The sequence below is a fragment of the Lycium ferocissimum genome, chromosome 3, assembly GCF_029784015.1.
Source record: "Lycium ferocissimum isolate CSIRO_LF1 chromosome 3, AGI_CSIRO_Lferr_CH_V1, whole genome shotgun sequence".
Classification (NCBI taxonomy): domain Eukaryota; kingdom Viridiplantae; phylum Streptophyta; class Magnoliopsida; order Solanales; family Solanaceae; genus Lycium; species Lycium ferocissimum.
The window spans coordinates 6,224,728-6,287,830 of record NC_081344.1 but is presented as its reverse complement, the minus strand read 5'-3'; the positions used below and the strand labels follow the sequence as shown (position 1 = coordinate 6,287,830).

The 63,103-nt window shown below is 32.8% G+C and overlaps 4 protein-coding genes across 6 annotated transcripts; all 4 read left to right on the top strand.

Annotated features, from left to right (window-relative positions):
* The first annotated feature begins 10,894 nt into the window (after window positions 1–10,894).
* On the top strand, window positions 10,895–18,384 carry LOC132049469 (glucomannan 4-beta-mannosyltransferase 9). The gene is made up of 9 exons (XM_059440283.1): window positions 10,895–11,647; window positions 11,764–11,862; window positions 12,351–12,603; window positions 15,761–15,871; window positions 16,310–16,446; window positions 16,564–16,677; window positions 16,846–17,045; window positions 17,608–17,802; window positions 17,896–18,384. The coding sequence occupies exons 1-9, from the start codon at window positions 11,318–11,320 to the stop codon at window positions 18,056–18,058; spliced, it is 1,602 nt and encodes a 533-aa protein (XP_059296266.1). The 5' UTR covers window positions 10,895–11,317; the 3' UTR covers window positions 18,059–18,384.
* A 2,703-nt stretch (window positions 18,385–21,087) lies between these two features.
* Window positions 21,088–22,554, top strand: LOC132049468 (peroxiredoxin-2B-like). The gene is made up of 2 exons (XM_059440282.1): window positions 21,088–21,447; window positions 21,999–22,554. Exons 1-2 carry the CDS (start codon window positions 21,090–21,092, stop codon window positions 22,319–22,321), a joined length of 681 nt encoding a protein of 226 aa, XP_059296265.1. The 5' UTR covers window positions 21,088–21,089; the 3' UTR covers window positions 22,322–22,554.
* Window positions 22,555–30,649: 8,095 nt separating this feature from the next.
* Window positions 30,650–36,024, top strand: LOC132049467 (enolase-like). The gene is made up of 17 exons (XM_059440281.1): window positions 30,650–30,794; window positions 31,299–31,362; window positions 32,224–32,288; window positions 32,371–32,418; window positions 32,515–32,601; window positions 32,695–32,775; window positions 33,032–33,133; window positions 33,209–33,289; window positions 34,062–34,136; window positions 34,221–34,283; window positions 34,376–34,453; window positions 34,668–34,862; window positions 35,025–35,075; window positions 35,169–35,257; window positions 35,355–35,406; window positions 35,501–35,557; window positions 35,647–36,024. The coding sequence occupies exons 1-17, from the start codon at window positions 30,729–30,731 to the stop codon at window positions 35,725–35,727; spliced, it is 1,335 nt and encodes a 444-aa protein (XP_059296264.1). The 5' UTR covers window positions 30,650–30,728; the 3' UTR covers window positions 35,728–36,024.
* Window positions 36,025–37,798: 1,774 nt separating this feature from the next.
* Window positions 37,799–43,666, top strand: LOC132049465 (splicing factor U2af small subunit B-like). Of its 3 annotated transcripts, none has more exons than XM_059440280.1 (6): window positions 37,799–38,182; window positions 40,810–40,896; window positions 40,982–41,063; window positions 41,704–41,830; window positions 41,961–42,553; window positions 42,656–43,125. In XM_059440280.1, the coding sequence occupies exons 1-5, from the start codon at window positions 37,946–37,948 to the stop codon at window positions 42,508–42,510; spliced, it is 1,083 nt and encodes a 360-aa protein (XP_059296263.1). In that variant the 5' UTR covers window positions 37,799–37,945; the 3' UTR covers window positions 42,511–42,553; window positions 42,656–43,125. The 3 variants fall into 3 exon arrangements, with proteins under 3 accessions (XP_059296263.1, XP_059296262.1, XP_059296261.1); XM_059440279.1 differs by lacking the exon at window positions 42,656–43,125 and adding an exon at window positions 43,132–43,666 and having other exon boundaries at window positions 37,800–38,182; XM_059440278.1 differs by lacking the exon at window positions 42,656–43,125 and adding an exon at window positions 43,203–43,666 and having other exon boundaries at window positions 37,801–38,182.
* The last annotated feature ends 19,437 nt before the right edge of the window (window positions 43,667–63,103 follow it).

Below are 63,103 nucleotides of genomic sequence, written 5' to 3'. Positions count from 1 at the left end.
ATTCTAAGTTTTCGTATGATTTAGTTAAATGATAGTATGTAATTTGATTTTAAATTTTGAGTGCACCCACTCATCAGTAAAAAAAAAAAAAAAATTGTGCACCCACTCAACTAAAAAAAAAAATATTCACTCCTTTAAAACTTGAATATCCTTGGCAAAATTTCTGGCTCCGCCACTGCTCTGGCAGTGAAGCACCAGAAGAACCACTCTAGAGTATCTACTTATACTACTACTTTGTTATTCAAGAGAATGGTATAAACCGGTAGATTATGAGAGGTAGTGCCTGACATGAAAAAAAAAATGGTTAGAGTTGGCAAGTGAGGACACACATGTGCCTAAATGGTTTACTAATCTTTAGCTGTGTATTCAACATTTCTATCTGTTCCCTTTGTTTGTAATGGTAGATAGGGTGTTACTTTGCTAAATCAAATATGGATGATTTATTCAATTACACCATCTTCTTACTATATCATATTCACAGTCTCCTGGCTTCACAGAATTTCAAAGTAAGATGCATCTCATACCTCCATTTTGGTGGCATTAGCAAACTTACAGGCTTTTTGACATATTCATTAACTACATAAATTCAGAAAATTGAAGAGTACAAAACTGATTTCAAACTATATCTCAGTATTAGCCCTTGCGGATTTCTACATCAAAAAAATTCGATCAAAGGTCTTAAAATCTAAACACTGCTTACCCCGTTAATAAATCAGTCTGAGATTTCACTTGGCTCGGAAGTCATAAAAGGAAGTGATGCAATCACCAGTACAGTCGAACAACCTACAACTATGAACTACATACCACTTCAAAGCCAAGAAAACTAAAATAACAAAAGATTTACGCAAAAAAGTTAGAATAAGAATGCTTTAGAAGAATCAACGATTTATGCTAAACAAATTAACTAAAGATAAAACACATTATTAAATATGTGACACCTCCTTATGAACCATCAATGGACCAAAGTTTAGGACCACCTCCTCCTCGTCTTCTTCACTTATCTAAAAAGGACAAAGGACTAAGTCTGATTTCATGTTGTTTTAGTATTTTGGGTCCTCAATCATTAAGAGTGTCCTTTGCTTAGTAATATTTATTTCCTTAACATTAGAGTATTGCATACAGGTCATTACCATTGACCCAATGTTCAAAGAGGTTTTTGTTCGAAAACATCCCTAAATTATTCCTGAAACTTAAATGTCACCCTTTATTATCCTTGCAACAACAAACAGCTCTAAAATGCCCAAAATACATCCCCCAGCCACTCTAATATTAAAAGCCAATAGTTGTCTAACCATACGTGCACTGCACATAAATCCTCTCAAACTCATTACTACTCGAACCATCTAGGGCAACCTATGAACCAAGTTCTCTCAAGTTTGAAGCAACTGAGAAAATTAGAGCATTTATGTTCTTCTTTCATTCTGTGAAATCTTTTGTCGTTTCTCAACTAATAGGAATTGTATGCTATATGAATGGCAAAATAATAAAATTATCACATATAACTGTATAGCCAAGCAATAGACTTGATTAGGCCTTTTGTAGCAACCAACAACAAAACTACCAACGAAAGTAAATAAGGAATAGGTATTTCACAAGTAAATCAAACAGTTCAGTCAGACATTTTACCAAAGGTAATAGGCATTTCACAACTCACCTTTCAAAGAACAATATCTTGAATCAAACATCTGATTCATACAGCTAGAAGTGGCTACTACAAAAGCAATGTAGGATAAAGATCGTCCCCAAAAATTACCACATTAAAACTAAAAGAACGGAGAGAAGAAAGAAGGGAAGGTTATTGATTCGATTTCTACCTGGTCAATAAAGCATAGCAATAGCGTAGAAATCCAAGAACAGCGACCGGAGAATTTTGGGGAAAATGGAAAATCACATTGTCGTTGGACAACCATTAGCTTTTAACGTTCAAGTACTCTGCAGTGAAGAAAGATCGAGAATCTGGTAGAATGATCAAACGTGGCATTGAGTTACAGAGACACCTAAATTCATATAGGATAAAAGTCTAAAATGCCCTCAACTGACAGACAGGCATATCGATCCTAAGGTGCTCACCCACTCTTCTATATAGTAGAATATATAGAAGCATCAATGTCTTAATGAGATTTAATCATTTCTAGATGACTAGATGATTATTTTTCTTGTCATTGGAGTTTAGTTCTTTTTATGGTTCTAGAATCTAGACCTTTTATGGTAGAGTTTTCTTAATCTGAACATATGTTAGTCATGCTCTTTTCTAAGTATGACAACGGACGCGTAGCGTCAAAATATTTTCAACTTCAACTTCTCCATTTTCAAGTTAAAGTTGCAATAATGAGCAAAATTGCGAAACAAATATTTGATAAGATAATGAACATTGGACCTAACTTAGCCCCAAAAGCTAGATCATAAGTGAAGGATTACCTAAGACCATATAAAGAGACAAACAACTCATCACCCACCAATTAACAACCCTCACACGCATAGGATTGAACATCTGGAGTGTGGGCAATATAAGATGGGATTGCACATCGAGTAACTCATGAATTGAGATGGGTCGACTCTGATACCATGCTAAAAAAATGGACATTAAACCTAACTCAATCCTAAAACTTAACTACTTAAGTTAAAATCGTTCACTACTATATTGAAAAACCAAATAATTCATCACCACCGATACGACAACTCAACAATACTATATATCTTCTTTCTTCAATAATACTATTGATTTATAAATAATATTTGAAAATCGTGCATGTCCAACGTAGCATGTAGCAAATAAAAAACTAAAGAATTTATTTTTTTATAAAACGAAAAAGATAAAAGACGATGCGCTGGAACATTTGGGGAAATTTTAAATAACCCCAAAAATTTTGAATTATTTTTTCCCTTTTGCCCTTTTGGTGTCTCATATATTTCTTCTTTGATCTAATCCCATTTCCCTCTTCCTTAGAAAAAAACAAATAAATGTATAAATAAACGAAGGCTAAAAAATTTGAAGTTTATGATTATGACCTCTGAACAAATCCGGGGGCATTGTTTGATATGATTTAATTCCTCAACTACTCTGCAGGGTTTGGTACTAATTTGTTTTCTTAATACCAGGAGAGAACTCAAGAGTACGACTTATAAAATTATACTTAAATCAAATCATTTGTGTCAGTGACTTAAAATTAAATAATGTAACCTTAATTCGAAAAATCTAAGAAAAAATCATTGTCATTTGCAAATAGATTTGACTTTCGATTGCATTCGTATATTAATTATTTAATTGTAACAAAGATTTCTCGTCGGCAATGAGACAATTTATATTATATTATTAAAAACAACTAAAGTTCTTAACTAATTGTAAAAAGGTATAAGCAGTTTACGTGTCCAACCAATATCATGATCATAGGATTCAGTTTGTCAACTGCAATCAGACATAGATTTTTTCAAATAAAATTATAAATTATAAATTAAGAGATTAGAATATACATAAAACTGTTTCTCAAATATAATTCATATAATTAGATATACAGTAGTACGTGTTTTAAGACCCTCGTAAATCATTTAACACATTCAGACTGAGAAAATCAATAAACGATCTCAGGAATCACTTCTTTAAGGTCAAGTAAATCTACTTTTGACTGACATTTTAAGTTCAAAATAATTAAACTTAGGTGGTTGGTAGAGTTTATGTACTTCTAGATTAATAATTTTACATTCACAAGATAATGTCTACTTTGAAATTTGGTTAAATGGATCCCTCAAACTATTTCGTTAAAGATGAAAGTATTTTAATGAGGAAAAGGAGCAGACATGTCTATATCAATAAGATGATGTCAACAAATGCAAATGTAAGGATTTAAATTTCGTATGTTCGTCCTTTAAAATTTGAAGTATTGGATTTATTTTAATTATAAATTATGGTTTTAGAATTTATTTTGTTATCAAATTTTTGTAAGTTTTTGCATATAATATTTAATATACCGTGTAAAAGATATTCATCTACAATTTTATATTCATACAACTTATATTTCTCAACTCAAATCTAGATTAAAGATTAGCGTGATAATGATAAAGAATTAAAAGATATTTATCTTCTATGTAAATTCAAATTAAAAATAAGTACGATAATGATATATAATTAAAGAATATATGTATCTTCAATTTAATTTTAGAAAAAAATTCAGCTTAAATTTGATTTGCAGATAATTTGTTTTAGCTTTTGGCAGTCCGTCATACTAAACATTTGCTATATTATTCATCTGCCTGCATAAAGGAATAAAGAAAATATCCTACTTATTCTTGATTTTTATAGGTTAACTTACATTTTTATTACTTAATGGCTCAAAAGCTGTTATGTTATGCTAACACATGGCTTAGTATTGATACAATTTTCTGGACAATTCTCTTAGAAGAAGGGAAAGGAGAACACTTATAGGGTTTTTTATTTTGGACGGGCTCTTAGTTGTAATATTATTTTTCAAATATATCTATTGATTGCTAATTAATTATTCACTTTCCAACTCTATTTATCGATTAGCTTGTAATGCTTTCATAATTTACTCAATTTGAATGAAATCATGAATATTTTTGGTCATATATAATTATTCCTTATATGTAATATTTAATCTGCCGATCTAATTATTAACTAATGTCAATTAATAAGAAATTTCAAAATTAGTACGAATAAAGTCCAACAAAGATTCTCTAATAGTGCCAAGTTTCTTGTTCTCATGCACTACTTGTCTTAATATCAAGCTTGACTGTCCTCTTTTTTTCATATTTCTATCAAAACTCAAATTAATTTTTTTAATCTCAATTCAAAAAAAACTTATAGAAGGGAATCCTTAGAGCAAAGATGAAGTTGCCTCTGTGGGACCTATATGTCCTGGGCTCGGGCCGTGAAAGCAACCACAAATATTTACATTAAGGTAGACTGAATACATCATATCTCTTGGGGTGCGGCCCTTCACAGACGCTACTAACACAGGATGCTTTGTGCTCTGACTGTCCTTTTAATTAAGAAAATATTATCTTTCAAATTTAAAATATTCTACAAACACTGTAGTAATAAAATACATTCAGACTCTACATTTTCAAGCATCTTTATAAGTGTCCTTGCCTTTAAATCTGAATCAAATTGTACCTTTAGAGGAGAAAGCAATTTAAAATGTACATCCCATATATTTCACTAATTGTGAATATTTTTTAAATCTTCCGAAACGCCCTTCATTATTCAATAGTTTTTGTTTTACTTTATCTGTTAAGACTTCAATTATGTGATCATATTCACAGTATAACTATTTTTTAATCATAATTCAAAGAACTCTCATCTCAAATTTACATAAGTCGTACCTTTCTCTTTTCTATATATATTGAACTTCACGATCGAAAATCATCTCATGATATCAAACTTAAGTAACCAAAAATCAATTCTGTTAGGATAGATATATCTAAAGATAGAAAATTTAGCATATACTTAAGTTGTAAATTTAATCACTAATATATGCAAAGTCGAATACAAATTATAATTCATGATATATACATCTGTACATGCTTCTTTAAATTATTTTAAATAGGTTCTAGTTTAAATGTAGTGGTAAAATATTGTCAGTAACAAATTTTAAGACTTTTTTTTATCTTTTTTAAAGAAAAGAAATGTACAGGAGTTCATTGGCTTTAGAACGTGGTTAACATAATAAAGATTACCTTTTAACTTAAAATCAACAGAAAATAGATAATCAAAAGATTAAATTAGCCTCTTAAGCTCGTAAATAGAGAACATGTAGAAAGAGATTTTCCACCAAACCCATTGTAATTCCCAACCAACCCTTCACCGAATTTTTGATTTGGGTAATTTTCCTTTTATATATTTGAATTAGTGTGCTTTTATGTGATTATATGAATGAGAAACAACTGAGCTGACTTAATTGGATTAATAAGCCTCTTCTCGCTGCTCACGAATCATGATAGTCAAGTATGAAAAACGCATTCCAATTGAAGCTTGTTAAGTATGAACAATATTCCAGTGAAAGGGACAAAGATTGACAAGATATTGGAATAACTACGATGCTTAATATGGTATGATCACCCAGTAAAGGGAGATTACAAAAAAACGCGAGCTGGACAATTGAATGATCAGGTCGTAGAAAATAGATGCAATAGTGCATCGATTATGATAGCATTAAAGGAAGAAGATCATTGAAGGAGGGATTCAAGATATTCTAGGTGTAAGTATACGAATTACCGAGAGCCAGACTTAGCATAAGGACCCTTATTAAAAGAAAAAAAAAAAGAGAATCGAGTAAAGCGTAGGGTGAAAGGAAATTTCGGTGTTATACCAACTGGAAAATAAAATACCGCAATGATCGACCAGTCGCTATAGGAGGGAACGCAAGGGATAGCGATGCTACGAGTTCAAAAGAATGGGTACTAAAGGGGGAAAAAAAAAGTATTAGCGGTGGAATTGTGTCCTAATGGCATTACGGTTTATACGAGAGAAGAAGAAGAAAAGCGACAGGTGATAAAGGTTATAGAATTGTCTATGGTAAGATATGATAACCAAGAAGCGTAATAAGGAAGAGAGTAAGAGTACGACAAGATAAGTCAAGAGAGATAATAAGAAGGACATAGTAAACATACGAGATATATAAAACAAAGTGATGATATCGCGAGACAAAGAAGGTTTTGAAAAAGAATGGAAGAGTTGATAGTGATTATGACATGAGTTTCGTCTTATTTTAACATTCGAGGACGAATGTTCAAAAGGGGAGAAGGATGTTACATCCCGTATTCTCGTGCGTTGAGTTGCATCATAGGTTAGTCACATAAGCTCAAAGGACAGGACTATGTTTGAAGTTATAAGTGTTTATATTATGTTCAACAATTGATAAGTAAGTGCCGCGAAGGTTGGAGGCTAAACGAATCGAAAAAAAAATTAAAAAAAAAAATAAGTTTCGCTGAGTTTGGGATGTTGAATAACTTATACAGACTGTATGGAGTTTTGGACATATCCAAGTATGAAAATAAAGAGATCGGTGTATAAAAGTTTTAGGTCTCGAAATAATTTCCGCGGATGAACAGTAACTGCTACAGTAAATCGGTGAACAGTACTGCTACAGTGACTTCGGACCAACTATATAAAGGGGTTTAACCCCTCATTTTCAGCCAAGAAATCAGCCCAAAAAATATTTCCCAACAATTCTAGAAAGTTCTCCAACCTTCCCTCCATTAAATTTCAACGCGAGTTAAGTAAAAATCTCGATTCGGTTACGCCGGCGTATAGTTACGATTATAATATTGTGTTGCGGTGAATTTGTGGCTTGGGAGTAAGGCAAGTATTGGAGATATCGTGGTATTAAGCGGAAGTAAGGTATGAATCTTTCTCTTTTGGTATCATTTAAGGTTTATTTACGGAGATAAATTTATGGAATAATTATGTAGCGAATTCGTTTGTGGAGGAGTTGGAGGAAATATCATGTAGAGTATTTGATGGAATATTTTGGTAGTAATGAGGTTGTTGTTATCTCTGTTGTTGTTATTGGTTGTTGATTGTTGGTATTGAGAATTCGGGCTAGGTATATAAATAGGGGAGATGCTGCCCGATTTTCGGCAGAGTATAGAGTAGTTTGACTTGAAAGTTTAGTATAAGTATACTATGATGAGTCTAATGATAGTGTGAATCCTTTTAAATGTAGACTCACGAATTCGGACGAATAAGTGTGGATAACTGGAGGTTGAACAGGCATGTTAAGGCTAGTCCCTTTCTTCCAAAGGCATGATTCCTTTCTTATGAATCCAATAGGTGTTTTTCAAATGTCCCATGATCCCTTTATGTGAATCCATAAATGTTTTCCAAGAATATTCTTATTCTCAAAAACTAGAAATTCATGATTCATAGAGTTCATGATTCAAAGGCATGACTTCTTTCTTGATAATCCATAAATATTTTCCAAAATGTCCCTATCCGAGTCAAAGATTTATAATTCTATAAGCTTTTATGACAACAACAACGGACATGTTTTTACAATATGAATGACGATGTTAAAGATGAGAATGTTTCTATGATGATTATGATGATGATGATTTTAATTCTAGAAATTCCAAAGCTTATGATGTTAATAATATTATGAGATTATTGATATTATTTCATGATTTTCTCGATTTTATTCATTGTTGTTGATCTCACCTTATAATAATCGTTCCTTCAAGGTGAGATATAGCGATGATGATAATTCCATAATGAAAATCGGAGGCTACCGACCTTACGTCACTCCGATATAGTTGTGGCTTTGATTGGGCTCTCATGCATGCTTTATATATATGTATGTATTTTCTCACACCGAGTCGCACTATAGTCGGCCAGGTACGGCACCTATTGTGTAACCACTGATCAGTTGGTATTACACACCGAGTCCCGAAAGGGCCGGGTACGTTACACACCGAGTCCCGAAAGGGCCGGGTACGTTATGATGATGATATTATATATATGTATGTAAGAAAAAGTTTTTTTTTTAAGCTGAGCATGCATGACATCCGCCTTATGAGGCATCCAGATGTACAAGTTATCTCTCTTATTCCATGTTACCTTCCATATCTATATTATGTTGTTATTCATGCCTTACATACTCAGTACATTATTCGTACTGACGTTCCTTTTGTGGACGCTGCGTTTCATGCCACGCAGGTGTATACAGATGAGTAGAGGATATTAGTAGAAGATGTTCCAAATGGGATTGGCGAGCTCCATTTCCTTCCGAGTTTTGCCGAGTCGAGTATCTATGTTATGGTATCTTGATTTATGTTAGAGACTTTGCGAGACAGAGTCACATATATAACATGTCGATCTTGTAAATGTCGTAAGCGATGTATCATTATGCATTATGTTACAAATTTCATATGATTACAGATTTTACTTGATTTGAGAAAGACGAAAAGCATATTTTTTGAAAAGTTTTCATTATGCACTCATTTCATGATTTAAGAGTCCAGTAAGATTATGAGTATAACGAGAACTAGCGGGTTCGCTGGCCCTAAGTAAGGGTCGGGTGCCCATCATGCCCTATCAAAAGTTGGGGTGTGACACTACCACTATATGAAAGAAATTTAGTTGACGAACATTTCACTCTAGATGTCATTCTCTCAACTAATGGCATGCATTGTGAGATAATCAGTTTCTTGGAGGATAAGGAAACTCCCAGGTACCTGAATGGAAGCTCTTCTATTGTGAACGACATATACTCTATGACTTCTGACTTAAATTCTGGAGGCACTCCTGCTAGATGGATAGAGCTTTCATCCATATTAGCATGCAATCAAGACACCTCTGAGAAGTGAGTAAAAGCATTGATCATCAGTTGGATGGACAATTTGTCAGCCCTGCAGCACATTAGAAGATCATCAGCAAAACATATATGAACTTACTGTAGTCTTTCACACCTAGGATGGTAGTTGAAGTCAGGGATTATTCTTACATATTTATATTTCTATGTTTAAATTTTGAATTATATCTTGGTCATAATATTCTTTTCTAAATATATCTCTTAATTGATAACTGATTATTCACTTTCCAACTTAAAGGAATATTTTTTACTATAAATTAGATCCAAAAATATCAATTAATTATATTTCTCCAATCAAATTAAATCCATCAAGGTGCGTACATTTAATAATGTCAATTAATTTCTTCTTAAAATTAATACAAATAGAAATTGTTGCCAAATAGCTTGTTCATATTACGTCACTTGACTCAATATCAAGCTAAACTATCCTCCTTCTATAATATAGATAAATTACAAAAACCTGCACAAATATAAATAACTACTCCTAGTAACAGTATCTAACTTTATTATTCTTTCGGATTACTTTTGTTATTTTTTTTAACGTCATTCAGATTACTAACAGAAACAAATAAATTTACTATTTTTCTCACAAAAAGGAAAACTAAAAAATATACAAAAACGCAGTTAAGCTGTCACAGTCTTGCAGACTGTACAGAGTAAGCTGAGGCAAATTAGTCAATATACTCCTATTAATTACTTGAATTACTCTGCTTCATTTACTTAATTCAAAGAGTGTAAACGTTGATTACTGCTGTGTTTAGGATTGATTACCTACTAAGCTTGTTTTAGTTAGATAGCAGATTATATAATCTTCTTGCTTCTGCAATTTCGATATGGAGCTAAGTTGTGTATACTGACTGACTTGTAGTAGACTTGGATTAATTTTTTTAATTTTTTTTAAATACTTATTTTAGAGAATGAAGCTGTTTGGTTAAGCTTTTGACGAAGAATTAAGTGTTTTTGAATAATAGCAAAAGTTATTTTTTAGCTTGAGCAGAACCAAAAAAAGTAGCTTCTCCATAAAGTTAGTGTTTTTTATTTTTATTTAAGGATAAAATGACCTATATCAAAAACTCATATTTACCAAATTAATTAATGGTAATTTCTTTTTTCGCAATTTGACACTTAAAAGTACCTTTTTAAAATATTGACTAAATACTAAAAAAAAAAAAAATTACTTAAATAATTTAGTTAAACATCAACTGCTATTCTCTCAAAATATTTTTCCATAAAGCCCTTTCGAGAAGACGACTGTACTTCTAGGTTGGCCAGACAATAAAGAATTCTACACTATCAAGTAATTCAAAATTAAATATAAATAATTATATGAAAAAGTATAGATTTTTTTTTTTTGTTTTTTTACGTGCAAATATGAATACATCATTGGCAGAAAAAGTATAGATTAATAACCTAAAAAGTTAATTAGTTTGTTGCAATGCTTAAACCATATAATAGGTGATATACTGATATAAACATTATTTGAATCAATTTTCTTTATTTCATTTTACTCCACCAGCTCCACACACAGAAGCCAAATTATAAAGAGCTTCTATAAAAAGAGACCCTCCTTTGTCTCTCTCTCCACACTCTCCTCTCCATTTTCTTCTATCACCTCTTCAAGCCATTAATTGTATCATCTGCTTCTGCTTTCTCATTGATTGCAGAAAGCAGAAATCATCATTTCTTATACCATTTAAAAGTGTAAAACAAAATAAAAAAATAAAAAAAGAACCATCTGGTCCTCATTTCATTATGAGTTCAATTTGAGCTATTTTTCTGTCTCTGACATTGCACCGTTATCTTGCTTCATCCAGAAGCAAATAATCTTACCCAAAAAAAAACATTTTTTCCACTTTTTGCCTTACTTAAAATAGCTCTCTTTCTCTCAGGAAAAAAGAAACTCCCCTGTTTCTACTCTGTTTTGCCTTACTTAAAAGAGCTCTCTCAGAAAAAACTCCCCAGTTTCTACTCTGTTTTTGCTCTGTTTTCTCTAAATGGATCGATTTTCGTCCACAACTTTGCTTCCTGATGCATTTTCAAGCACCAGAGATGATTTAACGGAGCAATTGAGTATAATTTGGGAGCAAATCAAAGCACCATTGATTGTTCCTATTCTCAGAACTGCAGTGTTATTGTGCCTTTTAATGTCAATTTTGCTCTTCATTGAGAGAGTTTACATGGGGATTGTGATTACCCTTGTGAAATTTTTTGGTCGAAAACCAGAAAAGCGTTACAAATGGGAATCTTTAAAAGATGATATTGAGCTAGGAAATTCATCTTATCCGATGGTTCTTGTTCAAATCCCAATGTATAATGAGAAAGAGGTCTGTTACATTTTTTTTTTGTTATTACAACTAATCTTTTTCTACTTGTATTAATCATTATTTAATGGCTCTGTTTCATAATCCTTTGATAATGTGGATTGGCTGTTTTGTAACAGGTTTATCAGCTTTCAATTGGAGCTGCATGTGGCCTTTCATGGCCTACTGATCGTATTATAGTCCAAGTTCTTGATGATTCAACTGATCCCATTACCAAGGTATAAATAAAAGTGTTTAACTTATATACACTGACAATATAATTCATATAATATCAGTTCAACTAAAAAATAACTAAAAGTAACTGTCCAAAAATAGTAGAACTACTTAAAAGTGAAATTGGCAACTTGCTATAACATGTTAAATGTCATTGGTAAATTTCAACTGTCACTGTATATATGTTAAATCCTAAAGAAATTTATGCTCTTCTGCTCTGTTTTTCAAGATGTGTCAATTTTTGTTGAACAACTGTGTAATTAAGTAACTTTTTTATGTACATATATTCTATGTTAAATTGTCTTGACCGCTATTCTCGTGATTCTCTTCTTGCAAAGAGAGTTCAAATCAGGGTTTCATGTTCTTTCCAACTGGAGAAGCGCTTAGACAGAACACTTATGCGAATCATTTTAAGCATATTCTCCGGTTGGGGACATGACTTCTTTATATTTTTTCACTCATTAATGAAAATTCTGACTCCGCCACTATGCAGAATTTGGTGTCAATGGAGTGTCAGAGATGGGCAAGCAAAGGGATAAATATAAAGTATGAAATAAGAGACAACAGGAATGGTTACAAAGCAGGGGCAATGAAGGAAGGATTGAAGCATCAATATGTGAAGGAGTGTGATTATGTTGCTATATTTGATGCTGATTTTCAACCTGAGCCTGATTTCCTCTGGCGCACTATTCCATTTCTAGTCCACAACCCTGAACTTGGACTTGTTCAAGCTCGTTGGAAATTTGGTATTTTCCCCCTCTTATTATTTTGGCAATCAAAATCACACTTACAATAACAAGAATCCTTAAGCATAAAATTCAGTGTTTTAATTTATAAATAATACATGCATAAGCAAAGCGGCATCCAGAATTTGAATATGATAGGTTTAATTTTTAGGTTCTCACCCCTGAACTCACTATGCTTTTGAAATAATGATTCGAAACTTTCTTATTTTTTTGAAATTATGGCGATCTTTTACATGTATATCTATACTTTATTGAAAATATTGGCTTCGTAACTTACCTATGACATCTGCAACTGTGGATAAAATAAGCAAATATTTATTCATCATTTTATGCAAAACAGAATGTGAAACAAATAATACCTATATTTACAACTAAAATTACTAAAATAATAAACGAACCTCATAACAGTAGTCTTTATCTTGTTTAAAAATAAATAAACACATATCTGTAAATTATAAAACTATATAGTAACTTGTAGAGTAGTATTTTCAACTAACCTAGACATCTAATAAAAACAATTTATACATCATATTCATATATTCCTAATTTATGTATTACAATTCCTACGTTCTTAATGACTCCACAGCATAAAGCTTTTGTCACTGATTATTATTGTTTAAAAAAATCACGTGTTATGGTATCAGCTTTCTAGCAAAAAAATAATAATAATAAACAAAAGGCCCTCTAGCTGTCGGTGGCTATAGACAGCTATTTTCTTATTGTGTGTGGACTACTTTGTATTTATAATAATGATAATAACTAGATTTTAGGTAACAAACTAACAATCTCGGTAGGTCAATTTGGTTGGGCCACGTATACTCCTATTAACTTCGATGGCTCAGGTAAGTGGGACCTAATAAGAAAATCATACCGAACACCATCTAGATCTAAAATTGGTATAATAATCTTTTAATGTTCTAAAAGTAATTTATTACCTACTTTAATTATTATTTACATTATTCTATTTTATTTTATCTGGCACAATTTTCTTATAATCTTCAGTAATTCATTTTAAGACTTAAATTTATGTCTTTTCTTAGAAAAGGAATAATTTAGTGGTTATTAAAGTACTTATTTAACTTTGTATTTAACTTATACAGTATATACTAACAACAGTGAATTTTTTTTAAAAAAAAATTCTTTATTCTATAATCTAGCATGATGAAGTGTATAAAAGATGGTGAAAAGAAACATAATCTGGCTAACAGCTTATTGGTGAATCTCCATTCGTTTGTTTTTTCTCAATGACTGTTTAAAAAAGTGAAACGGATCAAAGAATCCCTCGAAAGTTGGAGTATATTTTTTGGATCATTGGTTATCAAGGTGATAATGTTATGACTTTTAAAGTGACAAAACAAAAATATGATTTTGGTGAAAAAACTTATAGTTATATCAGGGTTTACTGAATAGTGATTAAAAAAAATGTGATTTTAAAGTATTTAGGGGTCGTTTGGTAGCTGGTTAAGAGGCCACTTATTCATATATTATTCTCTACATAACGAATATAACGATTGGTAACTAGTAACGAGACACCTTATTCATGTATTAATTTCTGCATACTTATACCGCGTTTGGTAGCTAGTTAGAAAGTAAGTTATTCATATACAAAATTAGTACGATGTTTGGTTTGCAATTTAGAAATCCACATAACTAATACATGTATAAGTTATGAGGGAATCTATGTATTATTTTATGCGGGGTAGAAAATGAAATTACTAATACGTGAATAAAAGTTGAAATGACAATATTTCCCTCATCACTTCCCACTTAAATACTTTCCTTTTCTAAACAAATATTTTTATATAGTACGATGTTTGGTTTGCAATTTAGAAATCCGCATAACTAATACATGTATAAGTTATGAGGAATCTATGTATTATTTTATGCGGGGTAGATAATGAAATTACTAATACGTGAATAAAAGTTGAAATGACAACATTTCCCTCATCACTTCCCACTTAAATACTTTCTTTTCCAAACAAATATTTTTATATAATTTTTAATATAATATTTTAATATTTTGTAAAAATATATATATAATATTTTAGTTTTAATTGTAAACAAATATTTTAATTTTAAAAAGTATATAATATTTATTAACTTTTAATATAACAAAGTAACATTCAAAGAAATAATTTATGCATAAATAAACACTGCATAACTAATACCTCTATTACTAATATTTGCATATTCCTAATCAGCTACCAATCGACCCCTTATTGTCTCGTGATAGGCACTTCAATGTTCAGTTGGACAACACAATACATACGACTATCCTTTGGGGCTGGAAAGCTTTTTTCGTACTGAAAAAGCTGCAGTGTACCTAAAAGTAACCCAATTAGAAATAGTAAGTGCTAGAAATTGGACCAGAAAACCTTTTACATTCTTGAAATGTAAGGCTGTTATAGAGTCTTGATGAAGTGTTATAGAGTCTTGATGAAGACAAACGCGGAGTATAATATATTGCCAGCAATTGCATGTGTATAATATAAGAGTTGTGGACCTCAGTCCCCTCCTACTAACCGACACTAATAAGTGAACCTTCTAAAAACTTTAGATACACGTACTTTCAGTATTTAGACTTAATAATCGGTTGAACGTCTAAGGTTTTTAGTTTTAAGTGCTTGAATAAAATCTTATATTGGTAAATGACAAGAAAAAAAATATATACATAAAGTGTAGGGTTACTCTTAATGATGTGAGGTATTTTGAGAAAAACCGTGCGAGCTTAACTCAAAATAAATAATATCACACTATATTAAGATTATATTTGAATTAGTTTAGCACAATAATAACTATTAGAACTAATGATTCGGCGAAACGAGTATCGAAATGGCGGAGTGATGAGGTGAGGCTTGTCATGGTGGACTTAGTGGTCATAATACTCGATGTGGATACTCTTAATAGTATAAGGTCTATTAAGAAAAATTGTGTCGGCTTGGTCTAAAACGTACGATATCACACCATGTTAACAGTTCTGTCAGGTTGGTTTAGCCCAACACTTAGCACACATTATATTTTTAAAATTCTAGGCTCAAAATTTAATATTTGTTGAAACTTTAATATTTTTTCATACATAGTTATTTTCTGCGTAAAATATTGAGTTTAGTTGAGCTAGTTAGCTGCATCAGCTAATTTGTGATGTGTAATGTTGCAGTAAATGCTGATGAATGCTTGATGACACGAATGCAAGAGATGTCCCTGGATTACCATTTCACAGTGGAACAAGAAGTGGGCTCTTCCACCTATGCTTTTTTTGGCTTTAATGGTATCAACAAGTTGCTCTCCCATTAATTATCTCAGCTAATTTTATACAGTAATTAATGTTTTGAGATTCATCCTTTTGAAATCTCTAAGGGGCCAATCACGTAATGAACATAAAATAGAGTAGCTATGAGCAGTCCTACAGGCTACATTATTGAAATTGAAGAGGTGGGAACTTAAGGACATAATAATGATAAGAGAACTAGAGAAGTGGTCCAAAAGAATGTTGATTTTGCCATTAATTGTATTCAAATAGAATCCAATGCTAGAGAAACCAAGAATTTCTAGGATTGGACCGGAACGGACTTAAATGGAAGAAAATGAATACTGAAAATTCATATAGTCGACACCAACTTGCTTAGAACTGATGCGAAGTTATTGTTGTTGTGGTGGCGCTTGAATAGACGTAAAGCTTACAATGTGTATGAAAAAAATAATACAGGGACAGCTGGTGTTTGGAGAATTGCCGCAATAGAGGAGGCCGGAGGTTGGAAGGATAGGACAACAGTTGAGGATATGGACCTCGCGGTTCGCGCTAGTCTCAAGGGCTGGAAATTCTTGTACCTTTCTGCTCTCAAGGTAATACTTAAATTCTCCCTCTTAAAGTGAAATACTACTAATTTTTCACTTAAGTCTAATGGTCACATTGAGTCATGAAGTGAGACAATTTTTAAGCTCTTGTTTCATTTTGTATAGGTGAAAAATGAATTACCAAGTACATTCAAGGCCTATCGATATCAACAACATCGTTGGTCCTGTGGCCCGGCCAATCTTTTCAAGAAAATGTTTATGGAGATCATAAGAAACAGGGTAAATTCCTCAAGTCCTTGTTATGTAAAATTGTTAACCGCTTACAGTAGCAAAGTTAGAAATTTTTTCAAGGGTGATCAAAGTTATAGTATATATGTATAACAAAAAAATCAATAAAATTTTCTAATGAAAGTTGTTTAACTGACCACCTTCTTTCTTTATTTGCAGAAAGTATCTTTGTGGAAGAAGATTCATGTGATTTACAGCTTCTTCTTTGTAAGGAAGGTTGTAGCCCACATTGTCACTTTTGTGTTCTACTGTGTTGTATTGCCTGCAACTGTTTTAGTACCTGAAGTTGTTGTTCCAAAATGGGGAGCTGTTTACATTCCTTCCATTATTACACTACTCAATGCAGTTGGAACTCCAAGGTGAGTTTTCTTTTTCTTACATTTCATTTAACATTTAACTGCTATATATTCTCATTCTATTTTAAGATTTCATTTCAAACATTACTTAGGAGAGCTATGTCGCTCGGACTCTTCAAGAATGCCACCGGCTGTGTGTCAAATCCTCCGAAAGTAGTGATTTTTGGAGGATCCGACACGAGTATGATAGCTTTTTTGGAGAGTTCAAACAACACAGTTTAGGAGTGACATAAACGGAAAAGGGTAATAGGAAAGACACTGTTACATTTAAGATCCATGCAAGATATACAAATATTTCATGAACTACAAAGCAAGTACTCAAATACAGACATTTCAGACTGTCCAAAAATGTGGTCATACTCCTGTTAGGTCCTCCAAAAATGTTGTAGCACCCAGCACCCCTATCAGATCCTCCAAAAATGTACTACTTTTGGAGGATCTGACACGTACCCAGTGACATTTTTGAAGAATATGAGCTATAATATAGAGGGAGGGATATGAAGATTTTATTTTGAGTTTGAACAAGAAAATTCTGAGAGCTTCGCACGTGCCTATTTGACAACAGGTCGTTACATCTGATAATATTTTGGATCCTTTTCGAGAATGTCATGTCACTACATCGGACAAAGGCTACGTTCATTGGCTTGTTAGAAGCAGGAAGAGTCAACGAATGGATAGTCACTGAGAAACTAGGAGATGTTCTCAAGATAAAATCAGCCATCAAAGCGTTCAAGAAACCTCGATTTAGGTTTGGTGACAGGTAAATTATTAATCCTCTAAGTCACCGCGCTTTTGTAGTTTAGATCAAACAGGGCTATCAAACTAAATTTTCCTTCTGTTCTTTTGACAACAGACTTCATTTATTAGAGCTTGTCACTGGCGTGTACCTCTTCTTTTGTGGTTGTTATGATATCGCCTTCGGGAAAAATCACTATTATCTGTACCTCTTCATTCAAGCATTTGCTTTCTTCATCATGGGATTCGGTTATGTTGGCACTTTTGTTCCTAATTCTTAAGACAAACACTGCTCGTGGACTGATAAACAGAATGATTTTCATCGGGGAAGCAACAGTGAAGCAGCACTTTCAGCATTCTTTTTTTTTTTTCCAGTTTTTACACACGTAAAGAAGAATTTGTTGTTCATTCTTTTTGGTTCTAGCATAAGGTATTCGAGTTGATGGCTCGAATCTGTTTTGTTCTGTTTGTGTATATTTCAAGAAAGAAAATTTTATTGTGAAAATGTGTATAAAGAAGACATGCAAGAAAAAGAAGGATAATATCTTGTGCTAATTATATTAGGCATCAAGTATTAGCTGAATTTTGCAGCTTATTTTTCGTTTGCTTTTTTGTATTATCAGTTGTCGTTTATATCATTACTAATACAAAATGAAGTTGATGAATTTTCCAGGGCTCTCTCTTTTTCTTTCTCTTATACTGTTCCAGCTGGTCTTCTTTTGAAAGGGCCATATGAACTTAACAATTGAAACTTGAAAACTGGTGAAAGGTAATGAAATCATAAAGATAGTTTTCTGTTATAGGCATTTGGTATTGGTATCCAAAATTAGCTGACGACTAATTCGAATTCACGTCACATCTGCCTATTAAGAGAGGTAAAACAGGTTACTATGAAGAATTGAGACTACCTCTTTCATCACATATAATAATGGCCAAACAAACATTTACTTGCGGCTGACAATTGATGAATTGAATGAATCAATTACTGAGTCTTATAACGAAATTGATGATGTCAAAGTGAAAGAATTATCTTAGCACTAAGTTGAATGTAAACTATAAGCATAATGATATTTGCTCTCACATTCCGGCTATGTGTATACAAAAGATAGGTTAGTACTACTTTTTGCTCACGCAGTAAAAAAACATAGTAGGTAAAAAGGTTATTGTGTGTTTTACCTCCTTACCTCGGATAGGTTGAAAAAGTTGCCAAAAAGAGTAGCTTTCTTTTCTCTTGCGACCTTCCATGCCAAGAAGTGTTGAAGGGATCGATCCCGGTAACCTTTCACGTGGGAAAAGACCCATTTCTTATAACTGTTACAAAGCTTCCGAAGAGAGCTTAGAACTATAATCCGTAGGATCAAACAAGATCAACTTCTCTAGCATAATTCAACGATCCCGATTAGCAAAGCACCAAAGCTTGCCCAACCTAGTAAAAGGGGGTACAGGGTGTACCTGTGGGGTGTGTGTGTGGGGGGTGGGGTGGGGGGGAGGGGACGTTTCAAAATATTGAAATGAAGAAACTGTTTTGAAAAGAAAAAAGTAAAATGGATCAACAACCTCTTAAATTTGTCTCTATATTTCATTTAGACATTCAAATTATGGCTCATTTCAGATGAGTATTGGAACATATGATAAAATGTTCATATTAGACTCTTCTGACTCAAATTTTGAAAAAGATTTTATGTATAATTCCAAGCGTCCATTACATAAATAAGTTAACTAATAAAAGTATGACACCTTTTTTAAGTATACGCATTAGCCTCAATAAGTTTTCTTCATAAACCTATAATCGAAGTGTTGGTGATCGATTGGCTTTTTTGCTTGTTCTAAAAGGTTGTCACGTCTCATTTGTTTGTGTAAAATTAAAGAAGGTTGAATATGTAAATATTTTAAGTGATTAATTTTTTTTATGTAATAGATGTTTGAGAACACGCGCAGAAGATTTTTCAAAATCTAAGCCGAAAGTGTTTAATAGGAACAGACGTAACCCTAATACTTAAATGAGACATATTACTTTACTACTATATATAAGACACAACTAAGGAGCTTTTGTAGTCCTCACAAGAATTTTCAATAAAATTTTAAACTTTTCAATTAATTACTTTTTTGGGGGTAGGTCGTACTTTATTTTTTAAAGACAAATTTACTTTTTGTTCTTAACTCTCCAAATCTACTTTTCAAAAGTTCTTGTTTCTCGTCAACCTCTACCTCTTTTTCCCCTTTTTATTTTCTATTCGGTTCCGAAACTATCCGCATTTTGAGCCCGATTATTCCAAGGATAATTCGCATGTAGATGAGGAGCTAAGGGGTTTTAATGCCAAAAAGGGAACGCACCTCAAAAGATTTTTTTCATACCTGATGAGCCTTATTACCCCTCGAACTTGTGACCCATGTCCGGATGATGAAGGATTTGAAAAAAGAAGGAAGGTGACAAATAGAGTTGTGTTTGATAAAACCTCCAAGAAAATAGTGTGGGAACAGCCTCCAATTTGAAAGTGTTAATGAATTTAGAGCTCCACAAATTCTCCGTATTTATCTTAAAAGTTCATTAACTATGTATAGATTTTTTTTTATTTGCTAGACTTTAGGACTAAATAACTTTAAAAAGTAGGATACACACCAATAGGAACAAGCTTTGCAATACCAAATTCTTATCTAGTCACTTATAAGACGTCAAATTCTTGCTCCGCATTTGATTTGATGTAAATAGTTGTAGATCAAAATGAAAGTTAAAATATTAAAGGAGTGAAATGAAAGTTTTGCTTCATATATTAAAAAAAATTCTTATATGAAATTTAATTATTACTAACATATTTATCCCACTCAAAAGGTCAATTACTTGTTGATGTTTGTAAAGATGAAACAATCTGATGCTGAGGTATGTTATTGTTGTTGTAGTACTTACATAAATTATATTTTTTTAATTAAAATATTTACTTTTATATCTTGGTATTTTTTATTCCTCCTGTGGTCTTGAGTTCCATAAAGGGAACCATAGAATGTGTGTGCTACGTAACTAGTTGTTAAGTTTAAGGATTATGAATGTATTCTGTCAAACAATTTGATGTTGCAAAAGGAGATCGACACGTGTACGTTTTAGAAGTAAGGGGGTTGTTCATGTAATAAACTAATACTAGATGGGATCAAGAATGAAAACGTCAACTGCCCTAATAAACTTTTTCCTCTTACCAAATTGACCCTTCATAGTTTGTTCCGTCCGCATCTTCAAAGAAGTCTCTAAAAAAGGCCACAAAATCCTCAAAACTAACGTCATTTCCTTAGCACATATCTTCCATTTTTCTTCCATCAACAATGGCTACCACTACAGCCACCATTTTCACTCTCCCAAAGCTCTACAAATCCACCATTCCAAAACCCATTTCTTTTCTTTCCTCAAAACCAACTCTCTCCTCTTCATTTTCCATTTCTTCTTTCAAGGTACAACACCCAAAGCGCAACGTACAACAACCCCTTGCATACACCACCACTTCAAGAATCTCCGCTACAATCTCTGTTGGAGACAAATTACCCAATTCCACACTTTCCTACTTAGATTCATCAGATGAACTCAAAACCCTTTCTGTCTCTGACCTCACATCTGGGAAAAAGGTTGTCCTTTTTGCTGTACCAGGTGCATTTACACCAACATGTTCACAGAAACATCTTCCAGGTATGGGGGTGTCAAATGGGCGGGTTGGGCTGAATTTGGACGGGTCAAAATGGACTGGTTTAGTAAATGGGCAGGTTATTAACCTGAAATGGGTTAAAAAGCGGGTTTTTAATTTTTTTTATATTTTTTAGTACCTAATAAAATATGTCTATCTATCCTATTTATGTGATACTTTTAGTTTTTCGAGAGAATTTGAGTAAGACTAAATTCGATTTGATTAATTCAATATTTTAAAATTAAAATTTATATATTTGAAAACTACGTTGAAAAACACGGCAAGTGGCAACTTTTCTAGTGTCAATTTGGTGAAAAAGTACGTCGTAAAATGTTGGTCAGTTCAGGGAGTATTTTATTTCATGACTATATGTAACATATCATATAAAAAAAATTAAAATATTTTTTAAATGGGTCAATTTGGGATACGTATCATCCCAATTTTTTATGGGTTGAAATGGTTGAGTTAGTAAATGGGCGGGTCAATGACGACCCAAATTTGGACGGTTTGGGCGGGTCATATTTTCACGAGCTAATTTTGCCACCCCTATTTTCAGGTTTTGTGGAGAAATCCAAGGAGCTAAAATCCAAAGGGGTTGATACAATTGCTTGTATTTCGGTTAATGATGCGTTTGTGATGAAAGCTTGGAAGGAAAATTTGAATATCAGTGATGAAGTGTTGTTGCTGAGTGATGGGAATTTGGAGTTTACAAAGGCAATTGGGTGTGAACTTGACCTTACTGATAAGCCTATTGGACTTGGTGTTAGGTCTAGAAGATATGCTATGCTTGTTGATGATGGAGTTGTTAAGGTTTTGAATTTGGAAGAAGGTGGAGCTTTCAATGTTAGCAGTGCTGAAGATATTCTCAAGGCCCTTTAGAGGTTTTGTTTATTTGTTTTGAGGAAATGTTGATGATAATCATGTGGCTTAAATCCTATTTTCAAGTGTTTCATTTACTAGTCTTGTGATGAATAATACGGATGTTTTTAGAGATTATGGATCTAATTAGTGAAAGTAATGGTTTTTGTTTCCTGTTCTATATAATATGGAGACTTTAATTGGGAGAAAATGTATTGTATTAGTGTTAGCTTGTTTAACCAAGCTTCTAGGAAGTCCAAAGTGTTTATTTTATATTTTTATTTTTAAAAAAAGGGACTCTCTCTCTTTTAAAGACAACACCCAAAGAGGGCCACTTTGAATCTCCGCTACTTTCTGTTGGAGATAAAATAAGTATTTCTGACCTCACATCTGATTAGTTATCAGATGCAGAAGCATTTGTGTAAGCTAAAAAACATTTGTTGCTCTAAGATTGGCAAGATTGTTTTTAAATTTATTAGTCAAACACAAATTGCTATTCTCCGACAATACTTTTTGGAAAGCAATCTCACAAAAAACACTTTTCAAAGTAAACAGATTTTGAAAGCAATTTTGAAAGCTTGGTGTGAGGTCTAGAAGACATGCTATGTTTGTGGATGATGGAATTGTTAAGGTTTTGAATTTGGAAGAAGGTGGAGCTTTTAATGTGAACCGGTGCAGAAGATATTCTCTAGACCCTTTAGAAGTTTTTTCGTTTTTTCACTTTTCTTGTTTCTTTTGTTTTGAGGGAATGTTGATGATAATCATGAGGCTAAAGTCTTGATTTCAAGTGTTTGATAACTAGTCTTGTGATGAATAATACGGATGTCTCTAAAGATTATGAAGCTTAGAGCTAGTTAAATCACTGTTTTTTGTTTCCCATTTTATCTATTTGGAGATTATGACTGTATCTATTTGGAGATTAAGTTGAGGGTATACGTGTACACCTCACCCTCTCCAGACTCCACTTGTGGGATCACACTGGGTACGTTGTTGTTGTTGACTATACCTGATTAAATTTTAAACTGAATTAACTTGGAATTGGGAGTAATTTTGCAATGTTAAGATAGATTAGTGTTGTTTGATTTTGATGTATGATTGTGATGCATGTAAATGGAGTCGCCTTTTTTAGGAAGCGTTTTACCTCAATGTGGGACTTTCCAACACAAATACGGATTTAGTCGGGCCCCAATGCAGGTGCCGGACACCGGTGGAAAACCAAGAAAAACTGCTTTTTTTAAAATGAAGTTTAACATAAAAAGAACTGATTTTTGTAAGACTAGTTGTGGGTGAATAACTTTTACTGTGTTTGTTCCTAAATTACAGCAGTGTCTAGCCATTTCACTTGATTCAGTTAGTAAAAACATCTTTTTGAACTTAATCAACTTGTGAGTAAAAGAAAGGAACTTTGCACAATTTCTACAGAATCGTTTTGAAATTTTAAGCCGTGGAAATGCTTTTGCAAATCTACATTCATGTTAGGCCAGTCAGAAATCTCCATTTTAGGTGAAAATGTGGTTCAGGGACACTAATGGGTGAAAGTTGGGTTATTGTGATGCTTGCAACTAATTGTTTAGTTTCAGAAAATTTTCTCTTCTTTATGACCAATAAACCCTTCTGTGGCAGCCTTAAAGGACCAACCGCAGCTCTCGAATCTCGGGGATATGGGTCTGCCCCTCTATCCTTCTCCATTTACATACCAGTTTCATTGCTTGGTGTAGGGCTTGAACCTCTAACCTAATTCATAAGTTCCTTAATCTTTGTCACTCGAACTAAGCCCTGAGTCAGAAATTTTCTGTTTTTAATTCAGTAATTTTATTCAGTAATTTTTGCTTTCACATTGATGTAGATAAATATAAGCTGTTTGTGTTGTTTTTCAGTTGCAACAGTGTCTAACCATTGATGCTACATCTACATTAAATGCAAATGAACTCACAAGTGTTTGCTATTGATGGGTGGAAAACATGTAACTTCTCTACTTATTCTCAAAAGAGGATACTTCAAGAACTTGATGCAGGATAAGTTTAAAGGTGGATCTTCTTGGTTGGTATTTTATTAGGTTGATAATCAAATTTGCATCTTGAACATGAAGTTTCTTATTACATTATAACTGTCTGATTTTAACCCACTGATCCGACTAATCAAACCCACCGCATAGGGCCCATCAGAAGAGGAAGCATTGTCACATCAACTCATTTTAATCGAAATAGGGATTAGGAACTTGAATTTGGTCACGACTCATGAACAGTATTTGAAAATCTTAGCTTAGCACTGGGATCTAAGATGGTGTCTAATTTTAGCCTGTCCAACCTCTAATTCATTCAAGCAGTCTTTATTTGAATCTTTTAGCTGAAGGAAGGCTAGTACCCAACAAGAGAAATTTTGCGTAGGTCTGGTCGATGGGCTTACATTGCTCTCAACATAACTCATATTCTCTGCTAGCTCTTAAATAGAGAGTGGAGGTAAACATATTAGGTGATTTTTTCTTATCTGTTTAAGTCTCAGTGGACAGAATAGTTTGTATTAGTGGAAGTAACAGGTATTGCAGAAGCTGACCTGGATACAACAATAATATTTAAAAAAAAAAAAAAAAAAAAACATAACTCGTGTTATCCACTAGGTAAACGGTTTACTTCAGGCAAACTGATTAGAAAGCACTCAAAAGATTTTTTTTTTTTTTTTTTTCACTTTGTATGGATAGGGGGCAGGCTTGACAGATGATGTAGATGACCCTCTTTGAGTGGCGTACACAACTTTTACATCATTACATACCTTCAAAACTACTTGGTGTCTAATAGCGTAAAAATTCGACTTGAAAACAAAAAAAAAAAAAAAAATGCAAAGGATTACAGGTTCAGAAATCCTGCATTGAGTGGAATACCTTCGGGACTTAGGCAACTGGCAAGTCTACTGCTCATCAAGGACTCTATTGCTAGTAGAAGGGATTATTGGAGTAAAAATTTATTCGCATACGTGTTTACATCAATCTAATAAATATAGTATGATGTATGCCATAATTCATATACACTCTTATTATTGAACCATAATTCAGTATTAATATACATTTTTACCTTAATTTATGACTTTTCATGATAAGTACGTTTGGCTGTAATCAGTGAATACAGTTTTCAGCGACCAATACTGTGTAAGTTTTCTTGATAGCCGACTTGAAGTATGCCTCTTCGTCTGAAGCAAAAAAAAAGTATGCCTCTTCGTTTCAAAAAAAAAAAAAAATTGAAGTATTCCTCTTCAAATTTGGATATTTCTTGCGTTTTGGTCAATTTGGTTAAGCACAAATTTTCCCAGTTCTATTGGGCTTTGGGCTGTCTCTAGGAAGAGTTATTTCTAAGAATAACTACCTGACATAACAAACATGTAGTGGGTATTGACATTTGGTAGCTATAGTTTAACTTAATTACTTCTCATAGCAAACATTTGTATATTAATGACATTTAGTAACTATATATATACACACAAAGTAGAATAACCATCACACTATTCACTTCCAACCCAACCCTCCCATCTCCCTCTCCCCTCTCCCCCACTATTCTGCCGCCGGCCACCACTGCCGGAGCTCCGACGAAATCGATTTGCTCTATTTGAACAGAGCTAAAGAGAATATTGACGCCGCCATGGCTGCAGCCATTGCCGAAGAAGTCGCTGGAGCTTACTTCTCCGGCGAACCACAGCAACAACACCAACCACAACCATTCTTCTCCTCTTCACTGCCAACAGCAACAACAACAGCCATTGCCGGAGAAGTCGCCGGAGCTTACTTCTCCGGTGAACCACAACAACTACACCAACCATAGCCAACCAGAGCTTACTTTCCTTTCAGTGAAGATTTTTTCAGATCTGAAGATGACAGTGATGATGACGGAAAAAAGAAGGTGAACGAGAAGAAGGTGTACACAGATCTGATCGGAATTTTTGACCGAAAGTTTTTTTCCAGATCTGTGTATACATACAATGTATACATATTTTTTGGAAGTTTTTTTTTCAGATCTGTGTATACATACGGTGTATACATAAACGATATATAATATTTTTCGCGTTTTTCGAAAAAGATCTTTTTGTATACAAATGTATAGAGTGAATTAACACATGTATACAATCAATTTTAATTTTTGTATTCAATATTTTGAGTGTCTTCGTTTTTTTTTTTTTTTTGGTGTACATATGTTGTATACAGTGTTTTTCGCCTGTTTTTGTTAATATATTTGGTATATCTATGTTGTATACGCCTGTATTTGTTGTATACATACCGAAAAATATGGTGTTTGTTAATTTTTGGCAAATTTTAACTTGCTGTATACATGAATACAGCGCTGTATTCATGTATACAACGAAAAAAACAAAATTTGTATACACGCGCTTTATTGCTGATTGTTGCTACCAAATGTAATCGGTGAAACATATGCTATGTGGCTTGAGTTAAGCCTAGAACTTTGTCATTTATGTAGTTTCCCCTTATTTCTAAGTGTAGTCTATTTGCAAAGCGCCATTTAAGGGGTAGTCATTTTCAAAAAACTTTGTATTGTCGATGGTTTTCAGCCAAATTACCATTATTGCAAATTTGTAAGCTTGAAAGAGTAGATCTTAAATTCTTCCTATCACTTCACTTCGTTCTAGAAATCTGATCTCACCGGGCCGGGCGAAGGGGAAGGAAGAGATGGGTGGTCCGGGAACAACAACGAGAGAGGACTCATAGCCAAGGCATCGGCTAACTAAGGACGATGATGGAAACTCTTCCAGAAAGGTGAGCAAGAAGAGAGCCAAGGCATCGGCTAACTAAGGACGATGATGGAAACTCTCCCAGAAAGGTGAGCAAGAAGAGTCTTCACTACTAGCTAGTATTGAAAGAAAAGAAGGCCTACCTTCGCTTTGTGCGTGTTGAGCTTTCTTTCCTATAGGATAGGAAGAATGGAATAGGAAGATAAAAGGACATTTGAAGGAGTGAAATTGAACCAGAAAAAGGCCCTTCTCTCTGGCACCAACATCCTTTTGTAGTACCCTACCCCCAAGGGAATTCAAATCCCCGCCCTCTCCTTGAAAGAGAGGTGTCCTAATGAATATGAAAATTAATTTATCAAGCAAGTGTAAAGCAAAGCTTGAAAACATTAGAGGGATGAAAAGTGATAGTTCAAACCTCAGAAAAATTACTTTAAAATATCGAATATATATGTCAGAAACTTCAAACATAGAAAGTCTTTTAAAAAGGTCAAGATTTAAATTGAAAATAAAATTTATCTAATGTAAAACATATGTCCTAAATAAACCAAACATTTAAACAAGGGGTACCCACTAAATAATTTTGTTCTTATGACACGCTATATTAGATATATTTTCACGAGTTATCTCTCTATTTCTCAAAGACACTGAATTCAGAAATAAGATATACCCACTAAATAATTTTGTTCTTATAACACGCTATATATGATAGCTTTTCACGAGTTATCTCTCTCTATTTCTCAAAGACATTGAATTAAGAACAACAAAGCATTAAAATAAAAGAATATAACTCATATTCGAGAACAACAAAACAACAATGATTCAAGTAATGATCTTGATTTTCATAAAAGTATTAGCACAATTTAAACTCATATTCGAAAATAAAAGTTGACTTTTTGCTAATATGCTGGCACATTTATGATGCCTATTCCCCTAATATCGTCATTGATTCGTTTTAGAAAATTAAAGAAGTTGATGAACCTTGGGGCTTTCTTTCATGAAAAATGCCTAGTGGCATCAATATGGTCATGCTTCATGTTGTTTACTTCACTACAATTTATCTGCTCATCAATAATTGTTGTTTAATATTGTATGCTATTCTTTCTCTGAGAACATCAATAATTAGAGTGTAGAGAATTTCTTTTGTACAAGGCAAAATTCAGACCACCTATCCTCCTTTAATATCAAAACAAACAAGAAAACAACAATGGAAAATAGAGCAGCAAAGGATACTTGATAATAATAGCATTTTCGTTCTCACTAAAATAAGCACTAATCCATTGACCAAATTTGCATTGCTAATAATTAAAGCTGATAAAATTACAAATGAAAAAAATAAGAAGGCTAAAGCATGACCTTTCTGCATTTTCAACATTCGAGGAGAGAACTTTATGGGCACTTTACTATGATTAACCATAAACCTGAGATAAAAATGTGAATTTATTAATAAGAAATAATTGCATGCGCACACACATATTAAATCTGGATTATTTCGCATAATCAAGAGCAACTTTGATTGTTTCCTGGGTAAAAAAAGCACATGTGCTCGAAAGCTTCGATTATCTATATATAATATAAAGATAGGGATAAACAAGGTGATGTGGCACCTCTCTATGATCACCATTGGTATTTACCTTTTTTGTCAATTTTTTACTTTTTCTCTTATACTATTTCCTTCAAAATATTTGCTGAAAAATAAAATCACTCTATCAATAAGTGTATAATTAATTACATTCATTACTAAAGGCATTTAAGAATATTAATTCTTTCTTATTTCTACCTCATCTTTTTATTCCGTTTATGTACGTTTAAAAGATCAAAAATTACGTAAAAGAAACAACCATCTCTTAATATTCCAACTTGAATGACCATTATAACAAATATAATTTGGGCTTTAATCCTCTCATTAATTCTTTAGTTACACCTGGAATGGTTTCTATAACTGCTAATACGGAAAGCCAAAATTATATCATAAAAATGCTGGACTTTGGAAGTTTCTGTAGCTTTGTGACTGAATGCATTTCGGTCTACGGTAAACTTATTTGCAGTTCTTGATTTAATTTCTTTATTTCTTTCTTGCTTCATTCTTTTTTGGTTCAAGGAAAAATATTGTTTCTTTCACTTGATTTTAGGTAGAGTTCATCTCAATATGATGATTAATGCCTCGATATTTTTGGCAGAAAAGCTAGTTTGATTGGATAGTTTATGCTTTAAGAAACTATTTACGGGGTCATTTTCTTAATGGCCTGGTATGTGAAAAATGAAAATGACGACGACGAAGAAGGCTGGTGTATACTTTGAAGGTGATATGTTAACCCAAATCTTGATTGTGAAAATAATACTTACAAGGCTTCACTTACTCGATCGATTGTAAGTTTCTTACTAATTAATTAACTCTTTCCATTTTCATTTAAATTTTACGATAAAATATTCGCAGATTGATGCATATGAAGCACCAAACTATTATACTTTATATCTTTCTTTGTTTAAGTTTCATTCAAGAGATCAATAGTGAATAGCCATGAGAGAATTATCTCTTGTTTCAGCCTATACAAATTTCCAAAATAATAGCAGTATATTCATTTGAAGGAAAAATCCAATTGTATTAATTAAATTAATTTGTCTTCTATCAAATTATTCTGCTTCTAAAACAACTTGAAGCTTAAAATTTCGGTCTAAGCTCTTCTGAACCATTTCACACTTTTTTCTTAATGTTGCACTTGAATTTTAGGAGAAACTTTCAACTTAGATAGGTTATAGAAGAAGAAGAAATGGAATTAAAAAAAAGAAAGTAGTAGAAAAAAAGGGGGAAAGAAAGATAAAAGAAAGGGAAAGGGAAAAGAAAATAAAATGCAAAAATTACGACGAGATTCATACAATTTGATTTATATGGATTTGGAGCAAATGAGCTCAATTTTGTATATTTTTTAGGTTCATATTTCTTTATTTCCTCTTTTAGATTGTAAAAAGAAGAAGAAAGTTGTGAAAGCACTAAAATATAAAGTTAGATGCTTGTAAACATATATTATTTGTACAAAGGAAAACCACATTTTTAATACAAGGGCACATAAATAAATTATTATCTAGAAATTTTTCTTGCTTTACAATTTACATATTTTTTCAATACTATAGTACAAGTTTTAATATTTTGGTAATATAAAGGAATATTTTGTAAATGCAATTAGGTCTTTTATTAAAGCGCGAAGTGCGGATAAATTCACTAGTTAGTTAATAAGCTTAAATTTGGACAATATTGTGACGGTAATGGTATATTTGATCCCAACTATTTAGGAATGATAAATTTGGACCATCCGTTATTATTTGGAAGGCACATGCACCGGAAAGCTTCGGTTGTTAGCATATTTGGACCGATATTATAACGGTAGGGATATATATTTGACCCTAACTATTAACAGATGACAAATTTAGACCATTTCATAAACTTTAAGAATAAATTTTGACCTTTTCTCCTAGAATAATAATAGGAAGAAAATGTCTATAATTCAATCTTCGCGGGGCTATTTGATTATTTTTAATATAAAAACAATGTTAAGATTAATCAGGCCCATCCAACGGCTCTGATTAACCTGCATTCTCTACAAATACATGGCATATGACTTCCCAACTTCTCACAAACAAATCTCTCTTCTCACTTCAAAAATTTCTTCCAATACACTAAGCACAGAACCAAAGCTCATTCATGGCAACTATTAAATCCGTTAAGGCACGTCAGATCTTTGATAGTCGTGGTAATCCTACGGTTGAGGTTGGTTCTCCTTTTCGATGCTTCCCATGTTATTGCATTCTTGTTTTTATTCCCTCCATCTGTTAATGCATGAAAGAGTTTTGGTTCCTTGTGACAAAAAAATGGTTAGGATAATTGATTTTTGTACTTGGTTATTATGTGCAAAGAGTTTGCTCTAATTGATTTTACTTTTTCCAAAAGGAAAAAATAAAGTTTCCATATTTGAGTAACTCTTTTCTTGGAGAAAAAGTTTTGGACATCCTTCCCACAACTAAAGAACACAATAGCATTCATAATGTAGTCGTTAAAGAGAGTTTTGTTTATGGGTATATTATTCTCTCAATAGTTTTCATCATTCTTTTATATTAGTTTTTTATTTGATATGTAGGCCAGTTGGCTAAATTTACCATATTAATATATTATGGTTCTTTTTTAGTATAGTTGTTTTTGTCATCTTATTTATCGCCGTCAAGGTTTGCAATTGTAAGCTTGCGCATGACGCTCTCATTATTTTGATTCCAACAGGTTGATGTACATTTGTCAAATGGTGTTTGGGCTAGAGCTGCTGTTCCTAGTGGGGCATCTACTGGTAAGGATAATATTACTTTTGTTTTATGCATTGTAATTCTTAGCCTGCGAGATTAGTTTAGAGTATTCACAATGCATTGATTATGGTACTTTGTGTCTAAATGGGTCCCAATGGAGCAGAATGGATAACAATTCATATTCTCATATTCAGTCAGACCTCTATATAACAACGTTTCACTATAATAGCCAAATCTTCTTTTGGAATGGTTTTTTTTATTTATATTATGTTATATTGCATGTTCTCTATAATAGTATTTCACTATAGTATCCGAAAAATATCTAGACTAGCGACGTTGTCATAGAGAATTTTGATATTAGCTAGTCGGCCCCACCTGGTTTGGAATTGCGGTGTAGTTTATTGATTGTTATTGATTATGGTGTTTGTGTCATTGAAAAGAGAGTTTGTACTTGCCAGAAAATGTTATAGGACTATTTCTTTCACAACTTCATTGATTTTACCTTTCTTGTTGTGATTGACTGGTTGCTGTTATGATTGTAGAAGTTATTGCCCTTTTGTCTTCTTTAGTGGGTGCATTTTGTTTGTATCAGTGCTTCCAGTAACTCGTCTACAGAGTTAAACGACTCTCTTGTGTAAAAAGAAAATTGCATGACAAAAATAATGTATTCCAGCAGCTTAACTTTGTGACATCATTGTTCTAGCATCTTTTAAGATTGGTGAAATTCTTTTTTAGTGGCATTGAATACAAGAATCCCAGTAGTTCACTTTGGGTGAGACTGCAAATCTTACTGTGACCTCATCTCAGTTTTAAACAGTGTTTAGTTCTTTGTTGTTATCTCTTCTTCTGTTGTGTGCCTTTCTTCTTTGACTCCCTTGAATTCAATCTCTTTATTCATTTAATAGGAATCTATGAGGCCCTCGAATTGAGGGATGGAGGGTCCGACTACCTGGGAAAGGGTGTTTCTAAGGTAAGCTTTACATTTTTTAGTGCCTGATGTGATTATATGGTCCGCTACTCAGTACTCATTTGCCTCTATTATGCTCATGTAGGCTGTTAACAATGTCAACTCAATTATTGCTCCATCTCTCATTGGCAAGGTTGGTTTTCTTTTTCCACTAACTTCCTTTCTATCTGGGATATTTCTAAATTGTACAACTAATGTATCTGATGTGCGAGCTATTACTATTGTGCAGGACGCAACTGACCAAACTGGTATTGATAACTTTATGGTTCATCAGCTTGATGGAACTCAAAATGAGTGGGGCTGGTGCAAGCAGAAGGTATTCGAGAATAAAATTTAAGTATTAAAGTCACTTGCTATTGTCAGAAGATCACCAATCACCAAATTACCTGCATTTACCTTCTTTTTTCAGCTTGGCGCAAATGCCATCCTTGCTGTGTCGCTTGCGGTGTGCAAAGCTGGTGCTGCTGTCAAGAACATTCCGCTTTATAAGGTATATTTCCATAGAGGGACAAAATTTTAGTATACTTTTGAATTCATTATTCCCATTTATGTGGATTAGTACTTTGGTTGATGTTCGTTCGAAATGATAAGATCACTAACTTCACTGTGTTTCTCCTGGATAGTGAGTAATTCCGGGGGGGACATCCTTTTCTCTTTTCATTACTGATAGTGAAAATTAGAGGTCTACTAACAACTGGATTCATCTCTGATCATGACACAATTTGAACTGCCTCCTTTATTTGCAGCATATTGCGGACCTTGCTGGTAACAAGAAGTTGGTGTTGCCAGTTCCTGCTTTCAATGTGATCAACGGTGGATCTCATGCTGGAAACAAACTTGCAATGCAGGCATGTTATATTCATGAATAGTAATGTAGTTAAATGCTGTTAGGATAAAAGATTCTCATTAATAGTTATTTGCAGGAATTTATGATTCTTCCTGTTGGAGCTTCTAGTTTCAAGGAGGCTATGAAGATGGGTTGTGAAGTATATCATCATTTGAAGGTTTGACACAGCTCTTCACCTTTATTGCCTTTAAAGTTCATCCTTTTTTTTTTTTAATCAAATAGTCCATTGACATAAATACGACGTCTCAGAAAGATGGGTGATATTTCTTTTATTGGCTCCTTCACACATATCGTTTATGTCATTTATATTTTTAATATGAATTCCTTTCTTCTCCGACCCCCACAAAAGAGATTTTCTTGACAGTCTATCATACACTTGAAATGGTTTGGTCATATCCTATATCAACCTCTAGATGCACCGGTTTGTAGGTGTGAAACCATGGTGACCTCCCGATACACTGATATGTAGGTGTGAGATCATGTTGATTGAAGGTAATTAAAAGGAGAAGAGATAGGCCTAAAATTACATGAAAGGAAGTTGCTAGATAGACATATAATCCCTTGGGATTCATGAAGGCCTAGCAAAAGAGGACACAATGGAAAAAGATCTATATAGGCAATACCAATTAGTTGGGATTAAGTTAGTCATATTGGTATGCTAACTTTAGGTCCAATGTTCACTAGGAGTTATTTAGTATTATCAGAGATCTATATGCTAGTAGAAAGAATAGAGAACTCTAGTGCTAGAAAAACTAGTAAGTTATAATATTGGACCATGACCAGCTTAAATCATATAACTAGAACCAACCCCTACTTGCTTGGAATTGAGGCATAGTTGTTGTATTTAGCAATATTTTCTTTGTTACAAAAGTTCCTTATCCTTGTTGTTCTGGGTTTCTTTTGTAACATGTTTTTTTTTTTTTTTATAGGCTGTGATTAAGAAGAAGTATGGACAAGATGCCACAAATGTCGGTGATGAGGGTGGTTTCGCTCCTAATATCCAGGTGAATATCATCTTATGCTGGTTTATGCTATTCTGTTGAATGTCTATCCTTGTTCATTCACATATTATGCTTTGTAAATTTCAGGAGAATAAGGAGGGTCTTGAATTGCTCAAGACAGCAATTGATAAAGCAGGTTATACTGGAAAAGTGAGTTTTCAATTCTTTTTCTAGTCACTCCCTTCGTTGTTTTTTGCAATTGCTGTTAAGTAATTCTGAAGCTAACATTATTTTCTGCAAAGGTTGTTATTGGAATGGATGTCGCTGCATCTGAATTCTATGGAAAGGACAAAACTTATGATCTCAACTTCAAAGAAGAGGTAAGTCCTTGCTGGCAAGGCCCTTAGAGTTAATGGAACTGGAAATCTCCCTTGCATCCTTTCGCTATTATGTCTCGGGTTTCATCTCTATGAAGAACTCTGACCTGAATTTTCCGCTGAAACATCAGAAGAGACTTAACTTCGTTTCTGAGGTAGTTTTCCAGTCAAATCTCAAGTGGCACTAATATTTGCTCATTTTTTTTAATCCTCGCAGAACAATAATGGATCACAGAAGATCTCGGGTGACCAGCTCAAAGATTTGTACAAGTCATTTGTGTCGGAGTACCCTATTGTTTCAATTGAAGATCCATTTGACCAAGATGACTGGGAGACCTATGCTAAGCTCACTGCTGAAATTGGGGAGAAAGTACAGATTGTGGGAGATGACCTCCTTGTTACTAATCCTAAGGTAAGATTGAATTGTCTTACGAAAACTAGATGCTTCCTTGCTCAGAGTTGTATCTTTTGGCTTCCATGAAAAGAAAATGTATAGAGCACTTATTTCTTGTGCATGTTGAGTTACTTTCTGTGGCTTTGAAGCCTTAGATATTTGATTGTTATGAATGTGCAGAGGGTTTCCAAGGCAATTGAGGGAAAGGCTTGCAATGCCCTACTTCTTAAGGTATCATTGTATCTATGTCATATCCTTGTTGCCAATGGTTCGTCTTTGACTTGGAGATTGGACTGCATCATTTATTACTCATTTCATGTGCAGGTTAACCAAATTGGAAGTGTGACTGAGAGTATTGAAGCTGTAAAAATGTCTAAGCGGGCTGGGTGGGGTGTGATGACCAGTCACCGCAGGTGAGGGGATTATCAATATCTGCAGTATAGTTAGAAACTTAATTAAACATTTTTTAGTAATGAAACTGGTTAATGTTCTTTTTGGTTATTTGCACAGTGGAGAGACAGAGGATACGTTCATTGCTGATCTTGCTGTGGGTTTGTCAACGGTAAATTTGTTATTTCTACACTCTAAAGATTATATACTCTGTATCTCAATCTGTAACTTGCTGGTATTAACAATTATTTTCCTGGAAATTTCAGGGACAAATCAAGACTGGAGCTCCCTGCAGGTCAGAGCGTCTCGCCAAGTACAACCAGGTAGTAGTTATCCCATTAGCTATTTCCATCAAGCAAGTCGCATTCATGGAATTATCCAGCAGTTCTGATTTTTTATTCTTTTCGCACAGCTTTTGAGAATTGAAGAGGAACTTGGATCAGACGCCGTTTATGCTGGAGCAAGCTTCCGTGTACCTGTTGAGCCTTACTAAACTTATCTAGCACTGTGACATGTCGTCCTCTTTGGCTGAACAAATGGCCATACAAATGAGTAATCTCCTACATGGTTTATGACTAGTATTTTGAATAATAGCAACTCAACAGTTTTTTGTTCTGAGGTGTGTAACAGTGCGGAACTGAGAAACAGTTTCCTATAAGCCATGGCGGCTCATTTTTGACTGCTGGTTCTATATCGAGTGATCGAGAAATAGAGATTGTGTTATTTTCTAATTCAGATTTTAATAGTTTTGGTGTTGGAGCAGGTTATATGAATCTCACTTACCATGTTTTGCCCTTTTGAGTTCATCTACTTTGTTCAGAAAGAAAGAGAAAAAGATTTGACACTAATATTGCTTCTGTAGAGAACAAATTTATAATCTATTCAAATATCATTGTGAGAGAAATTTTCCTTGAACACATAATAATGATTTATTTTCATTAATTTGAGAACTTACATTATGCTTTCAAGTTCAACCAAAATAAATAAATGACTCGCGACAATTTTCAATATATAGCGTAAAACTTAATATGACACCTACACAACTATATACATAATAAATCTTAGTTTGTGAAAATGAAAAAATAGAGAGATTGTAGTAATTAGACGATACTTGATAAAAAAAAGTATTTGTACATGTTGGAATCGAGCATTTAAATAAAAATAGTAGATCCTCTATAATCCTTAATTAGGAAAATGTTGAAATTTGCCCATTCAACGTTGAGAAATGTTCCCAGCTTGTCCGGGATGAGATTAACCTTTGTCATTAGTAAAATAGGCTAGATTTGTCCTTATTGACTAACGATCAAGAGAGCCTTTTTTAAATGGAAAATGACCAAATTTGGCCTTTTATTATGCGAAATGATCCAGATTTTCCCTTAAACTTTGTGAATAAAACATATTTGACCATCATTTTTCTATACCACCATCCTTCATCCCTCTAAATTGAGCACTATCATAATAATTGATTCTCTGCACTAGACGTTATTTTACCATTGCTCCACTATCACATCTCACTCCAATGACGCCAACAAAAAGAACATGCAAAAATGTATAGAAGAAACTAGCTTAGTTAGATGATTTCTCTCATACCTTCATCTTATCATTATCTGCAATCACATTTTATCGCTAGACGATCAACGACTCTCAATCACTTCAATATCACCTTAACCGCCATAATATTACTGCACACGATTTATGAGTTGAATTCTATGTACCTTAATTTATTCATCATTAGGAGGTCGGTGTGGAACTTTGGCATCCTACTGGAGATATGAGAAACTTTGATGATGAAGCTACGTTGATAGATTTTCATTCGAGGTGAAAATTCTACTTGGTGGTGCAACAGTTTTTTGTTTGTGTTCCATACGAATTGGTTTGAAATTAAAGGAGGTTAAATTTTGCCTTGCAGAATAAAGACTTGACTAAAAGTTAAAATAAAAAAAATCACAAGGCTAAATTTGAACCTTTCGCTTACTAAAGTCATAACAAGAAGGCATCGCATAAGGTAACGAGGACAATTTTTTTTTTGCGGGATAAAAATGATCTTGCATTTTTTGCCGCTTAAATTGCGCTTAAAGTTTGCAAAATTTTATAAGGCAAAAAATAAAATTAATCGCATAGGCATGCCTTACGAAAATCACTTTTTTTTCGTAAGTTTGCCTTATAAGGCAAGGTTGCGATTTTTTTATTTTTATTTTTATGGGACTAAGCGGGAGTTCAACCTAACCTCGGGTATTTTAGGTGAAGGGTAAAAATTAAAGACCAATAATTTGAGGGGCAAAAATTAAAGGCCACCCTCGACGAAGGGTAATCTTGCAAATTGCCAGGCAATTTTAGACAAATTTCACAAAGTTTAATAACTAAATTTGACCCTTTTTTTTTTTTCCTCTTTCTATTGAAGTATTATTACATCCCACAAAGATCAGGAATATGTTTTAGACTATTTCTTTTCAAAATTTTTAAAAAATAATTATCTATGAGTATAAATTTACTTATATGGGGTTGCACCAAAAAATATTATTTGCCCATCCCTCTTATTTTTTGTGGAAGATAAGGGGTTCCTCTAGTATATAATTACAAAATTACCATTGTATCCCAAAATCCACATTAGAAAACCCCTCCCACAGCCGAAATCAGAAACCCTAGTTTGAAATCGAAACCGTAAAGGGCGGTGCTTGTGGAGAAGAAGAAGAAGCAAGCAATCTGCAAACATGGCGGAGCATTTGGCTTCTATATTCGGTACAGAGAAAGACAGAGTGAATTGTCCTTTCTATTTTAAGATCGGTGCTTGTCGGCATGGTGACAGGTGTTCTAGGCTGCACACGAAACCTAGCATTAGTCCGACATTAGTTTTGTCGAATATGTATCAGCGACCTGATATGATTACACCTGGTGTCGACCCTCAGGGTCAGCCTCTTGACCCTCGCCAGATCCAACGCCACTTCGAGGTATATCTATGTGTGTGGATCTATATTTTATACCGAGAGGCGAAGCCAGGATTTTAACTTTATGGATTTCTAGATTTTAGATAATAATTGAGTCCTAGATTTAGTGTGTATAGATTTAATGAGTATTTTAATACAAGCACACTGTTTGAGCAAAATACACTGTAAGGTCCATATAGAGTACACTGTTTGAGCAAAATTCACACACACATATATATTAGCACTAAGGTCGGGCGTGTGGGTGGGTGGGTGGGTGGGTGGGTGTATCTATATGGATCTATATTTGTTTTACCAAGAGGTGAAGCCATTATTTTAACTTGTATGTGTTCGAAATTTTAGAAGAGCGAGTTCAAGTGTTAATAACTGGGTTCTAAATTTAATGTGTACAGATGTAATGAATTTTCTAACACAAATATACTACAACAGCCCAATGTAAAACCATAAGTGGGGTCTGGGGTACCTGGTTATACCTGGGGAATCGAACCAGGTTCGAGTGCTTTGATACTTCACTCACGTTCCCATCTGCTCCATGAGTATGTGTTTGTGGGTTATAGTAAAGTGGAAGCACAAAATCTAGCTCAGATACCGTCATCGTTAATTATAAGAACTTATGCTATGTGTGTGTCTACACATGGACTTGTAATACTGAGAGGCGAAGCGATGGTTTCAATTTCATGAGTTTTGAATTTTAGAAAGAACGACTTTAAGTGCTAATGACTAGGTTGTAAATTCAATGCGTACAAATTTAATGAATTTCTCAATACAAATACACTACCAAAAGGTAGAACACGTACATGTGATTTTGCCTTTATAACCCCTGGTTTGAGCCCTTAGATATAATACTCAGGGGAACATCTGCTCCATGAGTTTGTGCTTGTGGAAGCACAAAAGCTAGCCCAGGCACTACCATCATTAAAACATATATGTGCATGGAGTAGTTGTGTATGTGTGGGTGCATATTAAAGTATTTAGAAGAACTGAAGAACTACTTTTACTGGTTCTAAATTTAGCATGTGTACAGATTTAATGAATCGTTTATAACACAAATATACTATTTGAGCAAAAGCTAGAGCCCGCTACTGGTGCTTCTGCTCCTGCCCCTGGTTATACCTGGGAATTAAACCAGGTTAGAGTGCTTAGGTACAATACTCAGTGGCCATCTGCTCCTTGAATATGTGCTTGTGGACTGTAGTAAGGTGGAAGCACAAAAGCGAGCTCAGACACTGCCATCATTAATAAAAAACATGTACTTATGTGTGTGGGCGTGTATTGTGTATGGTACAGTGTGTGACTGGTTGTGTATGTATGGATGCATACTTGTTTAATTATTATTTTATGGATAGATTGTCTAAGCCGAATTGCTGTTATCTGTTGGGTTACTACTTAATTATGGGTTTTTTTAATTTTCTGTTTTAGCATGTCCAGAGTATGCCTGAAAACATATGCAAATTGTGTGGATTTATGTTGTTTAACCTGGTTATTGATGATTTAGATTGCTTTAGCTTAGATTGGGATCTTTTTGTGAATAATTCATGTTTAAGAGAAAACTAAATGGCTCCTAAGTGTAGGAGTCCATTGAACTTCTTAAGATTTGACACTAAAGATAAAGAGTATTCCAGTTTTTGTTTTTTGGTCACTTTTGGTTCAACAGTAAACGATGTCTCTACGTTTAACAACCAGTTGAAGGAATGACGGGAATGACTAAAATCATCACTTTAGTTTTGCAGGATGGACTGTATTAATCATATATTAACCATAGAATATCCTTTGAGCATGCAATTAGGGTGAGATTTAGTCTAATCCTAGAAGTTTCTTCAGTTTCATAGCATGCATTCATGCGTGAGCACCACCAAGTTGCTTTTGTATATTGAGGTCATTTCTCTTACGTGTTTGCTTTTTAATGGTAACAATGAGGCTGCTGGAAGTTTATATTGCTGTGTGTTACATGTAATTAGCATTTTGAAGGAAATTGACTGGCTGAGTAATGGTGCATTTGTTGCTCTACAGCTATAAAACTTCAAACACTCATAAACAAAGAAAAGTGAAATTTCAAACTAATTGTCATGAATAAATTGTCTTTTTTGCTTGTTGGCTAATTGCTAGATTCTGTTCTACTATCCACTAGGATATAAGAGGAGACTTATTGCCAAGCTAAAGACAGTTAACTGTGTTGCATGTTGTATAGTATGCACGACTTTAGTGTTGTCAGTTGAATGGGTCTTACGGATTTGTTAAAAGTGAACTTGATGTCGAGAAGACCTCATATAATTGACCGCAGTATTTTCTGTGTCCATCTGCTGTTAAAACTTAGAACAATGAAAAGCCATAATGCATGTGTTGTTCAAAACTTTAAGCCATCTTTTATGTTTGTCTTCTGATGGGCTTTTGGTGCTGTGATGTAATTTTATCTTTAAATGGAAGTCATGTCAATTTTATTTAGAAGGGTGTCCTCGTTTTTAGCTTCTGTTTTCTAGCTGTGGTGACATCTTTGAGAATATTTTTGTTTTACATATAGGTGATTTGCTCTCAACTTCCTAATAGGGATCCTGTCTGAATAAAAGTAGGTTGATTTCTTATTTCCTCTTGATTTCATGGGTTTGAAATAATTGTGATCACCATTGAACATGCAGGATTTCTATGAAGATTTGTTTGAAGAACTTAGCAAGTATGGAGAGATTGAAAACCTTAACATCTGTGACAATTTAGCTGACCACATGGTATGTCCACTTCTCTGCCGTGAACTTTGCTACTGTGATTTGCTCTCGTCCGGCCACCTGCTTGATATTGTCCCTCTTTCCGCAGGTTGGTAATGTTTATGTCCAGTTTAGAGAGGAAGATCATGCTGCAAGTGCTCTTCAGAATCTTACTGGAAGATTTTACGCAGGCTAGTTCTACTCGTTTTGGTTGAGTGATGTTTATTTTTAGTTTGATTGCGTTAGTGGTTAGTTTTGTTATGGGGTTTTCAGGTAAATTTTTGCTGGTTCTGTTGGAAATAACCTGAGGAAATCAGTGTGTATCTTATATCAGATCAATATAGGTGGTTTTGGTTATTTATCTCCACTTAAATGCTTGAAAGTGAATAATACGAAGTATGACGCAATTGACCCGTAGTGTATCTCTACTAGACAGATATCTTTCAAGCTGATGCTCTATTATTTATAATTGTTGCTGTAGCTGCCTCACAGCCTTCTATTTCTGAAGAGATTACGATAATATTATGCTGATTGTTGCACGTGATCATAGTGTGTTTAAGACAATAATCTGACTAGCAGAGTGAGAAAAGATCATATATATTTCAAACAGTGACATGCTTAAATATCGAAGGAAATTTAGGTTTTGAACGATAAAATATATTATTTTTGAAGGAGGCATAGTTTATTTCAAAGTTGATGCTATTATTTATGAACGAAGGGAACAAATCAAATCCTTTTTTTTTTTTGTTATATACTTATGGTTTCTTTTTTGGGCCTAAAACCTAAAACTCAAACTCTATGGCTGACCATCATGAAATTTTAAAATTTTAGGACGTCCAATCATTGTCGACTTCTCCCCAGTGACTGATTTTCGGGAAGCCACTTGTAGGCAGTATGAGGAAAATGTATGTAACCGAGGTGGCTATTGCAACTTCATGCATCTGAAAAAGATAAGCAGGTTAGTGTCTCCCGGTCCCCCTCCCCTCTTCCTTTCCCATCGCACAGACATCCCAAGCTCTTTGTGCTTTTGACCTTGCTTATCTTGGTATGTGGTGGCTGATGCATTTGTTTTTTTCTCTATGTTGAAGGGAGCTGAGGCGTCAATTATTTGGGAAGAGTAGTAGGCGAAGGCACAGCCGCAGTAGAAGCCGAAGCCCGCGTGGTAATCGCAATTATGAAGAGCGTCCACATGGAGGTGGAGGTGGAGGTGGAGGTGGAGGCCGTGGTTTTGGTAGAAGAGGTGGAGGAGGTGATCGCTACCCAGATAGAGGTGATAGAGGGAGGAGGCCTAGAAGCAGAAGTCCTGGACGAAGGAGTGGACACAGCAGAAGTCCTGGGGGCAGGAGAAATAGAAGTCCGATTAGGGAAGGAAGTGAAGAGAGAAGAGCAAAGATTGAGCAATGGAACAGGGAAAAGGAAGAGGCAGGATCTGGGAGGAATCATGGCGGTAGTACACGTAGTAGGCAAGACAGGGAAGACAGTGCTGAGAGGAGGGCAAAAATTGAGCAATGGAATAGGGAGAAAGAAGAGGCAGAATCTGCTAAATACAATAATTTTGATGCTGCTGATAATGGCAGGAATGATGGTGGTGATCAGTATGGAGAACAGTTTGATGATGATTACCCGAAGCAGCAGTAGGTAGAAAATGGAAGTGATGGCGACTAATAGTAATGCTGCTCTGGTTAGTGGTACTTCCGTTGTACTTACTGTTTCACCTGAATGTCTTTCGATCTTAGTGGCACATTGCAGAAGTATAGCTCACTGTGCATTTTCCACTGTGCAGGGTGGAGTACAGGTCCACTGTCCTATGATTTTGAAAAAAGCATAGCCCATCTATTGTCTTCTTTTTACCAAATTTAAGTACAGGATTTTGTTTAACAGGGATCATAGTGAGGCCTACTTAGGAACACTGCCATTTTTCCCGACTCTGATGCATCAATTGCTCGCACAGTGAAGCTTGCAGTGATCAATTTTTTCTTGTTAATTTTTCCAGTGTCCTTTTTCCCGTCTCCTTTTGATAACTATATATTTCTAATTTAGGAACCAGCCAGCAGTAAAACAGAACCTCTGTTTCCTTATCAGAATAGATAAAACAACCATGATTTAATTGATTGTGAGTTGAAAACATATCCCTTCAAGAATTCTGACTACCTTCACTTTGTTAGTTGTCTACAGTCTAGAGGCTTCTCTCTTTCTAGGATAAAGCACAGAGTTTGTCATTCTTATAAGATTGATGTTATCTATTCCAAGTTTTTGCAGGTTAAAAGGTTCCTGCTTTGCAGTGGTCGTGCCTACCTTTACATTGCAGCTTACAATGGTCTTGTATACAGGTTTTCTCTGCTGCAGAAGAGTCCATGGGACTTTTAACATGCTAGGAATGGTGAGAAGTGAAGGAACCAAGTCTATGGACCTATGAAGTTCTACTTTCCATTTTGGAGTTTTACCATTTGTTAGGCATTACAGGTTTATATCCTTGAAGACTAGTGCTGTGGGCCTATGAAGTTCTACATTCCATTTTGGAGTTTTACTTGTTAGGCATTACAGGTTTATATCCTTGAAGACTAGTGCTTTGTATTGGTCCGTTGCATGTTGGGTCTAGTTTATTTCAGTATTTAATCGTGTTTACTTTAAGTGGTTTGTGAGGTTTCTGTTGAACAAATTTGCTGAAGAGAGCAGGATATTTATGTGGCAGTTGCTAGACTGCTGTGTAAACTTCTTTTGCAATTCATTTCACTGCATTGTTGTAGCCATATTTATCATGTAGTCGAAATGATCACTGCATCTTCATTTCATGTATTGTGATTCTAAAGTGATATTATGCATTGGTGTGGATATAAAAAGCTTCATTATGTGGAGGCTTGCAGGACCATATATAAAGTTTGTATTAGGTAAATCTCCCTCTAATGGGAAAAAAATAGTGAGCATGCAACCTTCAGCCATGTGGAAGTTCAATCTAAGGATCCTAATCTTCCAATTGATAATCTTGTCTCTTGGTTTGAGTTCTAAACGGTCTTGTGGAGGTAGGGATTTGTAAACGTAGGACGGTTAGAAGATGCTCCACTTTCTTTTTTAGAGATTAACGCGAAGGGGCTGTTTGGGGGCTGGTTAGAGTCATGCAGGGAGTAGTTATTCATCTTTTAGCTTGTATAAAATATTACATTTGATTCCCTCATAGATGGTAAATTAACACCGTACTGGTGTGCTGAATTTTATATATAGCAGCTAAAATGCAACCAAACATGGTATTTGTTATACTGAACTTATGATGTGAATAAATCACTTCAACCAGCAATCAAACGACTCCTAAATTGTTAAAGCTTCCACGTCCTAAAGGGAATAGGACTTAAAATATTTCATGTTGCACACAGTTGTTAAGGTGTATGTATAAGTCTATAAGTAGAGTATGCGCTATCTTGAAATTAATCTGACTAGTAAACCAAGTCTGCCACCATCTACTACCCCCTTCCTTTGAGTTTGCTTCTGTTGAGAATTCTCAACGAACTGGGAGTTTCTTCAGTTCTTGTCTTTATAAAATTGCTTAGTGGTTTCATTTGACAGACTGGATGGGTATAATAGTAATTTGATAAAGTTCCGTTTTGAATTCAGATTCTTTAGAAAGCTTATTTCTATTTCTTTACTTAAATTGCATGATTTGCAATTAATAAACAACGTAGAATTTGTGCTAGATAAACCAGGTGCATCAATGGAACAATTTCCTTCACATTAGCATTTTAAAAAGGCATCCCATGGTACATGAAGCCAACAAGATTTTGGGTTAATGTCGGGCGGGTTGGGTTATTAGGTTATGAATTGTTACTTGACCCATCTTTTCTTAACTTACTAGTGGTTCTGCGCGCGCACGCCCAACACTTTAGACATAAATTATAGCGTATATATATATTGTCTTTGAATGGTGATTATATATATATATATATATATATATATATATATATATATATATATATATATTATGTTCAAAGCACGATTAATATAACATTGTAGTTTGTGTTCGTATCTAAAATTTTATTATATTAATGGTTGCTACGAATACAAAATCGGTAAATTTATTAATATTTTTTAAAAGAGAAGACTTGTTTAAAAAGAAACTATTTTCCTCTCCTTGAGATAAAACAATAGCAATATTTAAGCATCAGTTGATACTTTTAATTTTAATTCGATTAATTTAAAAGTGTAAAATACTTATTATTTTTTATCAAATTTTGATTTGGATAATTCTAATTTAAATTATTAAATTAATTTTACATGTTTAAAACAAAACAAAGTAGAAATTGATTTTCTATTTAAACGAAGAAATTCTATTTTTTAATTTTTGGTAAATATTCTCGGTTTAGCTCATTTTACTTGTCGTGTTGTCTTTTGCATGATTTTTTAAGAAAACGTCGATTAGAATTATAATTTGACTAATTTACCTTATTCATTATTTGATTTCCATTTGATATATATTTTTCTACGACATTAATCTCTTTTCACATTTATTGGAGTAAGAATAAAAATAAAAAAAGTAATTAAATTTTATCTTATTTTAAAATATAAATATTTTAAGTATATTTATTTTAGTAAACATAACAAATAAATGACATGGCGGAATAGCAAATACAACAGTTTAATAATTAGATTAGATTTCGCGCTAATATAAAAAAAGAAAGAAAATTGTATGATTTGACTTCCTAACCTTTTGAAGAAAAAACAATTTCATTTGTCCCACTAATGGATTAATACGCACGCGAATGAATCCATCATTATTGACTTAATGAGATACTTTGGAAATTACATGAATATTGTTTGATTTTTTAATATGGGGTGCATTTTTTTTTTGGACATTATTAATTTGCACTATTTTTATGCATATATATATATATATATATATATATATACACACACTATGTTCAAAACACGATTAATATAACATTGTAGTTTGTACTCCGTATCTAAAATTTTATTATATTTGTGTTTACGATGAATACAAAGTCTGCACTTTTTTTTTTGACATTATTTTTTTAATATGGGGTTCACTTTTTTTTTATATTGCTTGATTTTGTTAATATGGGGTCCACTTTTTTTTATCGTGAGTTTGGAGATGGTGGGTTCCACTTTTTTTTTTTATTTTTTTTTATATTGCTTGATGTTGTTTAGTATGGGGTCCACCCTTTATGGGGTGCACTTTTTTTTTTTGGACATTATTAGTTTGCACTATTTTTATGCATATAATATATATACATATATTATGTTCAAAACACGATTAATATAACATTGTAGTTTGTGCTCTGTATCTAAAACTTTATTATATTAGTGTTTGCTACGAATAAAAAGTTTACACTTTTTTTTTTTTAATATTATATTTTTTTTAATATGGGATTCACTTTTTTTTTTTTATATTGCTTGATTTTGTCAATATGGGATACTATGTTCAAAACACGATTAATATAACATTGCAGTTTGTGCTCCGTATTTAAAACTTTATTATATTAGTGTTTGCTATGAATACGCATCGTGCTTAATATGGGGCCCACATTTTTTTTTAACAGTGTTTGTTTTTTAAATATGGGATTCACTTTTTTTTTTTCAATATTGCTTGATTTTGTTAATATGGGGTCCACTTTTTTATTGCTTGATTTTGTTAATATGGGGTCCACTTTTTTTTTCCATGATTTTAGGTGTGGTGGGTTCCACTTTTTGTTAATACTCGATGTTGTTTAATACATTGCAGTTTGTGCTCCGTATTTAAAACTTTATTATATTAGTGTTTGCTACGAATACGCATCGTGTTTAATATGGGGCCCACATTTTTTTTTAACAGTTGTTTGTTTTTTAAATATGATTCACTTTTTTTTCAATATCGTTGATTTTGTTAATAATCATTGCTTGATTTTGTTAATATGGGGTCCACTTTTTTTCCCATGATTTTGGATGTGGTGGTTCCACTTTTTGTTAATACTCGATGTTGTTTATTACTTGATTTTGTTAATATGGGGTCCACTTTTTTATCGCTTGATTTTGTTAATATGGGTCCACTTTTTTCCCATGATTTTGGATGATGAATACTCGACGTTGTTTAATATGGGGCCCACAATTTTTTTTTACAATTTTTTTCTTTAAGGCTTGATTAATATGGGCCCAAATTTTTTTTTTTTTTTTTTTACGGGGTGTCCAAACGACGAAAAAGTGCCCCAAACTCCCTCTTTTTTTTCCCATGATTTTGGATGTGGTGGGTTTCACTTTTTGTTAATACTCGATGTTGTTTAATATGGGGCCCACATTTTTTTTTTAAGTTTAATATGGGGCCCACAATTTTTTTTTACAATTTTTTTCTTTAAGGCTTGATTAATATGGGGCCCAAAATTTTTTTTTTTTTATGGGGGGTCCACAACGGACGACGAAAAAGTGCCCCAAACTCCCTCTTCTAAATGGTAGTAATACGGATCCAAATAATTTTTGACTCATTAAATTATGATCGTTTTATTGATTTGATACATTTTGATTTGTCCAAAAATGACCCAACCTGTTGATTAAACACCCATAGTTCACAGCAAAACCATTCCTCACACCATGAATTAATTGTTATGATTTAAAATAGAAGCTATCAATAAATTAATTGTTAATATTATTTGTAAATGCGTTGTTTCATATGTAATGAATTTGTAATAATCAACTTTTTTTTTTTGTGCTGAAGTGATATGTAGTAATCAACTAGAACTACGAATGAAACTACTAAGCAAAATATTAACCCGTGCTCCAAAAGAAAGGAAATAAGTACTAATCTATACCCTCACTTTCTTGTGCGGAAATAAGTACTCTAAATGATACATAAATGTTTCAAATAAAACCTATTGTTTTTCATATGTGTTTTTGTTCGGAAGTTGAAAATTGAGAAGGAAGAAATTAGTTTGCTCTAGCCAGAATCATACTCAAAGATGGCCTAGGCTGATGACTTCCATTGCACTTTGGAAGAGTGCCAGCTTAAGATCGATTCAAGTGGTCAAGCCTACGTCATAATTTGTGGCTGTGGGAGCCTGCGTTCGCGCCGCCCCTACCCAAACTTAGTCCAAGTAGTTTTGCCTAATCGAACTTCTTTGTTAAATGTGAAGAGTTGCAATTTGGAACTTGCCTTACCCATTGTACTGTGTAAACCCAAACTGGGTATAGATTTCGTAAATTTTGATCTACTTTCTTATTAATTAAGTAAATTATGAATTGGTAAATTTTAGAATTTTCTAAAGGAATCAGGTATTTAAAATTGGGAGTGGGTTATTTGATTCTCTGGATATCTCGTTGGTACACACCTTTTTTTTGTTTCCCGGGCCTCTAGTGAGTTACAGACAGAGTTCGTAAAGGTCAAATCTTTGATGATTCCATCAGATTGAGTTGCGAAAACTTTTGGATCGGTATCCCACATCTGAACCGAATTCTTTTTGGTTAAAGAATCTCTTTCTGGTTGCTCTGGAAGCTGACATGTGTCTTTCGTTAAAATTAAGGGCAAATTTGTGCCAAAATATAATGGGAGGGGATTATTTGGACCGAAAGTATAACGAGGGTTATATTTGAACCTTTTCTGATAGTACAGGGATATATCTGACCCTTTTCCGCATTCTTTACCATCTTAAACTAATTTAGTGTCCCCTAAATTTTAAAATTTCCTTTCTAAATCATATTTATAGATATTAAAGACACTTTCAAGCAGAGTTTTTCACAAAATCAAAATGGTTTTTATTGTGTCAAAATCAAATTAGTACAGAATTGTTATTTGTCAACATCATCACTAAAGTGTAGTAGAAATCATAAATTAGGTAAAAGAATTGACGTGCCAACTAACAAGTAATATATGTAAATTCACGAGAACTCGAGGGTCAAAAGGTGTATGGACCTCCGATGATAACGGAGCAATGCTGAATACTATTATCCCCACAAAGAAAAGAAGAACATAGAGATGATTCTGATTTTCTGCTCATACTTCCTCCCTCTCATTTTAATTGTTGTTTTAACTTAAAAAGATTGTCGTAAAATAATTGTTATTTTGGGATCATTTGGTTCGCGGGCTAAATTATCTCGAGATTATAATCCTTGGACTAATTTATTCCACCTCCCATTTGGGATAAAATATAGTCTCAAGTTTGATGGGATAAGGTGATATATCCAGGATTAAGTTTGGGATTAAATTTACACTGTATTTACTTGATGGTATAAATTTATACGTCAACCAAACACAATATAAATTTAATTCCAAACTTAGTCATGAGATATCCCACCTTATCCCGCTAACTAAACGTAGGAATTCGAGATCAAAGTTGGCAATCACTTTCAACTATACTCTTAGCATTAAAGAAGCATATACAAATAAATAAAAGTAACACAGCAAACTATACATTGTATTAATTAATTTTCTTCAAATAGGACGAAGCAAATAGTTCAGAAGTCTAACGTTAAAATTTGAAGCGGGGGAATTGTAGACATATGTCATTGATACAGTAATGCAATTGCCCTCAGATTACTAGGGCCACAGTTTTAAAGATATGTTTACAAGGTATTGTCAACTCCAAAATCAATAAATGGAACTTTTGAGGAAGAGTAATGAGTTCGAGATCAAGTATGAATAGTACTATAGTCCAAATCATCAAAATGGTCCTTCATAAAATTAAATTGTCTGAAGCAAAGTCAGGATTAGTTTCTCTCATAACCTTTTTTTTTTTTTGGGTTATGAAACCTTTTTTTTTTTGGGTTATGAATTTCTCTTATAGCTACTGAATTTTAGCCATTATAACAAAGTCAGAAAATAATATTTATCACATTAAAGTATGTAAATTTTACTCATTATTATAATTGTAATAAACAAGGTACTATCAACTCCAAAATTAATAAATTGAAACTCTTGAGGAAAGAATAATGAGTTCGAGATCAAGTATGAATACTATGGTCCAAAACATCAAAATGGTCCTTCAAAATTAGGTTGTCTAAAAGCAAAGTCAGGATTAATTTCTTTTACAGCTACTGAATTTTAGCCATATAACAAAGTTAGAAAATTAATTTTTATCACATTAAAGTGTGTAAATATTAATCACTATTATAATAGTAAAATCATATAATTATTTCTGACAGATATTATTCTAGTGGATAAAATTCAATGACCGCCATTGTTCGGTAAATGAGCATTTTCGTTTGTTGCTCCTTTCGGGGACATATATTTAGTAAATGATTTCTTTATTTCTATTGCAACTTATGGATCTTTAGACCACGGTCTAAAGACCATTTTTGAACAAACTGAAAATCTAATGAGAAAACATTATATGTGGTCTAAAACTTTATAAACGTTAGACGGATAGTCTAATAATGTATTATTAGTTCCAAAAATTATATCTGCGCAACTTTTAAAATATAAATAGTAGCCTAAAAAAAGAACATATGCATAAAGTTTCTCACTTTTGATGGTTTATTTATTTTTAATACATTTCCCTTTCTTGAATCTTCAAGTTCAAAGATAAAGCTACAGTATAGAACCAAAAAAGTGGTAGATGCAGATTAAAGTTGATTAATTTGAATGCAGATTAAAGTTGATTCAAAGCTACTGTTTATTCAAAGCTAGCTTGGTAGTTGTGGCAGACTAATTTGAATGCAGATTAAAGTTGATTAACTGTTGCTGTTTTAGGTGTGATCAGACAGTTTGATGTTCTTTCTTATCAAAAAACCCCGTATTTATCAATTGGTTGAAACTTTTAGTACTTTAAATGCGGTGAATAAAATCACTTATTTATTGGCATTTGGCAATGTAAATAAAATTTTGCAGCAAAAAAGATATACTCCCTCTGTCCTAAAAAGATTGATACTTTTCGCTTTTCGAGAGTTAAATTTTTTAATTTTGACTGTGTGATTTAACATAGAATCTTTTATTTTTTCGAAATAAAATTTACATATTTGAAAACTACGTAAAAAGTACCATAAGTCACCATAATTAATAATTTAAAATATTTAAAAGATGTATGAAAAAATTACGGTCAAAGAACAACTCGTTTGACTCTCGAAAAGCGAAAAGTGCAAATCTTTTTGGAACGGAGGGAGTAATTTTTAGTTTTTTTATTATTATAGATTATACGTAAATTATTTTAGATAATTTAATAATATAATAAATCATTTGTAATGTTAGGAGTTATATTGTTTAAACTAGTTAATTTGCCCGCGCTTTGCGCGGTCCTAACGCAATCAAAATATAATAAATATTGTTATAAATTTCATGATGAAATCAATTTTTATTAATCAAATAAGTAACCTAAAAGATGGAATTACTATTTGTAGTCATGGTCTAAAAATACATGAGCAGCCAAAAAAGGAAAAATTAACAGATATTTTCCAACATTTAAAATTTGAATACCATATACAACTACAATATAAAAACATCATAACACAATTGATTAAAGAGAAAATCCATGTAGCCAAAAAAGGCATTCTTAGTTTTTTAGAAATAAAATACCATAAAAAATTGCAATATCGAAATATCCGATACAAGTAATTAAAGAGAAAATCTATTTTAAAAATGAATATTGTAATTTAATTTAGCCACTAAACATTGAAAAGACTCTTATCAAACAATCTTTCTTATCCATAATCTGAAAACAAATGAATATAGGTCACAAAAACCTATTTACAGTAGAAATGTTTCTTCAAGAAACACAAACACTACACCAAAAGAAAGGCTTTTTAGATATTTTCCTTTTTAGCGCAATAAGTTCGCCACAAGAACATTTACCGGCAATTGGTTAATGCCATTAGATCCAAGGTCGCTAAAGCCTTTAGCAGCATTTATTATTAGGGCTAAAGTTTGGTATTGTCGGTAATAATTGATTCTAGAATATAATTAGCGAATTGTTATTGCCGCAAATTAATTGCCACTAAAAGCATATTTTGCTGTAGTGAAACAAAGTATATACAAGAACAAAAGTAAATCAAAAGGAACTCAAGAAAGCAAGTGAATGGAGAAAATAACCTAAACTATGAAGTAGTCTGTCCAAATCATGACAACAGAAGTGGTAAGGTAGAAGCCTTTATATCTTCAATAATTATTTTATCGAGTAAAGGAAGAAACCTAGTAAGAAACAATGTAGCAAATCTGTGCTGGTCGAATCCATGTTTTGCAGTGTTGCAAATCACAAATAATCTATTTGTGGTATATATAAGTCAGGTAACTACTGGAGACTTTAAAAGTTTTTCATAAGGAATTCCAAAGGTTGAAAACTACAGGGATTCTTATTTATCCATAAGGAATATGAAAGGCTATAACAATTATTCTTGGAATTATTTCTCTTGTAAGTACTCTTTTTATGTCCTAATGTAACAGCTGTAATATAACAATCAATTCCTTGTAGCGTCATTAATATATTAACTTTTGTCATTAAAGTCATTGTACCCTTGGTAAAAAAAGTTACAGTGACCTCATTAATATCTTAAATTTTTGGCCTAAAAAATGAGTAAAAAAGTAAAAAATCTCACAAAAAAGATAAATAGCAATTTACGATAATAAAGAGGTGTCACATCACCTAATCTATGTCTAGTTTTATATTAAATATAGATATAACTTAGATAGGAATTAATTATGCATGTATTTATATAATAATGTAAGGATTAATAATGTAGAAGTTGTAATGCACCGATTCATAATACATGATTCCATTAATGTAGGGTTTATTTGTTTTGCTATATTAAAGAAATTAGCATATATGAGGGTGTTTTTGAGTAACACGAAAAGCGGTGGAACCAATGCCCAATAGCACTGAAGACCAGGCGATTAAATTGAAAAAAGTTCATTTTTTTACTCGTTCACCCATATATATTTTTTCGAAATGTTTAAAATATTACTGTAAAGCATTATTTTATATGTTTATTTATCAAATTGACTTCAGTATTTCAAGTTCAAACTTGACATAGAATTTGAACTTGGAATATAGATTTTTAGGAATTCTCTCAATCACCACACTACTTCTACCATACATACGACATTACACGAAGTGAGAGTGCACGGTCAACACACATTCAAAAAACCTAAGTCTATGAGTGTTCGCCCTTGATCTACGCCGATCAGGGGCCCACCTAACATGTGAAATACTCTGTCTGTGGAATACGGTTGCAAGATCGAAACACAAAGGAATTGACGAGGGCCCTACAAGTTTTTTCAACTTTTCACGCGCAAAATTTCGATTGTATTTTTATATCCAAATAAAATATAATTATTAAATATCCCTTTTCAACTTGACTTCAAATGGTAACTTTTTCAAATATAACAACTTCATGTCCAAACGCATTCTAATCATAAGTCTCAGATTAAAATCCTGAAAATGAAGAAGCTTTTTAATAAGAAGTAATATAACCCCTTCATCCATTTATGTGGCGTAAGCTAAATTAGTCGAATCAATATAAAAATTTATCCGTGTTAGATATTTGTGCCCAACTAAACAATTAATCCTAATAATCTACATATTAAAGTGAAAATGCATAGCGTTCTTTTCATTTATATATACAATCAAATCTCTCTATAACATCATACATAGTTGGGTCCGAATTTTTTTGGCTGTTATAGAGAATGGCCGTTATACACCTATAACAAAGATTGACATTTAGATGATATTTTGCTGCTATAGGCAAAAATGATGCATAAAATCTAATTTTTCATTTTTAATTGCCAAATTCTAATCTTAATCACACTTTGTATAACGAGGGAAATCTTTTAATGATGAAAATATATGTATTCAAATAATATTTTTTTGTCATAAATAGTGTATTAAAGGATCAAATATTTGGTCAAAATCTCTACACTAATTATTGGTAATCATTAATATTCTATTTTTATAAAGATGGTTGATTATTATATTACTAAAAAAAGAAGATAATTGTTATATGGAGAGTAATTTTATAAATGGTGTACTGTTATAACGTTGGTTGTTGTTGTTATAGGTAAAATGTTATTATAGAGAAGTAAAATAAAATATAAAAAATCAGTTCCGGAAAAACTTGGTTGTTATAGAGAGGTTTTATTATATACGGATGTTGTTATAGAGAGGTCTGAGTGTGTGTCTCTGTGTGTGTATATACTCCCTCCGTTCACTTTTACTTGGCTACTTTGAACTTTTTACGTTGTTTAAGAAATAATTATTGAAGTGAATAATTTACCTATGTACTCATATTAATTGGTGCATATTTTTATTAGATTTGAAAAATGACTTGAAGTGAGTAATTAATACTATGGGTAAAACAGGAAAAAATAAATTTTCTTTTCTTGATATACTAAAAGTGATAAGTAAAAGTGAAAATCTATTTTTAAAATAATAAACAAATAAAAATAAACGGAGGGAGTATATATTATATTTATTGACTTTGTTATAAATAGCCGATTGGAATGAATATGGTTAGGTGAAGGAAAAAGGGTCAAAAAGGCAGACTAAAAAGAAAGCGACAACAGAAAAGATAAGATTCCTTACCTTGGAAATGACGAATGTTTGGTTTAAAAGTGGACCAACAATTGTCTGTTTTTACAATACAATTAACAGTGGAGAGAATAAATAGAAGTATGGGTTTTCTTGTGCGGCGAGGATTTTTTCTAGCATAATGGTTTTCTTGTGCGGTGAGATTTCTTCTATTTCTGTACACCTGCATAAGATCGCTCACACAAACCATTAGCCCTGAAAAAACCATCAAGAAAAATAAATTATAATAAAAAAGTTCCTTCTAGCAAATTTCTCTTGTTTAATCTGCACAATTCATGATAATTGTGATAAGAAATAAATTAAGTTCCGTTTAATCTGCACAATTCATGATAATTGTGATAAGTTCTGTAAATTAGTTCAACGTTTACCATAAATAATAAATGAAGATAATGATACTTTCCAGCAAGTTCTTGATAATGACGTCGATCGCATGGAAATTACTAATTATGGTAACAATTTATATATGATGTTCAACTCCAAAATTAACAAGTGTTATACAAATTGGAAAAGGTGTATGGTAGTCTTCGTCCTTATAGACGTTGTCAAAAGCTGTCATGACGAATAGATTTATCAACAACATTCTTTTTAATATAGAGTTTACATACACGATTTGTGTGAATTTCGTACCCTTCATCAAAGTGGTATGAGATATATCTTTAAAAAGTATCTAGCGATGTGAGAAATAAAAAAAGATTATGGTCTAATATCATTGCTTTTTCCTGAAGTTAATTTTTTTTTACGATATATTCACTACAACAAAATATGCATTTAGCGGTAATTAATTTGCGGCAATAAGTTAATTGCCGCTAATTATATTCTAATCAATTATTACCCGCAATACCAAAACTTTAGCCCTAATAATAAATGCCGCTTAAAGGCTTTACCGACCTTGATCTAATGGCATTAACCAATTCTTGGTAAATGTTTTTGTGGCAATAAATATTGCCACTAAAAGGAAAATATATTGTCACTAAAAGCCTCTTTTGGTGTAGTGACTAATTTTCTTATCAACGTTAGTACATTACGCGTGTTCCTTGATCTTCACATAAAAGTACTCTGTGCTGGGTACTGATTTCTTATTGATGTTACATACGTTTCTAGTCCTTTGCATAAATAGTGAGAAATATTTTATCTTTAAGAGATTATGGAATGAAAAGAGAGATAACACACACATTACGCGTGTTTCTTGATCTTCGCATTAAAAGCACTTCATACTAGTTACTGATTTTCTTATTGACGTAACATACGTTTCTAGTCCTTCGCATAAATGGCGGGAAATATTGTATATTTCAGACATTATGGAATGAAAAGAGAGATAACACACACTCATTATGTGTGTTTCTTGATCTTCGCATAAAAAAGTACTCCATACTAGTTACTGACTTTCTTATTGACGTTATATATGTTTCTAGTCCTTTGCATAAATAGCGGGAAATAGTTTATCTTTAAGAGATTATGGAATGAAAAGAGAGATAGCACACACACATTACACATGTTTCTTGATCTTCGCATTAAAAGCACTTCATATTGATTACTTACTTTCTTATTGACGTAACATACGTTTCTAGTCCTTCGCATAAATAGCGGGAAACATTTTATCTATAAGAGATTATGGACTGAAAAGAGAGATAACACATACACATTACGTGTGTTTCTTGATCTTCGCATAAAAAAGTACTTTGTACTAGTTACTGACTTTCTTTTTGACGTTACATACGTTTCTAGTCTCATAAATCGGGGGAAATATTTTATCTTTAAGAGATTATGGAATGAAAAGAGAGATAACACACGCACACACACACATTTCGCGTGTTTCTTGATCTTCGCATAAAAAAGTACTTTGTACTGGTTATTGACGTTACATACGTTTCTAGTCCTTCTCATAAATAGGGGAAATATTTTATCTTTAAGAGATTAGGGAATGAAAAGAGAGATAACACTCACACACACACACATTACGCGTGTTTCTTGATCTTCGCAGAAAAAAGTACTTTGTACTAGTTACTGACTTTCTTATTGAGGTTACATACGTTTCTAGTCCTTCGCATAAACAACAGGAAGTATTTTATCTTTAAGAGATTCTGGAATGAATAGAGAGATAACACACACACACATTATGCGTGTTTCTTGACCTTCGCATTAAAAAATACTTTGTACTGGTTACTGACTTTCTTATTGACGTTACATACGTTTCTAGTCCTTCGCATAATTAGCAGAAAATATTTTATCTTTAAGTGATTATGAATAAAAAGAGAGATAACACACACAAAAAGTTGTTCTCAACCGTTGTCTCAGTTTAATTAACTTGTCCTATAATAGTCTGTCTGACCGAATTTTTGGAAGTCAAAAATGATTATGTTTTTCTAAAAAAGAATATGTTCAATTTAGAAGTTGAGTTGTTGAACTAAGGTCTTAGGAAAAAATAATATTAATTGAGTAGTAGTAGAATCTGTATCTTTAAAAGCTGAAAAAAGTAATCCTTCTTTCAAAAGCACTTTTAGAATCTTGTTCAAGCACAAAATATTTCTTTAATATTAATAATTAATAACGGTATTCAAATTGATTAGTCAAACACAAATCGTTACTTTAACTAAAAATAAAACAACAAAGAACATATTAAATAGTAATCCTACAAGTGATCCTATAGAGAGATTGAACGCACATGTAACTTACCCTTTCTTTACGTGCTATAGGATCAAGCTTCCGAATGACACCTGCGCTCAAAGGAAAGAAAAAAAATCTATTCAAAATAAATTAATTTTAGAAAAATTGACGAAACACTATAAGACAAGATGTCACTTTTTGATCGTAAGATGACTAAAATAGTTGATGCGACAGTTAAAACAACAATAACAACAACGATGATTGTATTATCATTTTCAACTGAATTTTGAGAAATGAACCAATAAAATACCACCACTAGTTGTCACCAAACTACCTAGAGAATGGGTCGCCCATACACCTATCGAGGACCCATTATTTGTATTTTCCCAGCACAAATCCGTTCCTACAAACTGGAATAGTGATAAGTTTTGTAAATTAGTTCTAGGTTTAGCACAAATAATAATAAATGAAGATAATGGTATCTTCCAACACGTTCTTGATAACAACAAAATAAAACAATAAGGAGCATACGCATGGAATATTCCTGAGTTATGTACCAGTTTTCTCAATGAGAGTTTTACTAGAAACTTAAGCTAAATATATAGCTTTTCAGGATAATATAATTTTTCAATACAGTTTATAAGATTTTCAAAATAACTAATTGAATCTGCATATTTTGATTTCTCAAGAAAAATGCTCGCTCAACTTTTTACACCGTTTTGAATAAGTATGAAATTTAAAATATATATTATAAAAGGAATAATAAAAGACAAAATAAACTATTAATTCAAAATTAGTTTTGATGGGAAAAATGTGAATAAAAGACAAAATAAACTATTAATTCAAACTTAAAATTATTTTATTTTGATATATATAGGAAAAATGTATTTACTGTAGTATTGTTCGAATTTCAAAATAGCAAGTTTCACATAAATTTGGAAAAGGAATTTGTTACCGTCCTTATAAATATCGTCAACTGTTGACAAATAAATCAGCAACGAAAAAAATCCTTGTAAAAATTAGCTTTACTTATACAAATTACGTGAATTTATTTAGCCTTTAAAGAAGTGGTATAAGAATATATCTTAAATAGGTGTCTCATGAAGTGAGAAATGAAAAAAAAAAAAAAAAAACTTATAAATGTCCAATGTCATCGCTTTTTTTCACCCCTCCCCAAGAGTTTTTTTTTTTGCTCCCTCGGTGACTCGAACCCACAACTTTCGGGTCAGAGGTAGAGAATGCTTACCACATGAACCCCCGCTTGTCCAATTCAGTGTCTCTTCTGAGGTCAAAAGTTTTCACGAGATATTGACTTTCTTCTTAGTGTTATGTAAGTCTTTTATCATTCCCATAAAAAGCACGAGATATTAGTCTCTTATCAACGTCATATATATTAAAAAAGCGCAAAATATTATCTTGAAAAGATTATAAATAAAACAAAACGAATTAGATATATATAAGTTGTTCAAGATTTCGTTTCAGTTTAACTTACTGTATAAGACAAGATGTCACTTTTTGGGTGCGCTGCAACCAAAGAAGATTTGATTGCATCCAATTAGAATAGCAATGACAATAAAAATGATTTGTTTGTCATTTTTAACTGAACTTTGAAGAAATGAACCATTAAAATACTATCACTAGCAACCACCAAACTACCAAGAGAACCGGTTGCCTATAAAAGTAAAATTTTACTCATTTCAGTAATCTTTCGGTGGCTGCTTTTTAAATTGTAGATGTAATATAGCTGAAGGAAAAAGAAAAGGCAACCAAGTGAAAGCATGCAAAAGATAAGATCCTTCACCTTGGAAATAACGAAGGTTTGATTTAAAAATGGGTTAATTATATTTATTTTATTTTTTTTGGAAAAATGGGTCTATTGTATGTCTGTCCTACAATACAGTCGACAATACGTGGAGTTAATAAATAGCAAAGGGTGCTTTTACATAGTTTGTGTGTTTAGGCTTTTTTCAAACTGGAATTAATTAAGCTGTTTAATTTACGCAATTCATGACAATTGTGATAAGTTTTTTAGATTAGTTCAACGTTTGAAAATAATGATACTTTCCAGCAATTTGTTGATAATGACAAAAGAAATTGATTAGAAGGGCAATACGCATGGAAATTACTAATTATGATAACACTTTTATATTACATGGAAATTATTAATTATGATAACAATTTTATATTATAGAGTTCCAATCCCAAAATAGCAAGGTTTCATACAAATTTAGAAAAGGCGTATAGCTTCGTCCTAGCTTATAGACATTGTCAAAAGCAGTCACGACGAATACATTATCAACGATAACTTATTTATTTATAGTTTTACATACACGATTCGTCTAATTTCTTAGCCTTCATCGAAGTGATATGCGAATATATCTTTAAAAAGTGTCTTGCAAGGTGAGAAATGAAAAAAATTATTGCCGAATTCTATTATGTTTTTTGTAAGGTTAAAAGGTCTCATGAGATATTAACTTCGGAAAAGGCTCAAATATGTCATCAAACTATCGAAAATGGCTCATTTATGCCACTCGTCAATCATAGTTTGCTATTTATGCTTATCAACTATCGTGAAATGACTCATTTATGCTATCGAACTATTTAAATGGGCATTTATGTCACTCATCAATAGTTTGGCTCATTTATGCCATCGCCCTTTACCAAAATGACTCGTCGATGCCATTTTTCATTAACGCCGCTTTTACAATACAAATATGACAGATGGCCTCCAACTAGATTATGGTTGTAGGTGGGTCGGGTGTATGTGTCGAATTTTTTTATTAATTTGGGATTTAAAATTGGGCTGGTTTAATTAAATAACGTAAACCTCTAATTGGAGGCCACGTGTCATATCTGGTATTATAAAATCGGCGTTAATGAAAAATGGCATGGATGAGTCATTTTGGTAACGAGCGATGACATAAATGAGTCAAACTATTGATGAGTGGCATAAATGAGCTATTTCCGATAGTTCGATGGCATAAATGAGCCATTTCCGATAGTTCGATGGCATAAATGAGCCAAACTATTGATGAGTGGCATAAATGAGTCGTTTCCGCTAGTTCGATGGCATATTTGAGCCTTTTCCGTATTAACTTTCTTATCAACTGTTCTCATTGATGTTACATACGTTTTTTATTTCGTATGAAAAAGCAGGAAAATTTTTATCTTGAAAAGATTATAAAATAGAAAGAGTACTGGTATAACTGATAATTGTTCATGACCTTCATCTCACTTTAACATGAAATATAATAATCTGTTTGGCCTAGACTTTGGGAAGCTAAAAGCGATATAAATATATTTATTTAGAAGTTGAGTTGTTTAGTCAAAGTTTTTAGGAAAAAAAATACTCCCTCCATCCTTTATGACACACTTTACTTTTTAATCAATCCCAAAAAGAATGATACATTTTTATATTTAATAATAGCTAAACTCTAAAATTTCCATTTTACCCTTTTTTTTCCCGACTTGTTTTAGACTATAACATTCAAAAATCTTCCTTTCTTTCTTAAATTTCGTGTTTAGTCAAATATTTTCATATAAATTAGGACAGAGGGAGTAAGTGTTTTTGAACAATAGAAATTGTATTTCAAAATTTGAAAAAAGTAATTTTTCCTTAAATACACTTTTGGAACCTTGATAAAGCACAAAATATTTTCTAATATTAGTAAAAGTAGAGTCAAACGCAAACTGTTACTTTTATTTTAAAATAAATTAATTTTAGAAGATTGATCAAACGTACTGTAAGACAAGATGTCACTTTTTGGTCACGTGACCAAAAAGTTGATACGTCAGTTAGAACTGCAATAACAACAATAATGATTGTTCTGTCATTTTCAACAGAATTTTGAATAAATGAACCACTAAAATAATATCACTAGGCACTAGTTGCCATCAAACTACCTAGAGAACCGGTTGCCTATACATCTATCAATGGCCCACCATTAGCTTTTCCTACCATAGAATTCGCTCCTACAAACTGGAATTGTGATCAGTTTTGTAGATTAATTCTACAGTTAGCACAAATACTAAATGAAGATAGTCTGTTTAATAAGAGTTTCACTGAAAACTTAAGCTAGCTTCTCAGGGTAACATAGTTTTCAATATAGTTATAAGACTTTTCAAATTGAATAATCTGAGTCCGAAAAGTTTAACTTTTCAAATTAAATCTTGCTCATTTTTTACAGCATTTGAATAAGTATGAAGTTCAATTTTATATCATACAAGAAATGATAAAAGACAAAAGACAAAATTAACTGATAATTCAAAAGTTAGCCTGATGGGAAAATATAATATGTAATAATGTTCAAATTCCAAAATAGCAAGTTTCACATAAATTTGAAAAAGAAATTTGTCTTCGTCCTTATAAATATCATCAACAGTTGACAAGCAAATTGACCAACGACAAAAATCCCATTAAAAATTAATTTTACTTACACGTATTGCTTGAAATTTTTAGCCTTCAAAGAAGTGATGTGAAAAAAAGAAAAAAAGTATCTCATGAGGTGATAATGAAAAAGAACTTATAAATTGCCTAATGTCATTGTCTTCATTTGAGGTCAAAAGTTTTCACGAGATATTGACTTTGTAGAGAAATGGATTTTTAATATAATTAAGTAAATAAAGTATGTTCTACCTAACCGCTTAAGCTTTTAGATTCATACGTTTCGACATGGTATTAGAGCAGGCAGAGGTCTTGAGATTGAATCTCATCGCTAACAATTATTAGAAGAATTTTCACATGTTTTGCCTATGAAACAAGAATCAGGCCTGCAACTGAGGGGCGCGTGTTGAGAATATTATTAAGTAAATAAAGTGTGCTATCCCTATCTGTAACGCTTAAGCTTTTAGATGAAATGGTCACACTTCAACAGGGCTTAACTCAACCCTAAAAGCTAGCTCATGGGGGGAGGATTTCCCAAGTCCATATAAAGAAAACCAAATCCCCCATCCCTAGCCGATATGGGGAAACTCAACAACCCCCCCCCCCCCCCCCCCCCCCCGGGCCTGCCAACTGGAGCGTGAACAATATAAATTGGGGGTCCCAACAACGATGAAATAAAAAATTGGGAAGGGCTCTGATACCATGTAGAGAAATGTATCTTGAATCTAACTCAACCTCAAAAGCTAGCTCATAAGGGGAGAATTGCCCAAGTCCATATAAATAGACCAAGTGCCCCATCCCTTGCCGTGTGAGAGAACATAACGACATTCTTAATAAGCACGAGATATTAAATTCCTTATTAACGTCATATACATTTTTTGTTCTTTGCATAAAAAACAGAATTTTGTCTTTAGATTATAAATTAAAAAATGAATAAAATATATATAAGTTGTTAAAGACTTTTGTTTCACTTTAACTTACAGAATAAGACAAGATGTCACTTTTTGGTTAGTAACTAGAAGATTGATATCTTCTAGTTACTAACAACAACAATCATTATACTATCATTTTCAAATGAAGTTAGTAGAAAAAACCCATTAAAATACTACTACTACCAGCCGCCAAATTGTTGCCTATAAAAGTAATAGGCAATTCACAGTTGTATTTGCACCGAATAAAAGCAATACAGTAGATTACAACCCTACCATCATCTTATTAAATTTTGTAGAATGTCAGCACCAAAATTCAGCCAATTATTTACGTGCATAATTGCATTACTGAAATGAGACCACCAACGGCGACGCTCACCGTGAATTAACCCCCTCAAAACATTTTGATAAACTGCTGGGCCAAATTCTAAAATTTCTTATTTATTAAAAAAAAAAAATCAAAAGTATTTTGGAGAGCATCAATTTGTATTTTATTAACCAATTTGAATAATATTATTGGCAATATTAGAGAAACAATTTATGCTTGGTCAAAGTTTTAGAAGTATTTATAAAGTAGATATTTTTTTAGCTTTTGAAAGCCACTTTTTATTTTTTCTAAAAGCTTGATCACACATGTACCACAACTCTCTAGTGAAACTTTTTCCTAGCATAAAATCTACTCCCCATACAAACAAAAATTAATAAGCTCATTTAATCGACATAATTCACGATAATTGTGATAAGTTTTGCAGATTAGTTCAATGTTTATCACAAGTAATAAATGAAGATAATGATAATTTCCAGCAAGTTCTTGATAATGACAAAATAACAAC

Bases quoted from the DNA above. Each gene is read 5' to 3' on its own strand.
- LOC132049469 (XM_059440283.1), top strand. From the start codon at position 11,318: ATGGATCGATTTTCGTCCACAACTTTGCTTCCTGATGCATTTTCAAGC. The intron at 15,872-16,309 runs GTATCAACAAGT...AAAATAATACAG, and splicing joins TGCTTTTTTTGGCTTTAATG to GGACAGCTGGTGTTTGGAGA. The intron at 16,678-16,845 runs GTAAATTCCTCA...CTTTATTTGCAG, and splicing joins TGGAGATCATAAGAAACAGG to AAAGTATCTTTGTGGAAGAA.
- LOC132049468 (XM_059440282.1), top strand. From the start codon at position 21,090: ATGGCTACCACTACAGCCACCATTTTCACTCTCCCAAAGCTCTACAAA. The intron at 21,448-21,998 runs GTATGGGGGTGT...CCCTATTTTCAG, and splicing joins TTCACAGAAACATCTTCCAG to GTTTTGTGGAGAAATCCAAG.
- LOC132049467 (XM_059440281.1), top strand. From the start codon at position 30,729: ATGGCAACTATTAAATCCGTTAAGGCACGTCAGATCTTTGATAGTCGT. The intron at 33,290-34,061 runs GTTTGACACAGC...TTTTTTTTATAG, and splicing joins AAGTATATCATCATTTGAAG to GCTGTGATTAAGAAGAAGTA. The intron at 34,137-34,220 runs GTGAATATCATC...TGTAAATTTCAG, and splicing joins GTTTCGCTCCTAATATCCAG to GAGAATAAGGAGGGTCTTGA.
- LOC132049465 (XM_059440279.1), top strand. From the start codon at position 37,946: ATGGCGGAGCATTTGGCTTCTATATTCGGTACAGAGAAAGACAGAGTG. The intron at 40,897-40,981 runs GTATGTCCACTT...CTCTTTCCGCAG, and splicing joins ACAATTTAGCTGACCACATG to GTTGGTAATGTTTATGTCCA. The intron at 41,831-41,960 runs GTTAGTGTCTCC...TCTATGTTGAAG, and splicing joins CATCTGAAAAAGATAAGCAG to GGAGCTGAGGCGTCAATTAT.